Consider the following 72,089-nt stretch of genomic DNA (forward strand, 5'->3'; position numbering starts at 1 on the left):
GCGATCGATTTGTCAGCTCCATATCCCCGATTGAAAAACACTCTGATTATCATTTCGTATGTTCACGTTTTCCCAGAGATTGATCTATTTCGTTCTCCCAAAACTTTCGCTCTCGCACCGTAATTTCTTCAGCTAAAAATTGGAGATAGCTCACACGACTTAGCTATACACGTCATCTCAATTCAAGCGTTCTCACTCGTAACATGGATGGAAAGTCTTTAGGCTCATGAGTAGCTAAAGTGGGAGCAGTAGCCTACTTTTGAACGAGAAAAAGGAGGGTGGGACTGTAATTTTGAGGGAGACAGTGGGGCAATCTTGTAACCATGGAGTCATAATTCCGAGGGGAGGAGAGAGAGAGAGGAGGTAACAATGATGAGGTTTTGGCAAGACCAAGAGGGGAGGGAGGGAGAAGAAAATGGAGGGGGAGGCGGTGAGTAATGATAGGTGCTGTCTTGGGAAGAGGGAGTCTCCCTCGGGGTGGTGGGGCTGAAGAAAAGTTGACAGAAAAATAATGTAGAAATCTCCGATGTGGGTCGTAATAATGACCCAGAATGATGGAGTTTCCCCTACTTTTACTCGTGTGCTGCTTCGCTTTTTTGAACGAGAGGGGAGAGGGGGTTTGACGATCCGCTGCTCCCCGTTCCACCCTACATCTCGTATCTCCCCGCATTGCACTTTTCAAACCGCCATAAATGAAAAGAAGACTGAAGACTCGAGAGACTCGGACGTGTCTTAAGTCTATGAGATTCTGGTGCAGCTTATGAATGCGTTAGGTTCGACGTCAATGAACTCCATTGGATTACCATCCACCAGCCACGGGATCGCCGGCGACGTGTCCAGCGCAAATGGAGCCGAACCAAGTCTGTGTTTACCCGAAATTTATGTCGATCGAGGCTTGAAGAGACGTCCGTCCATTTTTGGACGGCCCTTCGTCTAACATTAGCGTCGTGGGTGATGTTCTCACATTTCCTTTTGCCGATGAAATTCGGCAGTCACCATCATACCTCCTCTGTTTAACCACCGAACCGATTTCAATCCTTCTATATTTTTGAGAGCATGAATATAAAACTTTATACCTCGTTTTAAGAGCAATTCTATTCAATTGGGCTTTATTAAACTTTGTATTGTATGAATGGTCGATTGCGCACTCTAAAGGCCGTACTGCAAACACACTCAAAGACACACACCCATATTGGATTTCTTATCTATATAAACCTTATATTTAAGCATTCCAGAGAACTTTTCTTCGGTGCTTCAAGAACAATCGAAATTCTCAATTTCTTTCTCTTAGCCTCCGTTTGTTCTGCTGTCGAGCGCATGTGATTGGTGTAGGACAAAGTTTACAAGCAACCTCATCCTGGCTTTTTCCCTACTTAACCCTACCCGCCAAATCAGAATAGCACCACCCCCAATTACGGATTTGTTTCGAAGAGTTTCACTTAATCCATGTCCAAATTTCAGGACGACGTAAATTCACATATAATTTTCTCATAATTATTATATGTTTGGATTTTGATTGTTCTTGCTTTTCAAAAAGAGTACGAATGCGAACCTGCCGAAAACAAAATCTTTTCCTTCAAATAATTTGAAACGAAATAGAAGAACCGACACGCTGAAATCAAAGCTGCTAGTCATGAATGTTTCTAGCCAGAACATGCAGGCCCCAAAGCTAAAAACCATTAAGTGGCAAATGAAAGGACGATCTGTACGTCAGGTTTCAACAGTATTATAAACACGTAAAAGAAATTTGACAAGGAGCGCTCGAATTAAATTCTACGGGTGAAGGACGTCCTATCTTTGTATGCGGGTCTCATCTTCGAGCCTTCCAACAGTGCTGTATCACAAGCCAAAAAAAACAAATAGACCAGAGCCAAGCACGGCAACAGAGTCCCAGGGCCAAAAAAAAAAAAAAGGGCACTCAAAAAGCACCCGCTTTTACAGTCCCCTTCGGTGTGTGATTATCAGCTGTGAACTTTACTTTAAACAAAGAAAAGAAAATTGACCAAACGAAGGTAAAAAGGTTCAGAGCTACGTACTCACAGACAAAACACCCACCGCCCACTAGCTCTTTTAGGGTCAGGGATTTAATACGTCCAGGGAACAGACATAACCAAGGCTAATCACTAACCAAAGCACCCAAGATGCTTGATACGGCTTTCAAAAGAACAATGCTAGAGATACTAAACTGGTATGATAAGGAACTGCAGCTTTATTGTGCCGTAAAACGCCCTAACTCACACGTTTGGTAATTATGTATTTTATAACCGCAACACCTTAAATTTAGGCATGACAAAGCTAGAGGAGACAGTTTCCTCAAGTTGCTCTAAGCCGCTATAGCTTAAAAAGTGCTGCAACAATAAAGATTATGCGGAATGCCCCACAAAAACTGCAACAACCTTTTCCAGGGATGCAATTGTCGGAAAAAAGCTATACCAAACAATTGGTTACAAAATCATGTGCAGTGTGGGATATTCTGGCAATTTTCTACACAGGAGGGTGCACTACTAAACTAAACCTTTGTTCCTAATATGCTTGAAACAGCTTAACAACCCCTTAAATGCCCCGGCTACCCCCAAAGGCAGGACGCACTATGCAAGGGGAAGACCTGGAATCCAGACATTAATTTTTTGCAACAGCTATGAACTCCGAGACAAGGCATTCTAAAACTCGTGGCAACAGATAGCCCAATATAAATTGACTCGCTGTTTCTCGACATTGGCAGTAAGAAGGTTTGATATTTAACAATATGACCACATAAGTAATATCATCGTGCAGCTTCCACCAAAATTAAACTCAGAGACATACATAATGATGGCACAGGAAAGACCTCATCTAAGAGCATACACTCATGAGAAATGCAATATCTACTCAGTGTACTAAACTTTGTTTACTAAATGATACAACAACTGATTATTGTTAAATAAGATACGTTCACTGGACCCCACTCTTTAAATATTTGGCAATTCATAATTGAAGCATGTCAAATGTGCCCACACATCATTTAGTGAAGAATATTTAGCAAATACTTTGTATCCCGAATATTGCTCTATGTCCATATAAAGTGAGTCTTACCCATTCAGCATGAAATAGAACTCTCAATGGAATACCTGACACCACCTCACAATACCTAAAAGATCAGGACTGTCAACTTATAGTCAACAGACAAAATCATGACTTGAGAACCTCTGCCAATAGATGCAAAAGCATTTGGAACAATTGTACTTCACCTTTGCTGAGAATCTTTTTTTTTCTCTTTCCTTGGAGAAGTCACTACCCGGTGAACTTAAACACACGAAACCAGAAACATTAGCCCCAGAGATTTCTGTGCATTTTTTTAAATTTGTTGATGCACATAACATTTACTGGCTGGAAAAGATGACTCACTTGCAGTTCAAGAGCCTAAAATATTAAACAAAAACCAAACTGAATAATCCTTGCCACTCCTGCTGGCTGACAGATAATGCATTTGGAGGATCCACAAAGACCATATAAACCATCACTTGATACAACCACCTTGACACGAATTATGAGAGGGTAGAGGACTTGACAACCGCTGCAACATGAGGACGACAAGACTGACTTTCAGACACCCACATTGTAGCAAAGCTGGACGACAACTCTGGACCTTCTCAACCCTCAAATATGTCCTAGAACTCACTGGAACAGTAGACAATTGCTTATCAATGAATGCACGAAAGAAGTCATACTATAAAACATATCGAAGATAAAAACTTCATGAACATTTACTGACTTAACATGGCTATTTATTATTTTTCCACTAAGTTTATTGATAATTGTACAGATGGTTGATAGAAGCAACAATAAATTCAGGTAACGGGAGTACAGGGAGCACATTACACAACAGACCTGATCATTTTCATCCTCTGCTGGAGGGGGAGATTTCTCAGCCTCAGATGGTTTGTCAGCACCGCAATTCTGTTTGTTACACTTTGTCCGGAATGGATAATTTATGTTACCACATTGCTCACACTTCCAACTACCCTCAGGCATTTTTTGTTCTGAAAGCAACTTTACATATGAGTACCAATATAGACAAATATGAGGCAACAACATGACCAGCAATGATAACTTACTATAGTTTTTGTCAGATTTTGGAACCTGCAGTTGAAGGGCAAAAAAGTCCGTTAGTTTATTATAATAAACATTCTTCAGCTAATTTAAATTGCCAAGAGCAAAATGATAACTCGGGAATACAACAAACACATTAAAGAAAGCCACAAAGTTCAATCTCCTCAAATTGCTAAATTGTTTGCCAAAGCAACACAAACCTGTGATCCAGGCTTTGGAGTGTTGCACTTCCTCATGTTGCATACTTCTCTAAAAGAGAAGTTAACATTTCCACAATTCGGGCACTGCCAGTCATTATCACGTGTTGCATCTACGAGGTTTTAAAGGAAATATAATGTCAGTGGGAGATGAACCAGTATTCCTATTGTTGACTTTACAAGCAGTAACCAGCCACGGCATACAAACCTGCCCCCCTCTTTTGAAGTTTATCATCAGGGAAAAATCCCGGCCGTGGTCCCTGAGAGAATAAATATCAGAACAATGACATGCATAATATCTGAAAGAACAACACTGAATAATGTAGTTGTAGAGTGAAAAGGAAAAGGCAGCAACATCCGAAGAAAGAACGAAATTTCACATATACCATGCCACCAGGGCCCATTGGTAGACCCAAGCCATATCTGTCCATCATAGGAGGTACCCCATACATTCCACCTGAAAAAGAACCAAAGGCAGCCATTACCGACAAGCTTAATAATCAGCAATTATACAGAATCTTGTAGAGATTGCCTAAAGACAATACACAGGCAGTGTTAAGTACTGTTTTTCATTTTCTCTCACTATCTGTGATTTAGCTCAGAAAGTGGAAAATCTTTCAAAAAAAGACATAAGAAGTGAAAGATGAAAACCATAAAACTCAACCAAACACTATTGAAAAACAACCACATACGATTTAGAGGCAAGGATCTTTTAATCATTCAAGACTTAGAATCCTAATTGCCACCCAGCAGTCAGTACAATAACCAGAGTAGTAGCAAAGCTTAAAATAATGATTACCATTTCCAATCATCGATCCACTTGAATAAGGTGCCGCTCCAGATAGATGAAGCGGTCTATAAGGACTACCAGCAGAAAGGCGACCGCCATAATTGTAATGATATGCTGAGCCCCCAGAAAATGGGACATCATATGGCGGTATCGTGGACCCATTAAAGAGAGAACCATATGGTGGCACTCCCATATACATAGAGGAAGGTCCCCCAGCACCCATATATGGGGACGGCGATGAGTAACTCTGTGGGGGCTGCACTGGCTTCATTGCAAACTTCTGAGGAAAAAGAAAAAAGAAACCTTAGCAACATCACATTAGGATCACAGTATTGCCAGAAGTTGGCAAAGCAAACATAAACTAAGCCGAATAGCAAAACCGGTCATCTTGAGAACAAAAAATGTATTAACAGTCACGCGCATTGACTGTTAATTAGCTTTTCACCTTGGAATATGCTTTACAAAAGCATTCAAGCCTCCATATTAATTATATTTTTTGATAAGTGACTAAAGTTCCATGCAAAGACTTCTATGCATGCAATGGTATCCCATACCATCTTAAAACCACATAATTCAGGTACTCTCAGTCTCTTTGAGCTACCTTTTGATTAGGAAAAAAAGGCAGCTAAATCATAATTTCAGGACATTTTTGCCCCAAACACTCGCAAGCAGGTTAGTTAAACCCAGATTAAATATGTAAGAGCAACAGCAACCATTGACCAAACCAGTCACTTGGATAATGATGTGGATCCAGCCTAGGAAACATAGGCATATTAAACTTGCGCACAAAAGGTTATTGTTGTGGGGATCCTGGTGGAACAAAAGATATTTATCTCCAACAGAAGCGAGAACAATTAATCGTGACATAGAGACACACAACATGCTAACCCATCTCCTATTTGATAATGCACACAAAAATGCACAAAGCTAGTATATGAATTCGCATAACTAATTCCATCCATTAAACAGGCAAACATTAGCAGGCAGATATCTTAGGAAAAAAATGCATTGACAAAACACAAAACAAACAACCTATTTAACATTGAATCACAACAACGGAATATCAAGCATCTAATAGAAAATCTTGGAGTGGAATAAAGGAACAAACACGATAATACTTAGGCATTGTATTCATGAGTGTGGCCATAACTAGCAGCTGAGCAGGTAGCTATTAAGAGGATTTACATCACAATTAGTCATATATTACCGAGTTATGATCAGCTGGCCTTGGTTGAGTGCAATTACGCATGTTGCAAGTTGTCCGGAATGAAAAGTTCACATTCCCACAGCTAGGGCAAGTCCAGTCATCTTCCCTCCGACTACCTGCAATTTTCACCTGATCAACATATCGGCACCAAAATCTAATGGGGCGACAAAAGAGGACAGCGGGAACATGTCCTATCCATTCTCCGAGGACCAACAACAATAAATATTCCTAACCATAAGTTAAGCCGAAACACACAGCATTAACGCAGAAAAAACCATGTTTCGAATTTCCAAATACATCGGAATTCCCCTTTTAGACCGGCTTTAACAAATCGGGAAAGCAGGTTTCCTCCTTCCCACTTCTCGGTCCCATTTCGAACTCGATAAACATATCGCTGTCGATTACTGTCCCTACTTTCGGTTTTGTCGAAAGCATGTTTAATAGGTCAAAATCAGGATTCTAGCCATGCAAACAGCACAGGTCATTCCATCAAAATTCATAAAAGAAACGTCCTCTTTCTGGATCGATTATCTTTCTTGTTCGTCCTGAACCGGCTCAAATTACTCTATACCTAAAAAACAAGAGCCAAAAAAAACAAAAAGAAAGAAAGAAATCATCGCGGCAGAGAGAGAGAGAGAACGGAGAGGTGGTGGTTTACCGTCGGTTCTGGCGCGCTTGGCGGCGGAAGAGTTCCTGTTGTCCACCTGAAACGACAACGACAACAACAACACGACTCAACCACATGACCACCGCTTCGACGACGACGACGACGACGACACGCGCACCTCCAACCGAGGTTGAGGGAATCGCGGATTCCGGCGATCGGAAACGGATGCGAAGGCTCCAGCGAGACGGACGAGACTGGATGGAGCGGAGATGGATTCGAGTCGGGAAAGAGGAGTACCTGAGACATGGCGGCGGCCGGAGGCGAGCGCGGGCGGAGCGACGGCGGAGCGGAGGGTCTCGAGCGAGCCGAGAGATTCGATTCAGCGCGAGCGAGCGAGCGAATCGAGGGCTAGCGAGGGCGACGATCCCTTGTGACCTCCTCGATGCCGCGATTAAATTGCAAGAGCTGCTGCGCTTGGGCTATTTTTCCACGGGGCAGTCCGTTCTTCAGGCCCGGGTCGATTGGGCCCAATAAGATGGGAAGGCTGATTGGGCTTTTTCGCTAGGCCCAATATGAGAAGCATATTTAGATTAGAAGAAGAAGAGAAAATTAAAAAAGGGGGTTATCTTTCTGCTTCCAAAACACTGATTTTCGGGAAATGTATCCTGCGATTGTCATTTTCATTGACGTGTCCGTATGGTTTGGCTCATCCGATGAATATCTCGCATGGTTTTAGACAACTTATAACAAACGGAAATATCCGGTTGATTTTTATTAATCTATCTAGCTAAAAAGATTTGTCTGAATTTTCACGTTATACCTATAGAGAAAAAAATATAACTAAACAAAAAGCATAATGAGTGTTGCGATGGATACTAAAATTGTTAATTATAACATAACAATTGTCGAGTGAATATGTTCACAAACTCAAGGTGTATTTAAATATCTAAAATGTTAGGGTTATGTTCGGGCATAAGGGCACAATTAGGACTTTTCGTGCCAAAAATCAAATCTAGAATATTTTTGTTATTTTTTCGTAGTGCTAGACCTCAGCATAATCAAGTGAGCTAATGATAAAATAAATTTGGTTGCACAGATCATAAGAGCCTAAAAATTTAATTGCTAGGATTTGATTGTGCGAATTACGGAACATAGCTTGTTTTTATTTTTATTCTTTGGCTTAATTCGACAAATAGAAAAGTTGCCCCCATACCCATATGAGAAAAATTGTGAAAACCATCCTAGTTATTTAATGAAAGAGAAAACAACACAAATGATTCTTAAATTTTATTTAATGTACAACATAGTCTATAAACTTTAGCTTAATATACAATATTGCCTATGAACTTTTAACTTATCTGATGTGATTTTTTAAATTTTGGTAAATGTTTAAACTAATTATAGACTAAATGAGAATATTTAATATGATCCCTAAATTTAAATTGATGAAACGATAATATTGGTCATGGTTTGGAAATTAGTTTAAACATTTATCAAAAGTCCAGGGTCATTATTTAATAAATTAAAAATATGGTAACAACATTAGACACTGAGTTAAAGTGCGATGATCACATTGAAAAAATTTAAAGTTCGAAGATGATATTGCATTTGAGCTAAAGTCGATGGCTTAATGTTGAGGGATATTTTGTATGATTATCATTTCAAAAAAATGAAGAGGAAGAGCTATGTGAAACCTTGACAATGGAGTCGATGCAGAAGATCGATGGTTCCTTCATCAAACTCGCTCGAGGCATTGAAACTTCCAGCTTGGAAAATGTACGGGACAAAGAAACCCCCCGGTGATTCGGAGCATATGGCTTTCAAGCGACCTTAGAAGAAGTACAAGCTCTTCTACTACCACGACGGTTTTCTTAAGTCATTAAGAAAGTAATCTCCTCTCTGTTCTAGCATTCTCACAGAGGATAAAAAAATGGTTTTTTGGAGTTGTCTGCCCTTGTGTTTGTATAATTAGATGTGATCGATTTTGAGGCTATTTCGAATGCATATGTGCAATGTTGTGAGCTTTTTAGTGGTGCTAGTGACGATTTTCAAAGTTAAGGTTAAAATTTAGAAAATACATAGAATAAATTAAAAACTCTGAAATTATTATGAAATACATGAATGAATATTCATTATATTTATCCTATCTATTGTACTTATTATGGTACATCTGTATCATACATTCTAAGTATATTTCCCTATACAATGAACGTTCATTTTCCTTATTCAGTACATGTATCATTCGATACATTAATATTAATGATAAGTACATTATTGTTCTCCTATAAATAGGAGTTTAATTTTGATGTATAACAATATAGAATACAACAATAGTCACACAACAGTGATAGAACAGATATAAATTGGAAATAAAATTATCTCCTCTGACTTTCTCTACGATATCTGGTGTTTGATTTTCTCACTCAATCTCTCTATTCTCTTTATTACATATTTGCAACGCAATATTTTACAACACGACCACCAGCCGTGATGGCTTCGCTGGGTAGGCTCCAGACTTCTGAAAGGAGAGGTCGAGAGTTCGAAGCCCCTGCAACGCAAGTTGCAAAGAGGCTGGTGGGCCACTTGGTGACTTGCCCGGTGGCATGGGGTGGTGGTTTCCCATGTTGCCTCCAAGTTCTACCCGCCGGTTATCGGATTCTGCTCTTGAAGTGGCGGTGGATATTTGTAAATCCTTTTAATTAATAAAAATCTATTTTTGCAAGAATTATGGCAAATATTGAAAAGCCCAAATTTCACATCCTAGAAGTGAGTAGAAAGAATTATCTATTTTTGTGCTTTGACATGGAAATGCACCTCCAAGGGCAAGATCTCGCTAATACAATTACAAATGATGAAATTTCAAATGAAAATGATAAAACAAATGTGCTGATTTCTATTCGTCGTTATTTGCATGAGAGCTTGCGAACTCAATATTTATCCATTCGAGACCTTCAAATCCTGTGGAGGAGGTTGAAGGATGGGTATGATTATACCAAGATTGTTATCCTCCCTCAAGCACAATATGACCGGCAAAATCTCAGATTGCAATATTTTAAATCAGTATCTCGACTATAATTCCATTTTATTTAATATTATTTATTAGCTTAAGTTATGTGATATCAAACTCGTTGATGCAGAATTGTTAAAGAAAACTTTCTCCACCTTCCATGCTTCGAATATTATATTGCAGCAGCAATATCGGCAACGTTAGTTTGCCACATATTTTGAATTAATTTCTGTGCTCCTTACTACCAAGCAAACTAATTAATTGCTGCTAAAAAATCATAATCTTAAACCTGTTGGCTTAAAAGTATTACCTGAAATACATGCTAATTTTGAGAAAAATACTAACTATTTTAAAGGTTATAAGCGCAGGCAAAAACATAATCCTAGGAGGGATGATAGGAAATTTAACCACCTTATGAAATCAAACTTTGGTCTTAATCATGGCAAAGAAAAGAAGCCAAAGAATGTGATTAATGAAAGTATTTGTCATCGCCATGGCATGGCTGGGCACTGGTCATGTACTTGTCGTACGTTAATGCACTTTGTTGACCTATACCAAGCATCTTTAAAAAATACGGGCAAGCGTGATGAATCTTATGCCATTGAAATCAATCCTACTGCCATAACCACTATTGAGGCCAACAATATTTTCGTTGGTGGGATTTCTCTTGCTCTTGAAGTAGCAAATGCAAGGACCTTTGATTACTTTGATGAGGCATTGGATTAGTGGATGATGATTTGAACTTCGAATTTTATGATTCTAATAATTTCTTTTTAGTTGTTTCGCTTTAAATGTATTACTTTTTATTATTCTTTCATGCTTATGAATCTCATATAATATTTATTTGACTCCATGACTAAGAGCAAGATTGATTAACCCCATAAGTGGTTATATGGCTCAATTGAGAGAGAGATATTATGAGCTATGCATTATAGCATTGATATGACAAGATGCAAGATTGATTAGCCCCACAATGGATATATATTCATTGTACTTTTTTTTTCTGTCCGATTTTCTCTCATAGGGGTTTTTTTTTGGTAACTCAGGGAATCTCGTAAGTTGACGGTTGGTGAGTAAACCTTGGAGAAGCGACTACAGGACCCACCATCACAATATTCTAGATAAAAATCCCTAACGACGCCTCTGGATTTGAACTTCTCCCCACAAGGTTTTTCCGGCTTAAAGTTTTTAACGAGGCAATTAATACATCCATAAAAGAAAGAGATCATAACATTTGTGCTCTGCACTCTTTTTCCCTTTAGTCCGATTTTTGTTCCACTGAGTTTTCCAGCTTAAAATTTTTAATGAGGCAATATCGTTCAAATACACATTCGTAATAAATACAATGAATATTCAAAGGAGAGTGTTATGAAATATATAAATGAATATTCATTATATTCATCTTATCTAATGTATTTATTATGGTACATTTGTATCATATATTCTATGTACATCTTCTCATACAATGAACGTTCATCTCCCCTATCCGTATATGTATCATTCGATACAGTGATATTAATGATGAGTATATTATTGTTCTCCTATAAATAGATATTTAGTTTTGATGTACAACAATATAGAATACAATAACATTACACAACAATGATTTAATAGTCATACATTGGAAATAAAATTATCTCATTCGACTTTTTCTATAATATTTGGTGTTTGATTTTCTCTACTTAATCTCTTTATTCTATGTTATATATTTGCAACGCAATATTTTATAACAGAAATCACATTATATCATTTTATCCCACCAAAGATTTAATTGCAAGAACTCGATCCCGGTCATTCCTTCAAGGAGATGAAGGGGAAGAGCCGCGTAAAACCCTGACAATGGAGTCGGCGTAGAAGATCGATCAGATCCCTCCCCTCGCCGGAATCGAAACTTCCGGCTCGGAAAATGTACGGGGCGGAGAAACCCTCCGGCGATTCGGAGCGAACGGCGTTCCGGCGAGCCGAGAAGAAGTACAAGCTCTACTACGACGACAGTTCTCTCAAGTCATCCCGAAAGTAAGTCTCCTCTCCCTGTTCTAACCTTCTCACGGAGGGGATACAAATTCGATCTTTCGGAGCGTCTCACGGTTTCGCGCGTCTTCGTTTGTGATTTTTTTGGCTAGGAAGAAGCAGGCCAAACCCGTGGACGTATCGGACGTGATTGATTTCAAGGCCATTGCGGAGGCGCACGAGCGGGGCGGCGAGCTTCCGGTCGGCGTCGCGGCGGCTCCGTGCGGTTTCCGTCGGCCCGTGTTCTGCTTGGAGGGTCGGCCCGGTAATTGCTGCTTTCGACTGCTTCGCGTTTGATCGATTTCTTGTTTAGCTGGTCGGAGTTCCTCCTCCTGAATTGGAAATTTCCATGTGCTCGACCTATGGGAATTGAGGATTTAGCTTGTAGTCTTATGCATGACGATTGGCGAAAAAATGTTATAGTAGAAGAATCCCATTTTCTTAGAGTAAAGATTAACGTTCGCCAATCGGCATATGCGCACTTCAGTTGCTGATCGGTGTTGGGACCGCCTTCCCGTCTGTGCCGGGTCGAGATCCTTCAAAGTGTTGTGTAGATATCGATGTGCTTCTCTCCTTGTCATTCGGTTTTTGACTTGGTTGTTGATAATGTAGGATTTTATTTCATTCCTGGGGCGTTAAGTCTAGAAGAACAGTGCCAATGGATGAGGGAGAGTTTACTCAGCTTCCCGCAACCACCTAATAGAACGAATCATAATGCGATATATGGCCCTCTACAGGATCTCTTTGCTGCTGCAAAAGAGAGGAAGGTTTTGGTGAAAGACGAGAGTGACGAAGACCATCCCACTTGGAAATTCGTCGATGAAGCTGAAGTTCTGTTAAGAGGAAACGGTTGCACGTCATGTCTGGCCTCTGCTCTTTTACGGAAGCTACGATGGAGTACCCTCGGCCTTCAGTTTGACTGGTCTCAGGTAAATAAAGGGAACGGAGTGGCTAAAGATTTACATGCTTATGGCTGCATAACCCTTTCTGTTGCCATCTCTTTGGCATTCTAGTGATCAATCTGGCCAGCATTTTACTTTTGATCCATAAATAGCTTTTGCTATGCAATGCAGCGGAACTATGATGTGTCTCTTCCACACAATAAGATCCCCGATGCACTCTGTCAACTGGCTAAAAGACTGGCTACTCCGGCAATGCCTCAGGGAGAAGAATTTAGACCCGAAGCTGCAATAGTGAATTACTTTGCATCAGGTACTTTTCTCTGATTTCTACTGTGTCGGTAATATTGGAAGTCGACAATGTTTCAATTGAACTATGACATGGAGAATGGATGTGCGAATAGGAGCAAAAGTGAGTCAAACTACTTGAGTTTGATTCATAGACTGTTTCTGCTTAAATTTTTTGAGTTTAAATATGAATGAATAGCTGAAGCGTTTAGACACATCGAGCTCAGGCTTGACAATTCTCAACTCTGCTCATAAGCCTAATAGAGGTGTTGAATTCTGCATGTGTAGGTTGTTATTTACATCTATAGATGTGAGAAGCATATACGAAGTTGTACTGTAACTTTATATTCCAAGTTTAAGCTCAAGCTTAGATCAAAATTTACTTTCTGATGATAGAATTTAGTCCAGTGGAGCTCGAGCTTATAAAGCACTACCTCCAATCAAGCTGGTGCTTTGAAAAGAGGGAGGTTTGATCTTAGCTAGAGTGGAGCATCATAACTGCCTCAAGTCAAGTTAAGTGGGAACTATGTTAACATCAATCAATTACCCCTCACATACTGAACTAATTGGATTTGAACAACATGACACTTAAATGATGTAAACCCTAGGGTCATGCTTAAAGAGGAGAGGATGAAGGAAGTAAGATAGGAGAGTGATAATAAATTGAGAATGAAACTGTAGTGTTAAAAATTTTCAAAACACAAGGAAAATTTTATTAGTGAACCATTTGTGCTACTACGATGATATGCATTTATGGATACAAATTAGCCTTAGGATGAGTAATTTCATGGCTTAGACATTACCACCTATTTTATCAGTACTGGGATAAGAAGCTTCCCAATCATGATAATCCCACATTATCTCTTGGTCATTCCTAAAGGGAGGGGCCGCTAGCTGCAACCACCCTATTGAAAGTTGAAACTGCCATATCCAACACCTGGCCACTTTGTGGACCAATGTCAGCCAGTCCCAATGTCAACAGAACTCATAACACTTGTCTTGGGCCATAAGCTGCATCCTAATAATTTGTAGTGGCCATGATGGTTGTCACCCTCCTGTACATAATATTATTGTTTCAATTTTGCATTAACTTCTTGTTCTCTTTTTTCATTGGATCAAGGATTGTAATTCTTTTTCTGGTAGATGATCAGAAAGTGTAACTAATCTGGTGTTTACATGTAATTTTTCTTTCAGGTGATACTTTGGGTGGTCATCTTGATGACATGGAAGCAGACTGGAGCAAACCTATAGTTAGCATGAGGTACATCATAGTATTTCCCTCCTCTCTCTCTCTCTCTCTCTCTCTCTCTCTCTCTCTCTCTCTCTCTCTCTCTAGTTTGCTTGAAGAAGAAAGATGATGGAGTAATTATTTTGAGAATCTAACACTATGTGTACTTCTCTGACAGTTTGGGATGCAAAGCTATCTTTCTTTTGGGGGCAAGACTAGACAGGACGATCCTATAGCAATGTTTCTTCGAAGTGGTGATGTCCTACTTATGGCTGGAGAAGCAAGGGAATGCTTTCATGGTATGAGTTCCTTGGCAGCTTTATTCCTTGCTTTCATTTGTTACCATAAAATTATGTCCAATCAAGATGTTGAAGCTCTTGAATGCTTGACTAAGATGTCGAAGCACTTGAATCTGAATCTTAGTGCACTAGAGATCTTTTTCTTTAAAAATGGCGTTTGTATCATTTAGAAAAATTAGTCAACGGAAAATAATATCATTATCATCTATTTAACCACAATCTATGCCTACCACAATTGTTGCCTAAACATTTTGAGTGATCGTGAAAATGTTTCATTGATACATTTTTTTCAGTGATAATTTAAGTAAAAGTTTTCAAAATCATTAATTTTCTGTGAAACAAACACACTTAATCTACACCGGTTTTACTCTTCCGTGAGATGTAAGATTACTAACTCCAATGTGTTGGTAGTGAAAGTTCCTTACCCTTCTCTCCTGTCCACACTAATTATTACTCTACAATGGTTGTCTTCATCCAATGAGCTGTTAGCCTGGCCCAGTGATGATCCTTCTCCTTGCTTGTTTAGTGCCTTTGCATGTCTTAATAATTGCAAGAGACATTGCTTACTAATAATTTTGCTACTTGGCGATTCCAATGATACATTTGGATACAGAGAAAAGAAAATGCTACTTCAAATTTTCCTTGGTTTTAAACCTTCTATTCTTATTTTGTGCTGGATCAACCATGCTCATGGCGTGCCTTGCCTGTAACATTTGACCTCACTTCGCCTTTTCTTGTTCAAAGTAATAGGTCATAGCAGTCTTAGCATCTATGTAATTGGTACGCATTTTTTGGTATCTGACAATGCTATTCGGGCTCTCTCTTGACTCTCTGCATCCACTTATATTTTTCCAATGCAGGTGTTCCCAGGATCTTTACAGACAAAGATTCTGCTGAGATCACTCCACTTGAGTTGCATTTTTCAAATCAAGATGATTGTTTTCTGCAGGAGTACCTCAGAAGTTCAAGAATCAACATCAACATCAGACAAGTCTTTTAGAGTGTACAACTATACGCATTCAAAGTCCATCTCAATGTGGTTCTTTATTCTTTGATAGCCAGTGTAGTGTCTGTTGAGCAAAGGAGAAAAAATACCAACAATTTAGGATAGTCGACTAAAGGTTAATGGCGAGTATTATCCATCAGCCATCAGAGTGTGCGAATTGCAGAGCCGTATCGAAGTGCAACCAAAAAAAGGAGGAGAGGACGGCTAAAGATATTCGACCCGACCGTGTGCTTGCTATATCGAGGCGCACAAAGTTATCAAAACACTACAAGTTCTGTGGGTGTGCTAATGAGGATTTCAATTGTTCCTTGCTGAGTCGAACGAGTCGTTAAGGGAACTTCATTAGGCTGTTTTGGTTTACGTGACATTCTATTCCATAAAAATTCATTGCGATTCCTCATAAGAAGTCCAATTTTTGCTGCCTGGCCCCTTTAGAGTCCTGCGAGGCTGGGCTTCACTTTACGGTTTATTTCATCGCCATTGCTGACTAATATCCATTTGCCACACTGTCTTGTATGGTCCTTAAGCGAAATGGCAGATCGGCGAGGACCAAAAAATGCTTGCGGTTATCAGCCGTGCTAATCTTCGGCAAGTTAGCTGTTGATCTTGTTCTTCTCAACACATTAAAAGGGCAACACGAGTTAAATCAATGCTAGATCAGAAGTCCATTGTCCTGAGAAATTTGTGAAAAGAATGTTCCACAGACCTAATGGCTTCATTGAAATGGCAAAGAGGTTAAAAAAAATAGTGAGGACAGAAGGTGTGGAGAGTGGGATTTGAACCCACGCCCTTTCGGACCAGAACCTTAATCTGGCGCCTTAGACCAACTCGGCCATCTCCACTTGATGTCCAATTTGACGTAATAAATTATTTTATAGGCGACAAGAAAACTGTAATCTTCATCGTGGGATCTACGTTTTGCTAATGATAATTAGCGCTTATCACTCCAAAAGGAGAAGAAAAGAAAGGAGGGAGATCGCTCGCTCCCTTCGGTCATTTGCTAGTTGGCAAGTGTAATAAATCATCCTGAGGATTCGGGTTAGCTTCTAGAGAGTTGGACTGGGCGTCTTCGCCTCTGTGGACACATCCAGCGATTGTCCGAAGGCCCATTACGTCGTTCAAGAGTTTCCTATCGAACGCCTGCGTATTGACGGTTTTCACTGCACAAGCGGGCTCTTGAAATTAATCAGGCCGTGGCGCACAGCTGATTCCAAGGATGGAAATGGATGTGACATGTCTATCTTGGACCAAAAGCCACTTTGTGCAATAATCATCTCCCTAACGGCGCCTTTAAAGACCAGGTGTCCAGCCTATATAGTTTAAAACACTCGACTAATCTCCAGTGAAATATGTCCCTTTCGCCACGTGATGTCTCGATGGTTCCAGCCACCGGTTGGCACGAATTATGAGTTGCTTTGAATTATGTGACCATATACATCAAATAATTTAGATTGTTAGGACCTCCGTAAGGACATGGTATGGGGGACAGAGGCTGATGGTGACCACAAGAGAGAGGATGCACAAGCTAAGTAGGCGACGCTTTTAATGTTGGTGTTGTCGCTTCATTCAACAAGCAACGACATTAGCATTTGTCGTCAGAGACCTTATCAGGTGCGGTGTCAATCTTGTTGGGAGATCAAGCAAGAAATCCGATATATTTATCTAGAGAGATCGCCAAGAGAAAATTCAAATTTGAATCCATCATTATACTTAGTTGGACTCACATTCACTAAGAAACTTAAGTTGATAAGTTATGGGACCAAATGAAATATATTAATAATCTCACACCACACTAATTCTCTGACATAAAATTTTTTCTAACACAATTCACACATACATGTCACTGGATCTATTAGTCAATGTTTCACATCTTTACAGAGCCAAAGACAAGTCTAACAATATAAGATTATCTCTTCAGGACATTAATACCACCGACTAAGAAATGATGATGATGTTTGGTTGGTGGCCTTAACCTTCCCATGCTATGTCTGAACCTGTTAACATATTCAATTAGATCCATATTTACACAAAAACTTAAATCAATAAATTATGGGCTAACTGAGATATATTAATTACTGCGTACAATACCAATTCTTCAATCTAGGACCATTTCCAACACAACTTGTAGGTATGTTTCCAAAGATTAATGAATCAACGTTTCACGTATTTACCAAGCCAAAGACAAGCGTAATTACATTGTTAATCCCCAAGATTATCTCCTCAGGACATAAATACCACCGACTAAGGGATGATGATGATGATGTTTGGTTGGTGGCCCTAACCTAAACACCCCATTTCCCCCCAAGAGCGATTTTACCATTTTAAGGAAGCAAAATGTTGGTGGTCGTCCTCGCTATTCACCACACTAATGACCAAAACGTAATTGATGGAAGGGCTTGAGGCTCTTCTTCCCCTCACCCCCCACGACATCAAATCGGGTTTGGTGGGACTTTTAGCAAATCCTTAAACACTAAGAAAGAGATATAGAGAGAGAGAGAGAGAGAGATTGCCTTCAAATTCAAAGTGCCTCGGATTCTCCTTCCTTTTTCATTTCTCTCCTCCTTAATGCAAGCATGTGCATGGTAATCACATCTTGCCGAGAAGGCAAAACACAGCATAAAACAGACCCCCCCTAATAATCATGCGGTCCTGCTGCTAAATCGCACCACGATGCTGGATGCGATGATTATGATTAAGACAAAGATCTCACTCGATAGTTCTTCGCAAATCCAGCATGTCCTCCCATGATTGCTTGCGATTAATCCACGAGAAAATAAACAGATCTGCATATCTCATACTTTGTTCGCCTATGATTATAAGCTTACAAGCCCTTCAAGGCTCGAGATTGCTTCATTTGTTTTCCTTCTTCACTTTTTGCATTTGCTACGATGGGCCATAGTGATGAAATGACAATTGGGCATCGAGAAATTCATAAGTCATTCAGATAAATTTTCATTTGTGAGTCTTATCACGTGACCTCCTTGGTATAAATTGATTTTGAAGAGTAATCACCAACTTCAACAAACCTAGTAATTGAGCTGGAAGGTTTGGATCGGTCCATGAAAAAGTATGCGAAATCACGCTCACTTGTACGGGACTCCTCAAATGTCGGGAATTCCATACACCATCCTAGAACTTCAACGAAACATACTAGGCGCTAAACATGTCGAGATCTAAATTTTGCATTCCTTTACAGTTGCGGGGTCAACCATCGGCAAAAGGGCTTCTAGTCATCGACATGCATGATTCCACTTTACGTGGGGACGCAAGGATAAAAACACGACCTCGCGAGCACTTTGTTTGTTCCCGAAAGTGCTGAATCCATGGCTGGATTTGGTCGCTATGATGACCCGAACCCAAGCCTTTTTCTCTCCCCTCCCGCAAAGCCTCCCATAAGAAGTACGCTAATTCGGTCGGATCCTTAATCAGTAAACAAGCCGGGACCCCATGGTCGGTCTCATCATCATCATCATTTCCTCGGGGGCCTCATCATCGTTGGTTTCACGATTCGTGTCCTTTCAATTATATGCTCACATGCCCGCAGGGCGATTGCGCCCCTTAGATTGGGGGGCTTCCTAAAGGGGACCCGGGAAAGCAATTTGGCAATGCTTGTGTTCTCCATACTAATTAATGACAATGCATGAGGAGGAGTAGATAGGAAGCAATTGCAAAAGGAAGGGAGAGGGAGAGGAGGACGAGGCGGAGGTGGAGGAGGAGGGGTGGGGGTGGGGGGATGTAAGGAACATGTTTAGTTCGCGATTCGTTGGGGGACACTTTCATGGCCAAAGAGGACATCACTATAACCTAATCATTATCTCCAACACTTGCCCTCTTCAACCTCGAGGAGACATCTTCTCTCGGTTGCCCTCAACCAGATCTTCTTTTGTACCGTAAGACCTTATAATTATTAAGCTGCCCTTAGTACCCATGTTTCAAGTACTAGGATTGTCTAAGTACTCTAACTCCATACTCAACTAATACCGACTAGAAGCGACCATCGCCCAGTTTGACTCGTGATTGATGGCCGATGTCGACGCATGCAACATTCGTCCTCATGAGTGTCGTCGTCCCGCAAATCCTTGAAACTATAAATCGTTTGTCAGTTCAAACTTTCAATGACTCTTTTTGCACTCGTTAAGATTCATCTGATTCTTGTTGTGTGTTACGATCACTTCATTCCATTCGAACACGCTAACTATTAGAGCATGTAACTCAATCGTCATAAATATTGTTGTCTCGAAAGAACGGATAAATGTCCTCACTGAGACTCAGATCCTGAGTCACTCAAGCAAGATGGAAACACTGATTTTTTCACAGATAGAGATCCGCCAATTTGATCATAGTTAAGGAACTCAAGATCCCTTCAATTAGGGAAAAATTGTAAATTAACTTGTCCTATCATGTTTACAAGTAGATTAGGCTGATCAACAGCTAGGAAACTCATATGGGCCCACTCTTTTTCCATGGGGCTCCACTACAGGCCCAGGTGGAGTTTTTTCTTTTCCTGTAAATTGACTGATTGAATCTCCACGAAGCTCATTTTGGGAAAAGTAGAAGAAATAGTCTTTGTCGCCTAACTCGTGAGTTAGGCTTATCGCGGGTGTGAATTCAAAGACCGACACTTTCTCAACTTGAAAGTCATAGATGTCCAGATTTCTTATCATTAGGTTGGTTCTTTTCTTCTTCTTTTTTTGGTAAGTTTATATTTTATTTTCCCGAAAAATGTGTTACATTAGATATTGCAAAATGAATGGGAAGCAATGTTATGGTGTGATGTAATATCTAACTTTCATATAATTTTATTAAGCCATGCTTCCCTTCAATCTTACATCTGATTGGCATATAAGAGTTTTAAATTACACCCTCTACGCAAGCTTAACAATATATGAATGTGGACGATATTCATCTATATTTGTAACCTACCGATTAAAGAGATTTGTTAGAGAAGAATATGATCTGAAGTTATTCTAAGCATTCTAATCCCTCCACGGTACCTATTCTGTAGATGGAACAGATGTTGCCCTGGGATTTAACGTGGGCCCTACTTCAATGTGCATATCCGAGCCTTAATTAAATTAGCTCTTTGTAGATGATATGTTTCCATGATCATTAAGGAGATCATGTCGATAGTTTGCTTTTTGGCCAATGTGTGCATTTCAAGTATGATTGTGGGTCGTCCCAAATTTCATATATGTTATCTCCAAGTTTTGTGAAATACCCGTGATGTCAAACACAATACATTAATGCATATAGCAATCCAACCGCTAGTTTTTTTTTTTATATATAGTGCTCTACTTATTTTCCCCTTTATTAATGGAAGATAACTGCTATTAACTTTTTAAGTATTAACATTGGAGGGAAATAAATCCAAAAAAAATAAAATAAAAGAATGGAAAAAGTCAAGACTTAATTCGCCTTTAAAAAAGAAGAAAGTCAAAAGGGAAAATATAGAGAAGAAAGCAGCCATACGTAATGATTTTGGCAGCTGACTTGTATCGAATATATATATATGATTCCCTTTTTAATCTCCAACTTCAATCATGATAATATATATAATATTTATATATCTCCTTACGACGAAAGAGCAGAGTTCAGGCTAAGTGCTTATCAATAGAAACCCTAATTCAATATTCGATGACTTTGGTTTCTTGCACCTAAAACCATCCATCCCGTAATTATTCTTTTCAATCATACCGCCCCCTTCCCTTCTCCTTCTACTTATTCTGTTCTTATATATAATTATATGTCGACGAACTTCGTTTTCGGTGATTATTATAAACTCTCTTGTCTATTCATCGCAAATATATAATGATGCCCCTGTCTCAAAGATTTGAATAGATAGGTTGACAACATTATTGAAAGGTATATGCGAAATCGCTTTATGAGTTGAGTTCTGGCCGTATCGAAATGATGTAGCTCCTGAAAAATGTTGGGAAAATGCCACAGCGGCTATTTTAATTGAGATTAGATGCCGACCAATCAACCGGACGATCCTTGTTAATACACAATGAGATATTGCACTAGAGTAATCTTTTTGCTTCGCTAGACCACCTAATCCATCGGTCTCAACTTCTCCTTAATCAAATGTCGCAATGTCGGTATTTTAGTCGGCCATGAATGATTTTTCAAACAGTTTCCGTCGCCATCTTTCCTTCTCCGGCGGCTAATTAGTGACATTATTGTCGTTTCTATTAAATTCATTATCCGAGGGTGTTTTTCCGCTTTATTCAGTGATGATTTGGAGTTTAATTCTTTTATTTTCTTTTATTTTCGAAAGAAAAAATTATTTAGCTCGAGGTCAACATAAAGAAACATGGGAACTGCCGAGAGGGGGGGTGAAGTTAGATGAGATGGAGCTCTCAAGCCCCCCATGACGTAGTTTCAAGTTTTTGGCCTGCGCTCGGTGAGATCGAGTGGCAGCAATCGCTACACGAGGCCTCCTTTGCTTGAGCTTTTCCATTTATTTTCTTATTTTTCTTCATATTTTTTCCCTAAATTATGTGGTGATGTGGTAATATATGTGTTCTTTTTGACATTTATTGTACTTTTCTCTCCTAGGTTCAGGTTCGGAAAGGTTTCGCTTTCTGCTCTTATTGTTTATTTTGGTCGGCATGACATTTGATCATGATGTTTTGGGTACATTGAAATGGAGGGAGAATTCTTCGAATAATTGTATGGTGATTGTGAAAAATTGGACCTTGGACGGCACATCAGCTAAGCAATAATATAAAGAAACAGGAGAGCCTGAAAGCTAAAGCCGCATGTCCAAAATAGTTATGTTACGTATGCCATATCCCGAGCTCACCAATTGGCCACTAGCCCGACTTAGTAGGTCGAGTTTTAGTTGGCCTGACAAGTTAATTAGGTCGAATGAAATCACCCCATCAAATTCAATACTCGTGATAAGAAATGAATGGGTCATCAAAACTCAAAAATTCATATTAATATGACTCTTTAATTTCATATCACCCCAGTGAATCAGTAAGATTTTGAGTTGGAATTTGTAATAGATTCGGCATTGTTGAATATAACCTATGATTGGGAATATTGATCTTAGACTTGCATATTAGGGTAAAAGACTTTATTCCCAAGAGTGTCTACACCAAAATTCTCGAACAAACAAATCTTACAAACCATTATTTTGTTGATTTCATTTAGGAAACATTCTGCGAGTCTCATCTAGGACATTCACTCAGGTAAATGATCCTAACTAAACGCTATTTTCGCGTGATTGAATTTTGACACGTGACCTCCAGATTGAGCAACTACGCCAGTGTCGGGGGTTGATATGTTGCTTCTTTACCATATTTTGTATTCGCATTTCATTGTAAAAGGAAAAAAAGAAATAAATGAGATCAACCCTAGAAATTACGTTTGTACATCCCCAGAACCAACCACGAGAGGGCGTTATGGAGGGCTATTCCTTAATTGGATTACAAGGAAATACCCAACAATCGATGAAGATAGAGATAAAGGACCAAGCAAAGCTGGCACGTAGCTTAGGAAATGGTTAACTTCACTTACCATGCACGTAAAGACCTTGTGTCTCGACATTGGCAGGCATCAAGCAATCTTTTACCTATTCACGATGGTCTCTCACGTTGTGATAATCACCTTCCTCCGGAAACATTGACGTTGAATCGAAACTATTGTATCCCCTCCTATTTACGTCGCTCGCCCCTAAAGTTACGCCTCATTTAGTGAGGTGACGAGACTAATGAGAGAGAGAGAGAGAGAGAGAGAGAGAGAGAGATCTTGAACTTTGGAGCTTCTAAGGTTTTCCCCGAGGGGGCCGAGCAATTGTTGTGTAGAACAAGAGCCCTCATTCGTACGGATATTTGCAAAAAAATTTCCCTTAATCTTTAAGGAACTAAATAAGTATTTAGGCAAGCAAAATATTTTCTTGTGATGACTTTATAGATGGATCATGTTCCAGAGTACCATGTACGCACTTGCTGGTCATACTGAAAAGAGAGTGTCATAGCTTTTAAAGTGTTGATTACATTTAATAGGAGAATGATTATGTACTGGAATATAACAAACTTTTCGTAGACAGCTCATTACCAAGTGTCTTTTAAGCAAAAAAGGAAAATTACCAGACTAGAGGCAAGTACGCATTTGTATTAAGCACTTTCCAATACTCCATCACAGTGGATCGGTACTTTCGTTTTTTTTTTGAACAGTCAGTGGATCGGTACCTGCGTTGTCAATAACTGCCCATCATCCCATTTTTTGTTGATTAAATTAAAACCATATATCTTATTCCGATGATAGGCTTTGAAGTTGCAAAGTTCTACATGGTTAAAGGCCTTTCACGATTTATTATAAGTTTGATGAAGCCTTTACTATTCTATACTGGGATCACCTTTTTGTGCCAGTTAATTGATAGGTGCATCACCGACGAGAATTTACTTTTTTGATATGTGCGAAAATACTATAGAATAAGTATGCTTGGCTTGATCTGACCCTTGATTAGGGATTAATCTTTTAGGTCTCGTTCATACCCTCCAAGTTCCAAGCTATCTTACAATTGAAAATGCCTCGCAACAAAAAATAAAAACTCGGCACATTATTTTTAAATTCCATTCGAACAACATCTGAATTCAACTCTGGGTACCACTAAATGACACAAACCATATTGTAAAATTATGAAGATGGATGGCCTACAATCACGGCCCAACCTGACCCTTCCTCCTACCTTTAATCATAGTTCCCTTTGACCGAAGGATTGACTTGTGCTTTTCCAAGTGGGCAAAAAAGCTTCTAGCTTTTCAAATCGATGCTTTTCGATTTGACCAAATGGAAGAGATTTCAATGCTTTTGTACGCACCTTCGGGCCACTAGCCGAGCTAAAGGTAGTCTCTTCCTATCCATTGCTTGAATAAAGAATAGAGTGAGATCGTGGGAGTGAGCAGAGAATGTTACGATGTCTTAAGAATCACTCCAAGATTTTGGCAACCTTCCGGGCCAGCACGTGTTCAAATCGATCCTAGCTTGGATTCTCCTCTTCGCGGCGATCGAGGAGAGGGAAATTGGCAAGTGCGTCAAGCAACATCCCCTTGCTTCTCTCTCTCTCTCTCTCTCTGCCCTTGGTCCCATTTAATGGTTCGTTACGCTAAATCCTCCCAAATCCCCAGTAAATTTCTAATGTTTTCTTATTATCGGTACATATATTAATGTTGCTGCAGTTCGTAGATAGTTGGAATTTCAGAAATGATCGAGAATGATGGGGTTGTACGCCACGCTACGCTAGCTACCATGCAACGCCTAGACAGAGGTTCGGCACATGAGATAACACGATTTAATTTTGAAGATTTGGACGTGTGATTGATTAAATTGTTTAATTGATGTGTCCGTATGTGGAAAATATGAATTACTACCCTATTCGATTGCACATGTACGTCAAAACTACGATAGAAGTAGCGTGCGGCCAAACTAATCCTCCCCTGGGTTGGACAATAAGAGAACCGAGAACGTGTTGTTCTAGCCATGCATGGGCAAAATTTTTTGGAGCATTGTGGTGGTTATTTACATCCAAAATATGGGATTGGATCAAATTAAACATTTGATGTAAAAGTGTAAATTCTGAACACATGGCTATTTTCCCCTTACGAACTCTTATAATGACTTTGTTTCACATTTGGACCAAGAAATGAAGGACCTCCAAGATGATCAACCTAGCAATAAAAGGGTCACATATTCTTTTTTATGAATCATGAATTTGGTTTGTGTCATGAGTGAAGTTCTAAATAACGTAGCTGAGACATGTCTCGTACGAAGAGACTTCTTAATTACTAAAATCTCGATGAGAATATGGTGATAGGTTTGCCACTTTCAACCCTTTAGGTTGCAACTGGGTTGCAACTGGCATGGAGTGGTTATAATTCAAGCCAAACATTTCATGCTGGCCCTAAACGGTAATGCCCGGAGGGTGTTTTCAACGCAGTTCGCCCCTACCCCCCACCTTTTGTCCAATGAAGAAAAAAACAAAAGAACCTCAGAATGAATGCCTCGGATGTTCGAGCAAAAGCCTATCCCTGAAGGGCTCACCTGTCTAGTAAGGACTCACATGTAAGAGTAAAATCTGATAGAGCAGTTATAGTCGCTCCTTTTCCATCATTGATACTCTTATTATATTCTTCCCTCATTCATTCCCATATTTCTTTTTCCGACTGAAAACAGTGCTCCGAAACTTCACGAACCCGTAGTTGTTTTAACCTATGTGCGAAGCATTATCGGTCAAAAAAAAACACGAGAAAAGGCAAAAGCCACCTAAACAAAACGAATAGAAATAACGAGATCGCGGAAGCATTCCCTCGAGCCGCCTTCATCTTCCCGAAAACCTCATCGTCAGACTAGACTTATCCATGACGGACCAGAATGAGAACGCGAGGAAGCGGACAGCAGTGGTTGAGAGGGTGGCATGTCGTTTCGGTGTCATTGACGTCTACGGTGGTTAAGGAGGTAAAAAAAAAATCTCGTTTCAAATGGAAGGGAGTCAGTGTACATCGCCATACACATTATTTAGCTAAGAGTCAGTAACCGACCATGCGAACTTTTTCTCCAAATACCACACCACATGACCTGTTTTTAGCATATGCTTCGTAAGCAGTTCACGTCAGGTTCGTGCCTTGAAGTCTTGTATCAAACAGCTCGGAGCGTTTTCGTCTTCCCGATCTTCTCTTCTCGAGAGGGCCAAGCTATCTCAACCGATTCCTTACTGAAATCTTAGCCTAAGATGCAAGTTAAAGGTACTTAAACAGACATATGGAACATTAATGGCACGTTATTGTTGTATCTTTGCTTTAAAGAAACTCCCATGCAACGATGATGAAATCATGTACATGTTTGAGAACTCGAATTTCATCAATAATTTAGAAACCTTTAAAGAAATTCAGGTTGACAAAGAGGTTTTATGTGTTACAGTCTTATAGAGACCGTCCAAAATGATTGTCATCGTATGATCAAATTTATGGGTTTTGGAAGGTGATATTACTGAACCTCCCATCTATATTATTTCACCATATTTTATGATAAACTAGCAATAAACTTTAGTATAAATATTATTACTTAAGAAGTGTATATAATATGCCGAATTTTTTTATCCAAAAGGAACTTTGCTTAGAGCAGCATGATCTTATTGCGATGGATGAAAGTTTTTTTCTTAATTATCTTTTGTGCAAATGTCGTGTAGAAATTTCAAGATCAACGTCTACTTTTTTTCCCTCTTTTTTTTTCCAATTTCTGTCTTCTTTTTTTCTGGAAAGATCTTCTGCTAACTTATCCAAGTCACCATCAAATTTATTAATCCATCTCAAGATACATTGATGCCACACCCTTATTTCGAGCAATAAAGCGAGATTTGTACTCCACCCACTCCACATCTCAAACCTTATCTCCTCCCAACTTTTCTCCCCGAATTTCTGCTTACTTTTACGCCAATGATAACTACTTGATAAATCATAAGTAAAGATAATGGAAAAGCCACGTCTAGTAAAAATCAAATTAGCCACAGCCGAACAAATAACGGAAAAAGTAGAGAAAATATCGTGGCTGCAAAAAAAAAAAAAAAAAAAATTCGAAGTTAGTCTTATCCAACTACTGTTAATACAAGGAGGGCTGCCAAGATGATCGAAAAATGTTACAATCCCCAAGTCACTAATAGATAAAATCGCTCGTTAATTTTAAATATCGACAGTATATGTTATAATTAATCATCAGATCTTATTAATTTTATGAAAAAAATTTATGCATACATATACACTAGCATGTTATATCCTCGAACCATAAGAATTACTAATGCAAACATATATTATCAACTGTTCATCATCGAATTTTAAAACTTGATAACATGCAAATCACTTTTGTTCATCATCTTTTTGCTCTTTTTTATCTTTTTTTCTCGATTTCTTTTGGCTTGAAGGATTCCTCAACTCACAATTATCGTTCGACTCTGTCAGCCTATGACTCGTTCTCCTATCGGCTATTATCTTTTTGCTCCTTCCATGGTCTGTGGAGAGAGGGAAAGGATAACGTTAATCACCCGACTTACCTCCCTCCAGAAAAACCTTGAACTTCAAGGATAGAAATCCACGTGGCGCCACGCGGTTGGCGCCGGGAATCACACAGGGAAAAGGTGTAGAGAGAGAGAGAGAGAGAGGGCAGTGTAGGGAAAGTGATGGCTACTCAACGCAAACCACAAGTCCCGGTCACTCGCTGTGTGGAAGCATAATGACCAGAGAGAGAGAGAGAGAGAGCTAGTTGTACGATTACTGGGTGAAAAGTTGGTAAAGCTTTCTGGTTAAATTTCGAAGGAAGTTCACTTACCATGCACGTAAAGGCAAAGTCGAGCTTGTCGCTGGACTAGGAGGCAAAAAGCAATCTCCCCTCTCTCTCTCTCTCTTGCTTGCACGACGAGCTGTGAAATATTTTTCTCCACTGGAATAGCTGGATTGCCAAGAAACCGAGCCAACCCCACGTTATCATTGCCTACTACATAACTCCTCTGTAGCCCCCTTTTCATGCTGTGAATTTTCGAAAATTGAGAAAAAAAAAAAACACATAAGTAAGGCGCAGGCAAAGCCAAAGAAAAAGAAAAGCGCAGGCGAAAGACAAAAAGAAAAGAAAGGGTTGTCGTTTTCTAGCAGTTTGCAGTCAGTCGCAGGCAGAGAGAGAGAGAGAGAGAGAAGGGTTTTGCGTGTGGGTTGGAAGCGGTGGCTTTCAATATCCGCAGCGATGTTAAAGAAGACGAAGAAAGCCTGGTCATACCCGGTCAAAGCTGACATTTTTCTCTTTTTCTCTTCTTGAAAGGAGCCAATCACGTGCGATCAACGGTCCTCTCGCATGAATGATACGAACCATTCTTTTGAACTGCGTTTATTTACTTTCCACGGTACTTCTGAGTCTAGTTTACGCGAGAGCTTTCTGGATAGACGCACATCATTCTAAACTCAAGCTACCAAATGCGCATTATCAACCCAAATGAACAGCTTCAACTATAAATATTTTCCATATGAGCTCAAATTAATACAAAGGAAGCCGAAAAATCAGTCCACTATTTGGTTCGGCAAAAATTTGGAAATTAATTTACGGTCAAATTAAAAACTCAAGAACGGGCTATTTTCTTAACAAAGAACGTTAAACAAGAAATCACACACCCTGCAATCCGAAAGAACAAGAAACTAATGAAAGAATTATAGAATGATCACCGCATCATGCTAAATCATTAAAGGAATCCATCTATGATGAATATACTTTATTCTTAATATAACCAAGTGTCGACACATAAATTTAGACATATTTTTTCTTTTCCTTCAATGCAAAACGAGCGATGTGGTGGCTACTATTACCAGTGCTAGTAGTGACCTCTGAAAAGAGCGAGGGCGCACTCGTCATTTCGCACGCCCCATGCCACTACGGGTAAAGATTGAGCGGGAAGTCAGGGGCAAACGACGACCAGAGCCGACCGACGCAAGCCCTCGAACCGGCTGACCAGAATCTGACTGCTGTACCATGAAGTAAGATATGTCGCGGCACCCCCCGCCCCTTTCCTTTTCAATTATCTTATTACTTTCTTAATCACGCTTTTCGAGAGCCGGGTTAGCTTAAAACGAGCATAAACACCTCGTCAAGCAATCCCTCGGACTCAAAAATAAAAATAAAAATAAAAATACACACGAGTCTCACACAGAGAGCGATAAAATTAGTGGCTTTCGTAACTACGAAGTTTATGGTGCAGTTACGTCCCGCCCAATCGCGTTGTTTGGTGAAATCGATCCGTGTGGCTTCGACGATACTCAAGTAAAGTGGCGCCATCACGTGCGCATGCCCCCACGATCCGCCCCCCGACACTAGTTACGAGGTAAAATGTGGTTTTGTTTACTGAAACGCTTCATTTGGCAAATGCGTTAAGCAACATCCTCTGAAAAAATCTCTCCTAATTCCTCTGTCGCCATTAATGAAAGTGGTCCTAATTTATTGCCAGTGAGATTACTTTTGAGCTGGTTTAACTTTGTTCGAGCCCCTCTTTTTTACATCTAACAATGTCACTCCCAACGTAAGGAATGCGGTATGCGATTGATGCTTCTCTACGTTAGGGACGAGCTTGGCCTATTCATAAGCTACACACACCCCCGTTTTTTATTGCTACGATATCCAAATTTACTATTGACCAGCTTCAATTATTGAAGCATGTGTCTATGTTGAATGATACGAGTTTCAGACGGATAATGCGACATGCGAGCAAAAACCCACCCCACAAGTATTTGATGATATGAGGACGAATTCCTTATCAATTCTCTTCGAAAAATCGTAATTTTAAAAGAATTTTCATTCGAATAATATTCATTGCATTTGATATTGGTTATACTAATCTTATTCATTGCATCTCAAGCATGACATTATGCATAATCACGATAGTCACTTGCATGGCTCAGCTTCGTTTCTGCAAAAATTCATTTGAACATGATGTCTATGAGCTAGATAATGAAAATGATCCGAAAGTTATTGAGAAATAGTGGACCCGTCACAAGGAATCTAAACGTCTTGCTGCCAAATAAACGATTACTGTAAATCTGGGTGATTCTGAAAGTCCCAAAGATTGATCATCTCTTCAAGTTCAAGAAAGCGAGCAACGGCAAGCCATTCTTCGAAGGCCGATCAGTCATTATATCTATGCTAAATTTCGTCGCGTCCAACGTCCTCATTTCCCACCTACGCAATCTCCTCTCTCTCTCTCTCTCTCTCTCTCTCCGTCTCGCCTGGCATGTGAACAGATGCGCCAACGCTTCGAATCACCGCAGAGGACCAGGGCCAGAGGGCGCGCCACGTGTCGGGCCCGTCGGAGAGCCGTGCGCCACGAACAGGACAGCTCATTTTCTCTTGTCCGTGAACTCCCGAACAGAACCGGGGGGGGGGGTCCACCACCCCCAAACTGACCCCACCGCGCTCTCCCCGGATTTACCAAAGCAAAGCAAGACGAGATTCACGAGTCAAGAGGCGCCACGTCAGCCGACACGGGTTGTGAGATGCCACGTCTGCAGTTTCGGATTACGTGATCTCGTCCGTTCATCGCGCGGGCCCACCAGTTTCATGTGGATTGTCATTGGCCATGCGGCCTGACGCAAATTGTTTTCTTTTGGAGGTTAAACCAACGACCGTCGCTTTTTTAATATGAGCAGCTGGTCAGTTATCGTGAAGATAAAACGCAGATCATGTGAATTACGATGGCTATAAGATAGAGACAAATATCTCTTGCGTAGCTCACGCAATCAATATTTATATATTTCCATTGTAAATTACGACTTCACGGGAGAGGTTATACTTATCCTTACTCTTTCATGACCTCCTAATGGCGGACCTCACGTTGCTAGGTTAGTCGTTACCTTCTTATCAGTTTCGTGTCCATTCAAAAGAAGAAAAACCGACAGTATGGAAGAATTTTCAATTATTATCACAAGAAGAAGGAATCGAATATTCGTGCACCTCATTATATGACACCTTAGGTTAAATTCAATTATCTTTCGTGTTGACTTTGGGAGAGATATGTATAAATAAATGGTGGTCAATTAAAACTCGGCACGAGATAGCAAGATCAAATATTCGTGCACCTCATTAGATGACATCTTAGATTAAATTGGATTATTTTTCATGTTTACTTTGGGAGAGATATATATAAATAGATGGTGGTAAAATATATGGTGGTCAATAAAACCTCTGCACGGGATAGCGTGCGATGGGGGCAAAATTTGTAGTTCGGCAATTTTGGAGAGATGCAAAGTCATCGCTCATGGGCGATGCATGCCCCATACCACGCCACGCTCTTACGCGTGGTTTTACTTGAAGTGCGAGGAGTCATTTTCCCTTCGTTCTCAAACCACCTCGATACATTTCATTATTGTTTTGATCACGAGAAAGGTTTGGATGAATCGGAGACTGTCTCGATCACAAGATCATGGAAAAGGCGCTGGTTAAGCTTTTTTCCTAAGTCAAAAAGCCGTATCTTTTAACCTCTCTTTTTTCTCCCCCACATTTTCGGCCGAAGAAAGATGGTTTCCATAGCCTTCGAGTGGGGGCGCTTGGTTTAATAGCTGAGATTTCATGGGATCATCGTCACTTACTTTAAAAGTTTAAGCCGTTAGATAAAAATATTGTTTAATATTTAAATATTCTGTCAGTGGAGTGCCTTTTGACATGGTAACAATGTGTAAATTTGAAACTCCAAAGTTAAACGTGATGGGTGACCTCCTAGGAAAGAATAACCAAATCATGAAACTCAATATGAGATAAGTCTAACTGGATATTATCTTAATAAGTTAATTTGGGGATGTCATAATTTGGTATCAGAGCACAACCCCCTCTAGTGGGTGTATTGTTTAGGGATTAACCACTCGGAAGTTAGTGGACTTGTAACAACTCGGTTTCCGAGCGGTTGCTAGGGCTAGAAGGCCTGGATAAGAAGCAGCTTTTTGTAGGCCTTTAGGATGACGAATGAGGTAGGAATTAACAGAATTATGCACTAAATATGAGGAGAACAATTTTAATACACACACTCACGGAAGCACATTTTAAAATCTAGAAACTCTCATTCGAATCCCACTAATTATATGCAAACTACTTTAAGTTGAGGCCACCTACATCTCGTGAGGGTTGTGGGGTGTTCTAAGAACTTCCAAGTGTCGGGCTTCGACGTTAGTACCTCCGAATCATCAAGAAAGACCTCTCCTCTTTTTTTCCAGCGAGAAAAAGTTTCACTTACTTTCAATTTGCTTTTTAAGATTTTATATTTGATTCTTATTGAAATTCGGAGAACTTGAAAACATTCATAAACATGTGAAGTCATTCACTTTAATGTCGGATTTGTTCGTGATTTTTTTGAAAATTAAGATCTTTATCTTGGGTGAAAAATTCAATAAATAATTTTTCACTTAAATAAATTGAAAATAGAGACCAAAGTCGCCAAGACAATATAAAGGTGAATGGACATTAATAGTAAAGAAACAAGAAAACGAAAGCGCACTTGAGATTGCCCTCTAACGGTGCCAACGACATGTGGAGAAAAAAGCCAAAAATATTATCATATATATTTTTAATTTCAAGAGATTTATTTTTCTAAAGACATTGTGATTGACCTGTTATATAGTATAGAATCTTATCCCTTGCCTTTAGATCCAACTCGCTGTTTGCTTTAAGGGATCCACGTGTCGAGCAATGAGAAGCCTAATCTGGAGATTTTGGGAAGAAATAATCTCTACAGAAAGTAGAGATGTTCATCCCCTGTTTTCTAGTGAACTTTCTTGCCCCATGACTTCATGCCTCAACGTGACAACACGTCCATGTCTAACGAAAACTTCATGGCCAAGTTAAAGGGGTATTGTTACAAAAAAAAATTAATTTTTTTGTACTATAGACAACTTAATGACTAATTGAATCATAATTTTTTTGACAATTTGTCGTTATAGTTCTTCTAGTCATTTTTGAATGACAATCGTTAATGTGAATATCAACCATGATACAGTTAATATTATAATTTTTGTAATTTTTATAATTTTTGATTTCTTTTTCTTTTTTTTTTCTTTTATGTTTTTCACACTTCCTTCCATCAATTGCATGAGCCTTGACGAGGACCGTGACACCTTCGCCGGTCATTGCTAAGGCCCCCATTATTGGTGATGGGATATAGAAAAAAAGAGAGAAAATAGGAAAAGGAAAACAAAGATACATTTCAGAAATTTCTTTAGAATTGCAAGATCATTATATCAGTACTAGTCCACATGGAACGCCCGGCGTTACAATAAATTCTAATTCAAATTGGCTAAAATAATTATATTAACAAATTGTCAACAAGATTTAGAATTAAATTGAAAAATTAAAAAGTTTAAGATGAATTCATTGCCGTATAATAGATTTATGACTATTTAAATAATTTTCTCCAAATTTAACTCCAGTTTTTAACTCTATAGTTTGGCCTTAGTTACCTATGGTATTATTGATCGACACACTCGCGACGTAAAAGAAAAGATTAAGGTTTTCATATATATATAATGTACATAAAGTCAATATAGAGGACGAAGGCGGCAGAGAGATGTGGCAAAATGGGACATGAAGTGTGGAATTATTGCGACGCCATCGAACCAAAACCAGAGTACGTCCCATCGAAGGGACAAATGCCAAAACACAAATCAAACCAAGAGATCTCCTTCTCAAATCAAAACGACAATGACCCAAAGGCGAAAAATCGGGAGCGCGGCATCGGTAGTACGTCTTGAATAAAGATTGACGCATAATTGCAAATACTACCCGATTGACAAATAAAACAAACGAAAATATGAACAAAATGCAATCAAAACCCTCCATCGGACTTCCTAGCTTCAAGAAGCTAACGAACAACTACTCAAGTTGAAAATATTCTAAATTTATTATACAGAAAACAATTTAATATTAAATCTTTCATTACGTTAATTTAGTCTCAAATTTATTAATGATTTGTCAATTTAATCCTAAATATTTTAATAAATCAATTTAATCATAAATTTTTTGATAATTTATCAATTTAGTCATAAATCTTTTGACGATTTATCAATATAGTCATTTTGGCAAAATTTCAAAATATTTATGATTAAATTGACATAATTGAAATGTTTTAAATTGAATTAATAAAACATTAAAAGGTTTAGGTCCTAACAAGTTTTACTAAATTTAACATTTTGGACAATCATCCCCAACCGCCAACATACAATCGAAGTCTCTTTTCAAATAAACTAAGGCCTAGTCAACTTCGAAGCAGGTACCGAGACAAGCCCCCCAATTTTAGCAGAAAGCAACCGTTCACGTCAGATCAAAACATCAGCCGAGGAGCGCCGGCCGAACAGGGGCAGCGATCTTCTTGGAGTTTTCTGCAGTCGATTGACCCGCAAGCAACCGCCCCTACGGTGGCTTCCAGGGGTAACCATCACTTCTCTATAATTGCGAAAGCATTGGGGTTGCTGTTCCAGGCATTCATAGTATCTATCATACGTCTTCTTGCGCGACGGGAACCTTTGGAAAATCTGGTGCCCCATCAGCATCGTTCCTCAGTTTTCTACTCCCATGGTTCTCTTTTCCCCGACAGTTGCAATAATGTGCTTCGACTGGAAACGCCTTTCATGTTTTTCCCATGACTTCAGCCTTCCGGCCTTTCCATGTCAATTATGAATCGGACGAGCGTTTTTGGACATTTGAGTTTCGCTAATTGCTCCGTTTATTTAATGACAAATATTTTTTAATAAGATATTTTTCAGGAACATGATAATATTTCATGATACTTAACTGAAACTTAAAAAAGAATTTGAAAGTATTTCTCATCGTCCGAAAATAAAATTTTGATTTGATTTTCTTGAATATGTTCTAAGTGAGGCCTTAATGGACCTGAGCTCAAGCACCTAAATTGGGATACCGGCTCAAGTGAGAGGGACCTGGGCAAGGACACTGGGGTATTGGACTTGGCTTATGAAGGAATCTACCTAAACTCACCTTTGTTGAGTTTCATCTAAATAATAGAGAAAACCTTGACCGCAAATTGAACATGGATTGGGGAGACATGAGCCGTTAGATTGGATGGCTCCTACAGGAAAGTCATCTCTGTGTAATAGCTAAAATCTTTTCACTCCACAAGGATAAGATGAATTGGGGGAACTGTCGAGCTTTTCTCCATGTTCTCCCATTAGGTTTATAAATTATGTTTGTGTCGATTTAGTTTTAAATCTTTAAATTGCTCTAATTTAGTTATAAACTTTTTAACGTTTTACTAATTGAGTCAATTCAGCCAATTTAGGTAAAAAATTATTTATGCAGATACCAACTATCATATATAGTATAGTTGGCTTTGATATTGACTTTATTTTTATAGTTTTTAATAATTTTAATCTATTTTCCCTTTCTTTTTCTTTCCTTTTTCCTTTTTGCCAATTATTAGTCACGAGGGTGTTGCTTCCACATGTGTTGGCCTTGCCTAGGCCAAGATGAGGCCAAGTAGGATCGCCCACTCCATGTCAGCTATTTTCCATATAAATCGGTTGAATTGATTTAATTGATAAAATGCGTAAAGATTTATGCATAAATTGATATAGTTGAAAGATTTAAAAACTGAATCAATATAAATATAATAAGTAAATGTTTTTTTCAATATTTTTCCCATCTATCTTGATAGGAGCATTCTCTTCAAACGAATATGAAGAAAGGCAGGGCCCTACTAAAAACTCACCATATTTTAGTGCATGGTACTTGCTTAAACGAAAACCTCTTCACAATATTTTTAAGAAATGACATCGACCATTTTTATTTTTTTCCTTTCCCACGAACAACTCAAGATGGCACGTCATGCGTTTCACGGAGCACGCGCGGTCCGGCCTTGGCCGAGGTCCAAGGGGTTGGCAAGGACGACAAGCATCCGATCCGACGACTTTCCACACTTCCGACGTAGCCATACATACGGATCTACTTACTGACCGTCCCCGCCCCGCCCCGCCCCGCCCCGCCCCGCCCGTCACTGTTGCCAGAGAACAAATCTAACGGACAGGCCTGGGGCCCCACCCCGGGGCATGACATGACAGGTCGACATCACTCCTCGGGGTACACGTCATCCCCCAACTTATCCAAATAACTCATCCCCCCAACCCTTTTATTTATTTGCGCTTTATCTTTTTCCGCTACTAGAATATATTTTCCACAAAATCACGCCACCGCGAATTATCAAATAAGCTTCTTAATTTTTAAGATTTTTCTTTTCAAAAGTCACAAGATATGTGTCTCGCACAATCTACTCGATCGAGCAGAACTCGAGATTTGTCGCGCACCAAATTGACTTTTTATTTGTTACTTTTTATTAAATCTAAATTTTGCGATTTCATATACTTTGACTTTTTTTATTATTCAAGTTGAAAATTCCTTAAATTTTCACAACACTCCGATGCTAGACAAGTGGATTTATATATATATTTTTCCATAAATTTTAGAGCGTGACTAATATCTTAAACTTTGACATAAAATTTAAATGCGAACTGACATGTCCAATAATTTAATTACGGCAAAAAAAAATCAAATTTTCAAATTTGTTACAATCCTCCATTTAAATTGGTTTAGCCAATTTTCTAACACAAAGCATTAGATTATCGATTTCAAGCCTCGGAGACGTGGAATGAAGGAGAGTTGCTAACCCTAATTCAAGAGTCAAGAAGGCATGCGGTATTGTCCCATACATCATCTCCGTTTCCGATTGGTCATGTTGTTAGAATCATCGATGCGGTATTGTTCCATACATCATCTCCATTTCCGATTGGTCACACTGTTACAATCACCGATGCGGTCGACATGTTACTTTCCGAAAGATTCATCCTTTTGCTGATGTCCCGTAATTGGAGATTCAAGATCGAACGCATGCGTTCTCGATTTCTAGGGTTTTTTATTCTGTTTCTGCTATAAGCTACACGCAACTCGTTGTGTAAGTTTAAAGAGGAACAGTCCGTGGAAATCCCCTGTTTCGATTTTCCCCCTTTCGAGGTTAGAATAATGGAGGGGAGGAGGGGGGGAATAAAGTTCAACGAAGCTCATAATTGAAGAATCCACCTTGCCTCGAGAAAGCGAGGAATTTTGATTACTTGGACGAACTTTCTTTTATTAATTTAGACCCCTCTTTTTATTACTTTTTCTATTATTTGGATCTAGCTTTCACGCATTAAGGCCCCCAAAAAGCAATTCCCCAACTTTATCCTCTAAGAGTTAGTGAGATCCACTTAACGAGTATATATATATTCCTCAAGAGCACATGAGCGTGGACGGTTGCACTTGTATTCTTGATAATTTATCGAAAAAATCCCCATGAAATATATATTTAGATAGAACTTTCATGTTCAAAATATAAAAATTGAGCCGCCCCTTAAAGCATGCCAAAAAATATCATGTGGAATGACCATATAAGTTGATGAAAAAAAAACGGAAATGATTCTATAATTTCACTGTTGTATGAGATGACAAGCAAATCATGCGACTAACATAATTGTCGGGTCATGCAAAATTAGTTACGTAAACGGCGCTTGGAATGATTTTTCGCAAAGTGCGCAATCCCTATCCTTTTTCCCAAGGAGGGGAAAAAAACCATGGATGGTTCGATTTGTAATTTGCGAAAATTGCCGGGGCGTGTTGTGATTATTCCATTAATCCTCATCCGCTGATGATGGGGACGAACCATCAAAAAATAAATAAAATAAATAAAAATAAAAAGAGAGAGGGAGAGGGACGAAAACTTCTTATCAGTTCATCATCTAGAACGACGGCTCCAATCGAACATTTTTTACGTACGCCGCTGGTGAAACGACCGGGAAATACTATTCTTAAAGACGTCGCTGTCGACTTTGAGGTTGACGAGGATCGATCAATTTTACGGCGACGTGACGCCATGAGAAGTTTTCAAGATCCTTACGGGAGCTCCCCCCGATTTCATCATCGTCATCATCACCATCAATTTTTCTTTTTCTTTTTCCTTTTTGCCCTTCTTTTTTCTTTTAATAATTGAAGTATTTTTCTCTTTGTCTATGCGTGATGAGTGATCGCGTTCGAGACTCTCGAGTGGGGTTTAAAAAGAAAGTTAATGATTGGGTCGAAATGGGAAAAGAAAAAGAAGAAGGGGGCCTCTTCCTATTATTTTTTTCAAACAAGTGGTGCGACGATTTTGACCTCTCCATTGAGTTTTTTGGGGGGTTAATGGCATTTTCTGACCTCTCCATTTGGCGTTTTTGAAAGGTAATGTGGCTACACGTTGTCCCCAAAAGTCGAAAAAGAGAGGAATTTAAAAAAAAAAAAAAAAAAAACATGCTATCGATTGGAGTCTCATTCGATGGTGGAGTCAATCTTTATAATGACGTTGCTACTAATATTAGATCGCGGCACCTTATAGGATAAGTAGAACACCTTTGTCTTTTGAGCTTATCTAATCGCATTGATAATAGTTTTCCTCAATTCGGGTCTTACATGGGTTGGATCTTGGGTTGTGCTAGGTAAAACCATCAACGTTCCTGATTGGTATACATCATGAGAAGAGAGACTCAAACCAAATGACGGATATCAGGATTTTAGTCATATATCCGTCATTTTATTTAAGCATGAATTAAGTAAAGGAAAGCAAACCCACGAGATGGTAAGATAAATGTATGGCACAGTTATGCTATTTAGTCCATCGAGTGTCAATTATGAAATAGTATTATTATGAGTTATATATAATGATTTAACGTATCGAGTTATGTATTACTATAAAAGGTCCTTACATCGCAAATGCTGGAATTGTGTTTCTTTAGTGTGATCACAAGTCATATATAACTGTAGGACTATTTTGCAGTTAACCAAGTTGGAGGAAGAAACATTTTATCCATCGTTACTTCTTATTATTATAATATAAATTCCAAGCAAGCTAAAGAGCCATATATAATGCAGAAAAACATTTTCAGCCAACTATCGATTAATTTTTCCGCGTAAAGTTTAATATCATGGATGCGTATCTGGAATATTTTAGATTCGATTAAGTCCCAAATTTGTCCATGGCACGAAAAACGAAATATTTTCCGAAAATGAAGACCCGAGTTGGTAAACTTCATTAAGGCTGTCCAGCATTACTCTTAATTCTTTAGCTTTATATATGGCAAAACCATTTTTCTAATCCTTATTTTTTTTCTCGCTAAGGAAGTATCTTATAAATATGTGATTCGGCCACATTAATGAAAAGATAAGATTCCGCAATACTGGATACTTCCACTCTGACTTTTGGGACAATAACTGCTCGCAAATTCATGTCGATAATAGATAATTCCTTGTCATTTAGGTAAGAAATCAAATCCATTTACGATTACAACGTCGGGGTTGGGGATGACAATCTTAAATGCATACCCCCTTTTCTTATTTTTGTGGGCAAATTAATAAAGTTATATAGTTTTTTTTTTTGGGTATCTTTATAACGCGAGGAAAAATGGAAAAATGATTATGACATACTCAGTGATGGTTTGATGAACCAATTTCCGAATTTCCTTTAGTTATTTAGCAAACTTGTCGATTATATTCCATTCTGTTGCTGATTAAGTGTTTCTCATACCTTAATCACACCCGTAATCTCATAAATTCACACTTTTTGACGAGAGTTAGGCTTATTGTTTGTGTGAAATCAAGTCAAAACGCAAATATCAATCTCATGTGCTTGCAAACGTCAGCTCGAAGTCTGGCCACTGCTTGATCAAACATCCAAAGTTGATCGCTTCTGTCTGCCGTGTCCATAGACGAGCATATGTCTAATCTAGGTTGGTTTGTACAGTGCCTTCGGATATCCGAAATTCGCTATTTGGACCATAGTATCCTCATGTCAATTTGTCATTTGTTCTAAATGTTTAAAAACATATCTTTGCGCTCTTCGAACCTTTCGCTCTCTTTGGATGTCTTGGAGTTTAATCTCGAGTTGAATCCAAACCAAAATAAGTCAAGATCCTCATTGCATAACAAGAAATTATTGCCTCCGGAATAGGTTTAATTTCGACCTTCATCTTTCCATAGCAATTTATTTTCCGAACGCCCTCTTTGAAATAATCATTCATCAACAACCTCGTTGCATTGCAAGAAACTATTGCTGTCTTTGTTTTTTTTTGTTTTTGGGAGGGGGGGTTTGGAGGCGATCCTTATTTTTTATTCTGTGACCGACAAAAAACCAGCCACAACAACAGGACAAACATCCTACTCGACAGAAATATCTCCCTAATCTGACCCAACGGCATACGGTGAAATCTAAATTCCAGCAGGGTATCTTCAGAGCGCGCGAACTAAAAAAAAAAAAACGGACACGCCTGGCACACGCTTAATCACTAATCACCCCTGGCACACGTTTAATTCGCACGCACAAGTTCATCCACCAACAGTAAAAAGGTTAAAAAAAAAAAAACGTGGGGCGCTATACTAAGCCTCCTTCTAACCGCCGGTTATTATTACCTGGAGAAAACGTCCTCGACGCGCAAGCAGCCCCCCGGTCCGTGCTCGAAATCTCTCTACCGACCGTGTCTTCGGGCAACGGGGTGCCCCGGCCGCGCCACCTCAAATTTGGTTACGGGGAAGCCCCCCCCGCACCCGCGACGGGAGCGCGTGCGCCGCACCTCCCCCACCGAAAAGGGGGGCTCCGGTTCCGGCGCGTGGGGGCGGAGAATATAGCCCCCTCGGTATATAACCTCCCGATTAGTTGGCGCGGTTATAACAAAATTAACCGCTTCTAAAGAGCCCTGTAAATTCTCGCGTGCAGGGAGGGGGAGGAGGGGAAAAACAAATAAATAAAAAAGAAAAAGGGAATTCGGGACGAGGGCGAGATAAATAACGGCCCCCCCGATAGCCCTCCCCTATTTAGCTCTCTCGCGGAAGCGAAAAGATCAGAAGGAAGCAAAATCGCAGTGCCAAAAAGCAAAACCGACGACGAAAGGAGGGGGAGATCTGGGTCAACGCACGTTTGACTGCGGAAGGCGACAAGGCCAGGGGGGGAGGGAGGGAGGAAGCGAGGGGCATTTTTGTCATTCTACCCGACCTCTTCTCTCCACTTAAAAACGATCCAGGAGGGAGAGGGGGAGAGGGCAAAGGTCTTCGGGGCGTCATTAGCTTCTCCGTATTTATGCTTTGTCTCCTCGGTTCGGCCATGTCGTCCTCGTTGCTGGTTGAGACAGAATAGAAGAGAAGAGAGAGAGGGAGAGATTAGGTTAGATAGATAGGGAGCGGAATTGGAGCCACACAGAGATATATACATACGCCAGACGCGCATATCGGGAGAGGGGACGTCTTGTCTGTTCATGAGGACCAGGCGAGGGATGTGTTACTCCGAATCGGACCTGTGCTCCGAGAAGATGAGGGCCGCGGCGGCGGCGGCGGCGGCGAAGGCGGCGGCGGGGGGTGTGGTGGGGGTGAGGAGGAGGAGGAGGGTGGATTCGATCCCGGGCGGTGGGGAGGATGCGGCTTTGCTCCGCCGCAAGCGGCGGAGGTGCCCCCCGAGGGTGGGCGGCGGCGGCGGGGACGACTTGTTCGACGCCCTCCCCGACGACCTCGTCCTCTCGGTGCTCTGCAGGGTCGCCGGCTCCGCCTCCTCGCCTGCCGATCTCGTCAACGTTCTGCTCACGTACGGTCCCCTTCCTTTTTCTCGCAGACCCGCTCCTTCAGTTTCCCCATTTCTCTTTCCCTTCGTCTGCCCTATTTCTATCCGTTTTTTTTTTTTATTAATTTGTTGTTTGCTGTGAAATGAACAGGTGCAGGAGATTCAAATCGTTAGGCCTGCATTCGATGGTGCTGTCGAAGGCGTCGTCGAACGCTCTCGCCGTCAGAGCTCACGGCTGGTGCGACTCCGCCCACCGCTTCCTCAAGCTGTGCGCCGACGCCGGAAACGTCGAAGCCTCTTACACTCTCGGCATGGTAATAACCAAATTGAATCCGCAGACCAAATTTATGGTTTTTTTTTTTTTTTTTTTTTTGCCGTTATGTTTGTTCGACTAGTGATGGAAGGAAATGCCTCTTCGCGGCTCATGAATGAATGCGATTTTCTTTTTCCCGACAGATTCGCTTCTACTGCTTGCAAAGCCGGGGTAGTGGAGCTTCGCTGATGGCCAAGGCGGCGATTGGGTCGCACGCGCCAGCGCTCTACTCGCTCGCGGTGATACAGTTCAACGGTAGCGGCGGCTCCAAGAACGACAAGGACCTGCGGGCCGGCGTTGCCCTTTGCGCCCGGGCCGCCTTCCTCGGCCACGTCGACGCCATGCGCGAGCTCGGCCACTGCCTCCAGGACGGGTACGGCGTCCGCCAGAACGTCGCCGAGGGCCGCCGCTTCCTCGTCCAGGCCAACGCCCGCGAGCTCGCCGCCGTGCTCTCCTCCCCCTCCGCCGCGGCCGCCGCCGCTTCCCTCCTCTCCACTCGGGCGTGGCTCGCCTGGAGCAGCCCGCACGCGCAGCCGCCCCAGCAGCAGCAGCAGCAGCAGCAGCAGAACCACCAACAGCATCCCCTCCGCCACGCGGCCGGCACCGGGTGCCCCTTGCTCAGCGACTTCGGTTGCAACGTGCCGGCGCCGGAGGCCCACCCGGCGAACCGGTTCATGGCGGAGTGGTTCGCCGCCCGGGGCGGCTCGGCGGGGCCGGGGCTGAGGCTGTGCTCGCACGTGGGGTGCGGGAGGCCGGAGACGAGGAAGCACGAGTTCAGGCGGTGCTCCGTCTGCGGGGCCGTGAACTACTGCTCGCGGGCGTGCCAGGCGCTCGACTGGAAACTCCGCCACAAGGCCGAGTGCACGCCGGTGGAGCGGTGGGTGGACGACGACGTCGACGGCGACGGGGACGGGGACGGCGGGGAACATGACGGAGTGGCCGGCCTTAACGGTGATGTCATGGAGGAGAGTTGACGGTGACGGTGACGGTAACGGTAACGGTAACGGCAGCGGTAGAGGGGGTTGAGGGAAGAAAAGGACCAGTTTTGATGGGGAGTTATTGAGATGAAAATATTTTTGGATTTGGTCCGTTCATAATTTGCGAATCTTAATATTTTCTTCCCTCCTTTTTTTTTCTTTTTTCTTTGGGTTGTATAGAGATGGGTAAATTCGGAAAAGGAAAAAAACCCTCTTTTTTTTTTTTTTTTTTTTTTTTTTTTTTTTGGTACTATGTTAGACCAAATGTCAGCCTCAGTTTATTTAGTTCAAAATTCAGGTCTCCAAGTTTCGATTTTTTCCCCTTAATTTGTTTTGATGCGGCGGGCGAACTTACATTTTTAAGTGCCCAATCAATTCTATCTTTTCAATTTGGTCAAGACGGGGAGTTTACGTTAAAAAAGAAAAAGAAAGGGTTCAAAGGGAAGTGCAAAATTACGAGAGACTCATAATGAAATATAAATATGGCGCAAGGGAATTTTCATGTGAGCATTATGAGTTATGTGTAGTCGCTGTTCGCGGGCTGGCAGGGTCGTGGGAGATGGTCATTCCATGTGCGAATTCTGTAAGGCGAAAAAGCTGAAAGAGCGCCCCCTCAAATGGTGGGATTGAAGTATGACCAAAAAAAGAAAAAAAAAATGGTGGGATTGAAGAGGGCGTCTTTCAATTTTTCAAATGAGGTTCCGATTTCAATCGACGACAAAGGGATCCATTCCATTCCATTATCGAACCTTCATATCCTCATTGGGTTGCCACAGAGAGAGAGAGAGAGAGAGAGTGGATTAGGTAAAGCGTGCGAAAAAATCGAATGGACAAAAACGCAGCGGCGTCCCTCTCGTTCATGGCCGAGGAACGACAGCACACATTTGCCTTAGCTTTGAGGTAAAGACATGTACATGGGCCTTTTTTGTTTGTTTGTTTTTGTTTTGGTTTTTTTGCCTTGTCTTGGATGTTAAAGGAAAGTCAACGTCTTAATTTTTTCCGAAACGAAGACCGACGGACTGTTTACCCAATGGGGGGCTTCAAGGAGTAAAGCGGCACGAGGATCCTATGTAAATCATATATGCATATATATATATATATTCCACTCCCTTCTCTCTCTTTTTTAATTTTTGCCCTCCCTTTTTCTTTAATCATTATTCGGTTTGTCTAGCTTTTTGAGTGGCCAAAAAAGAGAGGAAAAAATAAAAAAAGGAGGAAATAAATAAAGAAAAAGCTTCTCAACCCATCAAAGGAGATTATTGTGAAGGGGAAAGAGGGATGATTTGGAGTAAGTGGGAGAGAAGATGGAAATTGCAAATTTTTTTTTATGGGAGGGAGGTAGTGGAGGAATTGTTGTGGGTCTTTTCCCCCAAAGCTTTTTATGCCTTGCTGCTGCCTGCCTGCTGCCTCTCAAAAAAAAAAAAAAAAAAAAAGCCCACTTAGAAAAGAAAAAGGGAGGGGGAATTGACGAAATATGTGCTCCAAAAGTGGGGATTGCACTTATTCTCTTTCTTTTCTTTCGCCCACCCTTTTTGTCCTTTTTTTTATTTTTATTTTTGTATTCTGGCCGAAGTCCCTTTTTATCTTGTTGACTCCATACTCTTTTTTCTTGGGTGAATTGCTTTTTTATTTTATTTTTAATTTGACCTTTCCTTTTCTTTTTTCCAATTTCTCCATTTCTTTGGAATTATAGACAGACAAGATTGGTCCTGGTGATAGACTTAGAGGGTGGTCCTGGCCCAGCCCATTTAAAGCCGTTGGGTGGATCTCGTGCTGGGTTGACAGCAATTTGTGCCCTTAATAACAGGTAGTTGCATCAGGAAAACAATGGTAGATGTAGCACCAAAATCTGCAGGTAAAAAATACACTTTGCCTGTATCCAAAAAAAAAAAAGAAAGAGAGAGAGCAAATAGAAGGAAAAATAATAATGTATGTCAGTTCCTATTTCTTTGTTTACCCGAAAGCCAATCAATCTAGAAACTTATGCTACCGAAAAGAAATGGTAAAGATGGCTAATAAATGAATATCTTCGCCTAGCCGTAGCTCGCGACTTTTGACAGTAATGTGTAGCTTGTTTTAGGACTGAATGAAATGTCGACCGAAAAGGAATATCGGCTAGTGACAATTTTCTGGCTAATTGATGAAAGGTTCCGAGAGTAGGGACCAAAATGGAAAAAAAAAAAAAAAAACAAAAACTTTACAGCACGGAAAACGATAAATGAAACACGTTTAAATATGGTAAAAGTCAAGTTTTTTATTTGGTGAATCGCTACGTTGGTCATTATCTTGCAATTTTGTTTGGAGCAGAGATGTTTTATCTTTCTCTTCACATGGGCATGGGCGTTGAACTAGGGGGTTTAACTCGATCGAATCTTTGACTTTACAATTCAACTGGCTTATTTCATGCTTCACACTCGATTGCCTCCGTTGACATAAGGGCCATCTTGTCATGGCGGAATGAAGAGAGCTTATAAATACTTTAATCAGATGGAAATTGCCCATAATCTTATGCCGTGGCTTTCGCATTCTGAATTATTCGTAATTCCGTTGAGTTATAAGAGCGATCGAGAAATGTTAAGACGGGATGAAGGGCTCTCTTTCTCGCTAGAGCTGCGTAAGAGAATCTAAATAACCGACATATCTAAATTGATTTCGGAATGAGCATCGAATGACATGCGATAAGATCCTTGACGTAAACGATTCCCTTTTTCTTCTCCTTTTCTCTTTACGCCTTTCATTTTTCTTTTTGGTGATTGTTACATTGAGGGAAAGCAAGAGGGAAAAATTTGGATTTTATTTGTCATCTTGGCAGGATAATATCAGATAAATTCTTTTCGGTGCTCCGAAGGCTGATATCACTTTCATTTTCTTTTTAACATCCGTTTCAGTAAAAACGGAATAGAATTGTGAAAGGAATAGGACTAATTCCGCACGTCAATATCTACATCCCAAGGAAAATAAAAATTTCAATAATTCAAGGCAAATAAAAGTAAAATTCGTGAAAAGCTGTGGGTTTTTTTTTTTTTTTTAAAGAATAAATTAAATGTTCAGTGGGCAGCAGAACTTGTGATTCCCCCTTTTGATCAAAAAGCCAGATATGCTTTTACTGCTGAACTATAAATCTCCCCCCCTCTTTTTTCTTGTTTTCCTAGAAAGAAATGCAAACGTTAGGTAGAAAAATCATGGCCCTGCCCAGAAATATTCCATTGTGTGCAATAGGGTCCAGCTGGTTTGACAGTGCCCCCCTCCTTATTTAGTGCCAACCCCTGAATTTTTTTCCACCAATTCAATTATTGCTCATTTTTTTCCCTTTGGAGTCCAACCACCAATCTGAACCGATTGGTGTAGGAGAGGGGGAGAAAAAATTGACAGCGGATGCCATGTGGAGTTCCCTGCTCTCTATCTAGCAAAGAAAGAGGATTGCAATTTGGATTTTTTACTTGGTTCGGTGAAATTTGCTCATTTTCTAGGTTTAATAGAGTGGAGGGTTTAGATGCAATTGTTGAGGTGCAGATAGGGAGTCTCTATTTCCTTCCATTGTTCAATTAGTGGAAAGAGTAGATTAGAGTTTCGATTTGGCGGGTGGGTTGTTTGTGATCCGTTAGGTCAAGATTTACGTTGAGTAGAGCTCTATGAAGTGTACCGATCTCACAAAAACCAATTGCACGTCCTATGTAGGTTGCGGTCCAAGCCATGGGAAGGGGCCATTCTAAGGAAGGGAAATGCATCGTCTATGTGTGCACTTCGCTTTGATTCATACCGATTTCATAATATTCTTTTCGAAAGGAAAATAAGAAGAATAACTTTAATTTAAGGCGTTAGGCAATTCAGGGCTTCCCAACGATCTAGACGAAATTACAACAAAGCACCTAATCAAAATATGGGTTATTTCGACCAAAAATAAATAAATAATGAGTGGGGTTATGTCATAGTGGTTTTCACTTGGTAAAACGCTGAGCGGATTTATATGATTTTTGACGACATGTGACGTAATAATTTCCGAAGTTCAATGAAAATCTTATGAAGTTACCTGTCCCCCCCCAAAAAAAAAAAACAATTGAACGCTGACGTAGCGGGCTTCCATTTTCAGGCCCATTTACGAAATTCGTGGGCCTTGGCCCACTTGGGACTGATGAAAATCACCAGCTTATTAGTTAGCATAATTCCTTCCTCTCTCTCCCATCGAAGCAAAGCTCGTTAGTTCGGTGAAGACTGCAAAAATCTGCTGCTTCGCTCCTGGGAGCTCTCCATCTTCTGAAGATAATCAGGTAAGCACCCTCGATCATCATTTCCCGTGTTCGTGCTTTCCGTAGCCTTCGTCTTGAGATCAGTTCGCATCTTCATTTGGATCGAATGGCGACCGCGGGGAATGAAATGCCGTCCGTTTCTTAGAATGTTTTGTGATCCGCCAAGGATCCGATTACGTACGATGGAATGTAGGTTTGACTCTGCAGTAAGTAACCCGCGTTGACTCGATGCCGAGATTCCCTCGTCGGCATAGGTTTGATTTCGGATGTGGCGATGAGAGCGTAGATAAACCAGTACATCCGTCCGATTACCACAACCATTTCGGAATCCATACTCGCAAACCGAATCATGAAGAGAGAAACGACGGGAGAATAATTTGTGGAGAATAATTTTGATCCCTAGGTTGATGGAGGAGGAGGATGATCTTAAGGAGGGGGAATGGAAAATTATAGAGTATCTGTAGGCGGCGATGGATCAGTGTGGAGGAGCTATATCCTCTGTGCCCTTGACGGTTTTCGGACCTTCGAGCACCGCAATGCCCAGCTCGCATGGGACGCTCCCCGGCCGGAGGGACCCATACAACGATCTCCTTCACGAGGCTGGTCGGCCTCCCAAATTATTTCTGAGGTTTGGTAATAGGCTGGTGCGAAGTCATTGTGGAATTCGACGTAAATTTCATGAAGCGTCGAGTTTTGATAGCAATGGTATTGATGTTGTATGTGTTGTAGTTTAGCTGGTATGTTCATAATGGGGTGCGATTGGAATGCACCGTTTCCTCTTGATGCGTTATGATGGAAAGACACTAATGGAGGGGTATGAAGGGAGACGTATAAAAGCTTCCCAAACACAACCGTTGGAGGTGTTAGCAGATCATTCGCACCAAAACTTCTCTCCCTTTTTCCATCAAAGAAGAAGGCATTCCATTTTCACTTTTACGAAGAACAACCGGCATTTACGCTGTGGAAATCGGGTGCTTTCTTCGTGATCGCATCCAGACCAACGTGGAGTAATTTCGTTTGTGATTCATCAGCAATTCAATGTTCGTTTCGGGGTTAATTGTTGTTTGCGCATTGGAATCAGGTAAGTCGTATTCTGCCGACTTGAATTCCAACATTGGTATCAAAGCCCGGTCGTGATTTCTACCTTATTTTTCATTGAGTTTTCTCATTTACCATTTGATATTGAGATCAAGAGATTGTATTCTACATTGTTTTTGATATTTATTAGTCGGAATTGCAATCTGAAAACTTGAATTCGAATCGAAGCGAAGAATGGGTTCGGGGTCGCGTACACCCATACAGTTTTGGCCATTTTTCGAAATAATTTTTTGGCTAAAATTAATTTTTGAATATACAAGGTGAAAGGGCTCATCGAGATAAGTCTGGCAATGGGTCGAGCGCCGCCGGAAGATGCCGGACGCACCCACACGCGCGGCATGAAGCCACTGTGCGTGGGCGCCACGCGCCTGAAGCGCTGGCAAAGCCAGCGCATGCACCTCACGCACCGGTTAGCGAATCAGCAGGTACGCGTCATGCGCCGGTCGGCGAACCAGCGCGTGATGACGTCACCGTGATGTCACCCAACGATCGGCAACCGTTGGGATGACGTCATCGATGATGTCATCGCCGGCAGTAGTTGGTCAACCAGTGACCCGACCCAAGATCCAACCAGTGTTGACCAAACTCGACCCGACCGTTGATCAGTCAATGGACGAACCGGTCAACGGTCAGACTGGTTATCGGTTGGACCGGTCGAACTAGCCAAGAGCTGTTTGGCTTGCTGGCACGTGCATCAAACGCGTTGCGCACTCAGGCAGCGCATGTGGGCGCGTGTGAGGTCTGATTGGAGTGTGGTCAAAGGCATTTGGTTCGTATGAATGTTGTCTACACTGTGGTATAATTATTTTATAGTTTTGAATTTTATAAATGTGTAAAAATGCGTATGAAACCCTATGTACACGTATTTTTTGGGGTTTAATGCATAATTTATTCATTTATAGCTTGTATTTTCTTGTGGTTTAGGAAATACAGTAGCTAGCTTGTGTGCAAATGATATCATATATGCAGTGTAGAGCTTGGTTCGATGATATCATGTATATAGTTTAATATACTTGCAAATTTTCTGGTTGCTGGAAAATTCGAACAATGGTAAGAAATCCATTATATATTGAATTGCGATTTTGATTATAGTTGAAGCATGATTGTTATTTGCACGTTGGTTCATATCATGCTATGTTTTTGTGTTAATGGAAAAATGTAGAAATTACATGAGGTCATGTAATTATTTTTCCCAGTGGAAGTTCGTAAGTTGGTAGAATTTGAAAGAGTTCTCACTTAGAACTAAAATTTGCGCAAATTAAACTAATTAATGATAATAGAACAATTATACATAGAAGTTGATTGGGAATATAGTGAACTTTTGCCTCTTTGTTTTTTTGTTGAATTATCATTAATTTAGTTTGTTTTTGCTGCAAATTAAATATGTGTGTTACTCTGATAAAGTGTGCTAGTATTGATTCTGCGTTTATTATGTCAATGTGTTATAGCAATTGATTATGGCTTCGGCATCCAAGACCATTGTGGCTAACCTCAATAAAGGTGAGAAGCTGAACGGTAACAATTATGATATTTGGCACCGAAAGGTTCAGTACATCCTTGAGGAGCAAGAGATTTTGGAAACCCTCAACCATATCATGAATGAACTTGAGCATGGAACTTCAGCTCAACACAGGAGAGATCTAGAAGCTTATTAAGCTTGAAAAAAGAAAAATAGCATTGCTCGCATCACATTGCTGAGCTGTATGCAAGATAATTTTATGTGTGAGTTTGAAAGTTATGATAAAGCTCAAGCTATGTGGGGTGCATTAAAATATAAGTTTTGGGGTACATCTGCCACTAAGCTGAGGAGACTCACCATCAAGTTTGACACATTTCGAAAGTGCCCAAATGTAACGATGAGGCAGCATCTTCAGGAGATGTCAAACATGATCCATGAGCTGAAGTCGGCAGGTCACTCCCTTACTGATGAATAGCAAGTTCAGGCTGTTATAAGGTCTCTTCCTGACAATTAGGAGCATATGAAGATTAATATGACGCATAAAAAGAACATCGTCACTTTTGATGATATTGCACGTCATTTGGAATTAGAGAATGAGCGCCTAGAGGTTACGAGATCCTCTACTCATGCTTATGTTACTGAATCGAGTTCGCGCAAAATTTTGGGTTTCAAGCACAAGAGGAATCCTCAATTCAACAATAAATGGAAGAAGACTGATCAGGCACCTAAGAAGGCTAAGACCTTCCGACGCAAGAAGCGTGGTGGGAAGAAAGACAAGGCTAAGATGGAGTGCTATAATTGTGGCAAGATGGGTCACTTTGCTCGTGAATGCACTGAGCCGAAAAAGATACCCTATTACTCCATTACTTTGATTAATGCTTTTGCTTCGAGTACTGTAATGCTTGCTGAATCTTAACCAATGTGAACTGTAGACTCAGGAGCAATAGACCACGTAACTAGAGATTAAGAAGCATTTGTGGAGTATCGTCAGATACCGTTTGGAAGAAGATGGATATATATTGGGAATAACTCAAGAGTTGAAGTGAAGGGTATCAGCACATGTAAATTAATCTTACATGGTGGTCGAAACCTATTCCTGTATGATGTCCTTTATGCTCTAGATATTCGACGAAACTTGTCTATGTAGTTGTTCTTCTTAGCTTAGGTTATGTATTGAATTTCCATGGTGATTATACTGACATTTTGTATGGAATAGTTTATTATGGTTCAGGTCATATATCGAATGGTTTTATGGTGTTAGACATTGACTATGATTAGTACAATGTTAATGTCGATGGTTGTTTTTCTTTAATCGCATCTTTTAGTAATGTTGAGATTGAGGCAAGTACTTGGCATGCTAGATTATGTCACATTGGATTGCAAAGAATGCAAAGATTAGCTAGAGAATGCCTTTTAGGGTCATTCACTAATGTTAGTCTATCCGTATGTGAACATTGTCTAGCGGGAAAAATAACTAGAAAACCATTCGGTAAAGGGACTAGAACTAAATTTCCATTGCATCTCATACATTCTGACATTTGTGGTCATTTGAATGTGAGGGCGAGGCATGAAGCCTCATATTTCATCACTTTCATAAATGACTTCACACGTTTTAGTTATGTCTTTCTGATCTCCCATAAGTCAGAAGCATTATACTGCTTTAGACGATATATAGCGATGGTAGAGAATCAGTTGAATAAAACAATAAAGACATTGAGAACGATCATGAGTATCTATCGGAGAAATTCAAGGCTCTTTGTGATGAAAATGGAATTATACGACAATTGACTATTCCTGGTACTTCACAACAAAATGGGGTAGCTGAGAGAAGGAATAGAACCCTATTGGAAATTGTTAGGTCTATGATGGCGCAAACAAATTTACCTATCTCCTATTGGGGAGATACGCTATTGGAAATTGTTAGGTCTATGATGGCGCAAACAAATTTACCTATCTCCTATTGAGGAGATACGTTATTGACTGCTGCCTTTATACTTAACCGAGTGCCCTCAAAATCGGTCACTTCCACCCCTTATGAATTATGGACTGGTAGGAAACCACATTTGAGTAGTTTACGTAGATATGAAGCTTATGTTCATGATTCTTCCTATAAATATGACAAATTAGATTCTAGAGGGAAGAAATATATCTTTATAAGATATTCTAAACACTCCAAAGGGTACGTGTTCATAGGTGAACAAGTTAATGGAAGTGTGACCAAAATGAAGTCATGAGATGTCACGTTCTTGGAGAACGATTTTTCTAATAGAGGTGAGATTGATAAGGATTTCCAATTATATGAAATGGATCATCCTGATAACACACCCACTGATATTGTAAAGGGAAATGAAAATTTACCTCAACATGCAAGACCTAGTGGGAGTGTTGCATCGCCTAACAAATTAAATTCAAGAGAAATTCAATTGCGTAAAAATAATCGTAAAAGTATTCCTCGTCATCGTTTTGAGATTGAAGGGGAAGCATTTATGATTGCTCAAAATGACAATGTCGAGCCTAAGACTGTTCAAGAGGCTCTCTCATCCTCTAATAAGGGTGAATGGAGAAAAGCTTTGGAAGATGAGATGGAGTCAATGAGGGCAAACCATGTCTGGGACTTGGTTGATCTACCACTCAATCGTAAGGCCATTGGAAACAAATGGGTCTTCGAGATTAAGTGAAGGGCGGATGGATCCATTGAAAAGTATAAGGCTCGTCTTGTGGCGAAAGGTTATACTCAACAAGAGGGTATAGATTATGAGAAAAAAATTTCACCTGTTGTAAGGTTTGCCTCAATACGCCTTATTCTAGCCATCATTACACATTTAGACCTTGAATTGCATCAGATGGATGTAAAGACGGCATTTCTCATTGAAGAACTAGATGAAGAAATCTATATGAAACAACCGATAGGTTTCATAGTTAAAGGTCAAGAGCATAAATTTTGCAAGTTTCATCACTCAATATATGGCCTTAAACAATCATCTAGACAGTGGTATTTTCGTTTTCATCGAGCTATAACAACTTTTGGTTTCATGATGATCAAAGAAGATCACTGTGTCTATGTCAAGCGGTCCGAAAATAATTTTGTAATTTTATCACTTTAAGTGAACAATATTTTATTGGCTGGAAATGACAAGATTATGGTTATCACCATAAAACAATGGTTGTCCTCTAATTTTGAAATGAAGGACATGGAAGAAGCTGCTTATATATTAGGAATTAAGATCGAAAGAGATCGATCAAGGAAACTCATTACTTTATCACAAGAGTCTTATATTATGAAGATTTTTGAACGTTTCAATATGCAGTATTGCAATCCCATTGATACTCCTGTCATGCAAGGTGAGGGTCTAAGTACTGAGATGTATCTTAAGACTCTAGAAGAAATTAAAATGATGGAAACTGTTCCTTACGCTAGTATGGTCGGAAGTTTGATGTATGCTATGATGTGTACTCGACCCGACATATGCTATGCCGTGAGATTGGTGAGCTGATATCAATCAAATCTCAGTCAAGCACACTGGAAAGCAATGAAGAGGATCCTGAGATACTTGAAGGGCATCATGGACTATCGACTTTATTACCAAGGAAGTGATTTACACCTATCAGGTTATTCAGATGCTGATTGGGGTGGAGACTTGGATGAACGTAAATCGACTTCTGGATATGCGTTCTTGCTCAATGGAGGTGCGATTTCTTGGAATAGCAAGAAACAGACATGCACGGCTTTGTCTACGATGGAGGCAGAATTTATTGCATGTTCTGCCACAGTGCTAGAAGCAGCATGGCTAAAATGTTTTTTGAAAAATTTAGCTACTTTCACTAAAGTTCCAAGACCGGTGACAGTTTATTGTGATAGTCAAGCAGCCATTGCCTATGTGAAAGATCCCAAGTATCATGGAAGGACAAAGCACATTAACATAAAGAATAACTTCATCAGAGATATTATAGCGCATAAAGAAGTGATCCTGCAATACATTTCAACCAATATAATGGTTGCTGATCCATTTACGAAGGCTATTTCTAGAGACATATTCTTGACCCATAGAATGTCACTAGGATTGCGTAGAATGTGATATATGTTATTGTAGAGGATCATTGGTTTATGTATTTGTGGACATATGTATTGTACTTGTTTATTTATTAGTGATTTGATGTTTTATCAATAAATACAAATCCACTATGAGACTAGCACAAACACACATGTATTATTGAAAAGTATGTCAGCAGGTAATGATTGGCTCACTCACGCGAACAATCACCTCAAGTGCTTTAGATAGCACGTTGAGATGAGACGTTATGTACAAATAAATACTGAAGAGCAAGTCTGGTACATAAAATATGTCGCATTGATTGGAGTCAAGATGAAGTCTGTGATTTGTTTATAACAAGACCGAATATGATATTCCTACAATCATGTATACCTAAAAGATGCCGGATGCGAGTACTTAATTGGGCGCTATAGAAAGCGAGCTGATATAACACTCGGGCTAAACATGAGTACGTGAGAAACACGTGACTATGTTTAGGCTAAGATCCGTATGGTGGATATATTTGATAAATGACATACGCTCTTATAGAAAGAGTAATCCACTATAACATGTAATTCATACTACATGTGCATTGTACGACCAATAAGGGAAGATGAGTAAAATTATCCCTATTTACTCATCGTGTGAGCCCTTAAGGTAATTTATAATTTATCTCAATTTTGTGCCCTATGTTACTTCTGACTATGTTCTCGAAGTAAAATATCAATGTTGCTATTTTAGCATGTTATGAGCGGTCATGAATAGATATGGCCTATGGGACGTGTCTAGGAAAGCAGTTGTTCTGAAATTGAGAGAGACATGAGTGCGAAGGAAGACTATTGTTGTTTTACATCTATCACATGTATTTACTAGTCGACCAATTGCATCGCCCTCTGTGATTGTGGATGTAATTGTAAATACATTGTATTTTTTGATAATAGTCAAGTATAGCCTTTAAGGGATAGGTATACTTGGACCGATGTAACAAAATATGTCTGGGGCACTGTGAGACATCGATTGTTTATTTCTTTTCGGGGTTGTAACCATTATGTCATCCTTAACAGGTGCATAATTAGAGCTCCCAAGTGCAGATGTACTCACTGGACGCACAGCTTATTTGCCAGTATGAATTGTTTTGTAAAGTCGATGAATGTTGAATGCCTTATATTCTTAATAGAGCGCTATCAAACCCATCATGTCCGAGTGGGAGATGTTGTACTTTAGCTGGTACGTTCATAATAGGGTGCAATTGGAACGCACCGTTTCGTTTTGATGCGTTACGATGGAAAGACACTAATGGAGGGGTACGAAGGGAGACGTATAAAAGCCTCCCGAACACAACTGTTGAAGGTGTTAGCAGATCATTCACACCAAAACTTCTCTCCATTTTTCCATCAAAGAAGAAGGCATTCCATTTTCACTTTTACGAAGAACAACCGGCATTTACGCTGGGGAAATCGGGTGCTTTCCTCGTGATCGCATCCAGACCAACGTGGAGTAATTTCGTTCGTGATTCATCATCAATTCAACGTTCGTTCCGGGGTTAATTGTTGTTTGCGCATCGGAATCAGGTAAGTCGTATTCCACCGACTTGAATTCCAACAGTATGTTTTTCTTAGGTCAGCCTGAACTCATCGATCAGCTGCTGAAGACATGCTTTGAACTCGCGTCTTTTGATCAATGTCGTGCGTTTCTTGAAATGACTATGCTGTCGAATTGCTGCGTATTTATTTAGTTCTTCTTCCCAACACGACAACCTGCACATGCCCTTCTCGTTTCGAAGCCAAGGTTTACATTGGAGTTTAGCATGACTTTGCGACGGCTCGGCATTCGCTTCTCCCTCGTTGCCCTATCACATATGGCTGGTGCCATTCAATCTCGCTTTTGATACAGCAAATTTTGTTCCTGAATTTCACCTTTCATCTCAGATCTTCTTCTTTGGCATGCGTGATCATGATGATGCTGATTCGCAATCTCCAGTTCTAACATCAGCAAGTACTTTACATTCACTTCAAGTATATCGTGAATTGGCTGACGATTGACTTCTTTGTAACGTAACGTTCACACCGTCTGTAGATCTTGATCGGATCAGAAAGCTCAATCTTGACACCTACCTCAGAAGCCGATGCTTGATTTGAGCTTTGATCGACAGACATTTTACCATCGACTAGTAGAGTTTTTTGGTTGAGCTTGCGTGATCCGCGCAAGCTTTAACGTTTGGGAAGAATCCCATAGAATCGACGTAATTATTCACATTCATTACCCACATGAAGAGAGAGAAAAAACAAGGTTCGGCTGTCTTTTTTACATCACACGTCAGATCGGCTTCACCGCATTCAGACAGACACTCTTTCTACCTTTTTACCCTGCAAGCCACTTACATTTTATCGCAAATCCAAGCCCCATGAAAGCACAGCAGGCCCATCAATCCGACTCGGAACTTGAAGCGGGCTTAGGCAGAACCTCGACCTCGCCATTCTTCTCCGCTTCGCCGCATTTGAATGCCTTGGCGATCTCATCAATAGGGACCGGCGGCAAATAGCCGATCACAGGATAGCCCTTCTGCTTCATGTCCATGACGACATTGTTGTACTTCTTGGACCAGTGAGCAGCTGTCGGCACTGTCATGTCCACCACCATGTGCAAGGGCTGAACCTTGTTGAGCCTGATCCAGACCTTCACGCTCTGGTCCAGGAAGACATGCTTCGACTCGGTAGCAGCGTAGTGCAGAGCTGCGTGCGGGCCTCCCGTTTGAGCCTCGTTCACGAGCCTCTGAGCCTTCTCTGCAGTCTTCAGAATCAAGTGATGGATGTCGTGAGCTACGTGCTTGGCAAAGGGAGGCGCATGCTTGTCGAATTTGTGCGTTGCTTCATCGACCTGCAACAGTAAACAGCCGGTGACTACTTCAGCATATCCCGAATGCTGTCGTCCCTTCTTCAATACGAAAAGCTCTAACCAATTCGTTGGCCATTCGAACTTCTCCTTTTCATATGTCCTAGAAGTACTACCCCTTGAAATTCTTACACGTTAGCAAGAGTTTGGGCGTTCAATCGATCACGCGATAAACATCAAAATTCCGTACGCATCAATAATCTCATCTTCAGATGAATGCAACTTCCTTTGAAGAGACTATGGAAATCCATTCCAAAGACACAACAAACGCAACTCAATCTCACAGCAGCGCTCAAAACAAAAGCGGGGACTGACCAAATCATATGAATCCGCAATGGCGTGGCTTATTATTCGTTACGGACTCAAGAGTTCCGGGCTAAGCTCACTAGTTGCGCCGATTCAGGTCTCCAAAATGATAACAAAACTCGACTATTCGAGTTCATAGTCGATTTTCGATATCAAATGAACTCGAAACGAAATGGTCAGCTTGAGCAGCTATCGAATAGCTTAACGTGTCGACACCGCTAATCAGAAGGTCAAACGGTCCGCGAGCTGCTAAACATTACCTGAAAAAGTTCTCCAACTGTCCTTCCGATTAACAAGGAAGACGATCTAAGGAAGGTGAAAACCTCGCGTGGAAACGGGAACGGACTGAGTAAAAAGAGAAGAGAACGCGCGACTTCTATATTCTTCCTAAACCTACATCGAAACTTTCCGATCGAATAACAGAGATCTCGAGCAGAAGACTCCGGCCGATCGGAGACAAATCACAGCAACCGAATCAAGCAAAAGATTCCGGGAGACTACTAACCTTCCGATCAGCGAAGACGAGGAGATCCTCCGGCACGTCCTTGAGCTTCTCGTAGACGGGGCCCACGACGGCCGTCACGGCCCCCTCCACGGTGGCCACCGCCGGCCTCAGGGGCCCGCAATTGCGCTTCGCCCGGTCGTAGAGGCCCGACACGAAGACCAGGGCGTGGACCGCGGTCAGCCTGACGAAACCGAGGTGCTTCAGCTGGCGGCGATGCGCCTTCGTCTCGCCGTTCTCGGCCTCCATCGGGTTTCACTCCACAACCGGGGAAAAACCAGGCTGCGCGAAGGCAAGAAAAAGGAAGAGAGAGCGCGCGAATCCTCAGATCACGATCGCCGTCCGATCGGCGGAGCGAAGAAGGAGAGAAGATTCGCGGCGGCGATGATTACCTTCAAGCTCCGGCGGCGCTCGAATCGGAGAGGGGGTTCGCTTGCTGCTAGCGTCGCTTCTGGAGTTGGCACTTGGTGCGCGAGATTCGATGAGGGAGAAGCTTGTTTACGGGTGCGCAGGTAGGAATATTTATGCTGGAGGAACGAATTATTTAAAGGGGCGTTGGAATAAAGTAAATTTCCGCACTTAATGAAAGGGGAAAATTGGAGGAAAATCTAGAAGGAAAATCACAAAATTGACACTTCGGAAGTGGGGCCCTCGCGAACGGGATCGATCGGACGGTGGAGACGGGAGGATAGTCTACATCTATGTTGTTGTCGTGAGGGCGAGGTCAGGGGGAGGGAGGAAGCTTCTAGAGGGGAAAGGAGAGGCTTCGGGGAGGACACGTGGCGCGATGGTGACGCCGGCTTTTTGGCGGGCCCCGGGGGGAGCAAGATCTAGATATCGATGGAACGCAGCGTCGTACAGTGATGGAATCCGCAGTTTAAGGCCACACGATGGGCTTGCCGATGGCAGGTGGCCGGGGGGCCCCACCTGATTGGGACCTTTTCTAAAGTAAATGACGAGAATGATTACTAAGCTTTGGCTTTATATCAAGTATACTTTCTATATTTTAAATTTATAGGAAGTGTGAATTCCTAAATTATGATTTTCAAACTTTTGATACTTATTCAAATTTAGTCTTTGAATTGTAGGAAAATATTCCAAATTATCCCTAAATTTGAACTATTGGAAAAATGCCATTAAGTGTTTCGTATGATTTAGAAATTAAATTGAATATGTATAAAAAATCCAAGTATCACATTCAATAAATTAAAAGTACATAAACGATATGACGTATTTAGTTAAAGTTTATAAATCACATTATACATTATATTAAATTTCAGAAATCATTTATATTATTATCATTTCTCAATTTCAACAATAATGCCAAAAGCATTGCATTACTGCTTCAGAGACTTCCAAGAGAGCTATTTTATGAGATTTAAAATGATTTGATCATGGTAATTTTCATTCGTAACAAAAGTTAATATTTTCATTATAATTAGCATTAGAGAGAGTTTTGGGGGCACTCGTCAAAATATTTTTAAAAACGAAATTCACAAAATTCATCTTACTAGTTATTCAATAAGTGCTAGCCAAACACTTAAAAAGAAAAACTTTTATCACGCTTATAAGAAAAACTCATATCATAACTATAGTTATCAATAATATGACGATGGTTACGGAATGAACGAGGCTTCCCATCGTACCCCTTTCATTCCATTGACTCCACATTTACATATTATTTCGAGATTAGTAAGTAATCAGTCGATTCACATTCAACTTTGAAAGATTTCAAGTAGGTGACTGAGAACTCGTTCCATACTCAACGAGCTCTTTACATAATTTAATTCGACGGCTTGCCTACGCGAGCACGTCGGCAACGAACACCTCCACAAGAAAAAGTCTCGACCTTTCGAAGGGTTTCCGAACTACCCGGGGGGGGCGTCACATCTTAGGTAACGAATTTTCCTACAATCGCATAGAAAGAGGACAAACGACAAGTACAACCGACAGTCGTCCGAGACCTAATCCAACGCAGAGAGGCCAGACCACCATCAACTGTCCTACGTAAATACGATAGAGGCGACTTGACTCCTGTCTTAACGACAAGGACAGCCGGAAACAAGGCGTTCCAGTGGAGATTATGTTCGAAGTCAATCTTGAAGATGAGACGCACTAAGATTAGATTAATCAGGATGCACTGTTGACCAACCCGTGGGCTGAAGAAATCCCACAGATTTTGAAGTGAAATCAGCCGAAACTCAAGTTGTTGGGATTATATTATGCACAAATGAAAGAGAGAGCCACACCTAAAGGCAATACAATATCGAAAAAGGCAAAAGCCACTAGACGAGAGGGGCAAGCAGCGATTGGAAGAAGTAAAGAGGGAAGCCTGATCTCTTTCTTACTGGCAAAACCACTTTTTGGAAGTCTGATAGCACTCTCACATGAACGCCTAGCATCACAATTCCATTTTTATCTAAATTGTGGAGTAAATGGGCTTCTAGATGCGGTATTTCGTTAGTGATCCTTTCGGGTCCATAGCTTGTCACATGAGTCTGAATTGTATGGCCTGGTTGGCAGCAGACTTCGAAGATAGTTTGGGTCATACCTCTCTCTCTATCTCGGTCTCGGTTTTGCATCATATATCAATTTGGAGAACATTTTGATTGGCTGTAGTGCAGATTAAGGAGCTGTCGCTTTTTTGACAAGCCAAATGAGTGATTCTACCTCAAAAGATGGAAAAAAACCTGACAAAAAGGGAATTGAATTAGGAACAATGCCTAGTGCCAGAAAGGCTTTTTGAGTTTGAGTGAACACCCACTTAATAAAATAGATTGTACAACTTACATAAACCAGACTACTGACAGATTTGGGTGGGGCCCTTGGAGAATATCGTATTCTAAGTAGAAGACCCCACGTACCATCCGAAAGGCTGATTCTCTCTCATTCGCCAAACTAGCCAGTGGAAGTCCCTCAATTGGTCCTTTCTCTCCTCTTTCACCAGTGAGTGGTGACTTTCCTTTTTTTTTTCTAGGTGGGTACCTCTTGGATTCAGAGTTTAGCTCCAAATATTCGCTATTGGGATAGGATGGCTCCTACTAACTCTCCCCCCCTAAGAACCGCACGTGCGAGGATCAAGAGAAGAACTAGTTTTCTTCTTTAACTATATCCCATCCTATACATCATAATAGAACGGGAAAAGTGTTAAAAAAAAGTCCTAAACCTTTTATATTTGTGCAAATTTAGTTCTAAACATTTTTACGTTATGCCAATTTAGTCATTTCCGACCAATTTTGGCTAGATTTTGTTAGCGTATCCGAAATTTGATGTGGACAACTTTTAATGATATTTTAATATTTTTGAATTTTTTCTTTTTATTTTTTATTTTTCCTTCTCCTCCCCCTTCCTCCAGCTGATCACCAGACCTCAGCAACCGGCTAGAGGTGACAGCCAATGAGATCGACTAGAGACGACGATCGGCGAGGTTGAGGTCGACCTTGCCAGCCACCTCGCCAATGGGCTGCGAGGGCGGCCTCGCCGGGAGGCGAAGTGGCCGGTGAGGTCGACCTCAACCGACAATCGGCGTTGTCTCTGGTCGAGCGCGGGGGCCCGGCGATTGGCTGGAGGAATGAGGAGAAGGAAAAAATAAAAATAAAAATTCAAAAATATTATTAAAAGTTGTCCATGTCGGTGCTGATTAGGCCACGTCAACCAGCCGACATTCAGTCAGCAAAATCCGGCTAAAATCCTACCAAAATTGGCCGGAAATGATTGAATTGGTACAATGTAAAAAAATTTATGATTAAATTGGCACAAAAAAAAAGTTTAGGACTAAATTATCACAAATACAAAAGGTTTAGGACTTTTTTTAACACTTTTCCCTAATAGAACCTAATTTTCAAATCAGAAGCTTCCCATAGCATTTCGGTGGAAAGCTGAAAGCTTAGACATTGGACAACATTGTAGGGAACATCATGGCCAGTAGCTCAATTGCGTTCACAATTCCGAAACAGTATAATGTAGGAGGCTACTAAAAAAATTCACAGGATTCTTGTATAGAGACAATAGCGGCAGTATGGCTTTTAGAGGGCCCTTCAAGCAATCGGGGGAGGCGCCGAGTACATAGACGAGGCATTCCCGGGAATGAAAGCCTATTCACTCGTGCTCTGGAACTCCAACACTTCGGTTGAAGAAAAAAGGTTCGGGAAGGGACAACAAAATAGGGCGATGCTTAGGAATCCAAGTCGTTTGAATTGGTTGGAAGTGCCAACGGCTTTCAAAGGACGAGTAAGGGACGGGAAGGGGGAGGCTCTTGAAAGCAAACGAGACTAGAAATAACATGGGATGAATAGAGATTCTCTTATGACTCAATGGTAAGGCAACAAGAGATGGATTCCCTTTCTTTTGAATCAAAGTAAGTCGCGACCGTTGTATTTGAGTCAGCCGGGGGAAGCTACCACTTTGTAGACAGCTTCGCTTCCTCGTCTTGAGGGGTGTTCGAGAAGAAACTGATTGCCCTGAAGCAAGCAACTTCACTCCAAGCAAGGTAAGGTAAGTATGGAATTGAGACAGGGAAGGCAAGGAAATGAAACAGTTAATTTAATGTCCCAGTACTAGTGGGGCGGGGTTTAACACTATATAAGGGCCAGGGAAAGCGAAAGAATGCCTTTACACCTCCTTTACTTACTTTTGTTGAAAGCACTAGGCTAGGCACCTGTTAAAAGAAAAAGAAATTATAAGCTTGGAGGCAGGGACTCGTGAATCGTCCATGATCTTTTTTAACACAAGTTAGCTTCGGCGATCTTTGGCTTGCCCGGCGTTTCCTTGGAGCCCCCGAAGTGACTAGGATATGAATTAAGAGACAAAAAGACAAAAAACATGCGGATAGACATGCCATGCAAACGAGACATCCAGGCCTCTCGAGAAAAAGAGATGCGATGTATGTTGTGGACTTTTTAAGCATATATTTCGGCGAACAAGATAGCGATCGAACGGGAGATACCCTAATCGTTCTCGAAGCAAGACGTTTTCATCTACCGTAGTCAACCAATACGTCCAAATCTCATTATCGTGTGGGTAAAAATGAGCGCATTTTCCCTCGTGGGGGACCCGCCCCCATGTCCAGGCCATCGGATTAACATGGACCTATACATGATCATAGAAGAGAAATTGCATTATGAATCATGAACCATCCCTCAGGGAAGAAATTGATACCCAAGCAAGGATTTGCCTCCTTAGTTCCGCCTAACGTACCAACGGTAAAAATCGGAAGGCGCCAAATTTAGGGTACGCTCCTAGGTTCAAACTTCAGGGGTACGGCAGAAACTTCACAGAACTTTCCCAAAGTTTCAAAGCCATAGGGAAGAAAGTACTTCCCTTCAAAACGAGTGCTCTTTTTTGGCATTAGAAAGATAACTGGGGCACTCTAATTTCTCTCTTTTAAAACAAAAATTCATTTGTTAATTTTTCTTTAATCCCAAAAATAAATTTAGAACAGAAATAAAAAAACAAAAGAATTTTATTTCTTATTCTCGGAACAACTCAAGAAACAAATCTTGTCTTGTCTTTTCTTTTTTTCTTTTCTTCCTTTTTCTCTTCCTCTTCTTTCCTAGCCGATAAAGGGTTTTAACTTACAAAAAATATTTGAAGTCATACCAAACGCATTTCTATTTCGAGACTGGAAATTTTGTACGGTTACCAAACGCCTTTCAAATTTTCATTTTGGCAACCGAGAGTTCATTAGAAACTGCTCTCTCTAGACTGCAGGCACCTCGGACACTACTCGAATCTCGATGATATGCTTTTGAAAAAATTTCAAATTATTGATACATCGAGACGCCTTTTGATCTCTCCTCTTTGTTTTCATCAAAGCTATTTTATTGCACATTTGGTCCTTAAAAACACTTGAACAAAGAGAAGGGAATATCCTAAAACCAATAAATTAATGTTACAGACAAATAAACAGACAAACTGCCTGCCTGGAAGTGAGAAGCTGAAATTCATATCGAACGCTCACCTTTCGAAAGGATCGGCCCTCCTTGTGTTTAGAGGATAGGCAGCGGCAGCTATTTTCTCCCGGAGATTGTATTTCTTTGCGATAAAAGGCCGGACATCTTCAACACCAACTAAGCTTTCCAAAAATGGCAGTAACCGGAGCAACTCTTGATCCGATTGATCGTCAAACCAGCTCTCGATGGGTATTCCATTGTCCACTTGGAATCCAAATGCCTGAGAAGAAAGAAAAAAGCAAAAGAATAAGAGATTGAGATGAAAAGGTAGAAAGTAAAATAACTGGACCGACTAAACTAATGTCCTGGTTCTACGAAAAAAGATAAACAAACTAATGTCAGTTAACAGGTAATAGCAGAATTGTGACTTACCATAAAGAGCAGCTTTAATTGATCTCTGTTTTTTTTTTTTTTTTTGCTTCTGATAAGCAACATGTACACAGCGATTAGGCATTACAGAACTAACTCCATTTTTAGATTAAGTCAGCATAATCTGTTAAAAACAGGGAAAATATGGGCGTTTCATGAAGTTGGATGATATATGAAGTTCTCTCTATAGTTGAAGTATGAATGACCATTCAGAAGAAGCAGCCAATCTCATACTGAGCTATCAAAACCCTAATTAACCAGCGTATGTGTATCTGTTGCATAGTCAATGGGTGTTGCTTCTCAAACTCAACACATGAAAACAGGATAGTAGCATCATGAAATAATTGTACTACATAAATACATCAGAAGCAGCAAGAAAAGGATGACTTTTCATTTTTCTCTTAGAATGTTCTAAATCATTGCTCAAAAGTTCAAGCAAGAAAAATTTATCATTTAAGGCTCTACTTGTTTCACGGAAAATGAATTATTTGAAAAGAATTTTCCAAAAACAATCACTTATATCACTTACAAAAATAAATGAACGAAAAATAGTTTCATTGTCAAAGAAAACGTTTACACATAATTGTTGTCAATAATGAAAACATTTTCCACTAACTAATTATTTCAAACGATCATCTTTAGGAAAATATTTTGCGAATCATCCGCTAAACAGATGGAGCTTAAGATTAAGCAACAGCATCTCATGCTTCATTTTCAGGATATCTTGCATCAGAAAATGGTATAGTACCTCCACCAAATGCAGCCACTCTTTAAGTTGCCAATTGAGTGATTTCTAGGGATCACATTGAAGCAGACAGAATACAGGCCAAATATGATATTATCACCAATTTTATAAACTCTTGCATCGGAGGCATAAAATCATTGAAAGCATTCTAACAAAGTAATGATGGTACATCATAATACCTGTGGAGAATTATCAATGATAATGACACGTGCCAGGTCACGACCGAGGACGGATAAGTCTTTTAGGTAATTTCCCTCCACATAAACACAGGAATCACGATAGACTCGGTGACGAAATACTTTCCTTTTCGGGTCTAGCACATTGAGAAGCTGTTCCGCATATATACTCTGACTAGCTGTGAATATTATTATCTCAAAAAGACCGGAGACTCTCTCCATAAAGTCTCTTAGATGAGGACGGCAACGAACATAGACAGTGTGCTCTTGAAGATTAAAATTAACTGGAAACGTAAAATCTGCATCCTCACAAGGTTCTAGTGTGGAATGCACCAAAGTTTCTGCAAAATTCAAGAAGTCAAACAAAGATGAGCTAAATCACAGTAAGTGTTGTGATTTAACAAACATTAATCAGCACCAACATAACAAGCTAAATCAGTTAAGAACATCCATGTGGTGAGAGAAAATTGGTGATCCTCAACTACTAAAGAGGAATGACTGACCAATGCATTCTTTCATTCTACAGTAAAGCAAAAGTAATGACCAGAAGGGCGAGGAAGTTATATGAAAGTCCAAGCCAGTAGTGCCTTGGTACCAACTTCTTAGCAAAATTGAAGTTGTCCACGGACCATTGTTGAATAAAATGTACTAACCGATAACTGCTGGAGTATCAAGAAAGACACCATTGATGATGCGGTGGACATTAGAGGGTGCATTACCAGAGACATTTGTTGAGAAGTAAAAACTTATGACTTTCGAAACTTCTATTGAAATGAGAGAACCGGCTCTTTTATTTCTAAATTAAAGCAGCCACATGATCTGAAAGTAATGTACAGTAGCGACAGACAACTGAAACTGATAGTATTGGTTTTAAATAATTTACAAATAGGTAAACTTGCTGACACCAAGTTGAATGGTTTACTTACCATCCAAGTCCAAAACAAGAGTGGTAGAAGGACAACTTCGAGTCTGCTTAGGTAGTAACATTCGCCGAAAGGTTGGGACAACGGAGGACAAGGCTGGCAAGTTTTTTATGAAAAAATATGGGTCAAAGTCATCAAGCTCATCATAATCATCATCCTCCACACATACGTCTGTTGTAATAGTGTCTTGACCATGCTCATCAACACATTCAAGCTTGGAGTTTTTCATGGCAAAATATATGGCCGAAACTTCAGATGAAAGGCTGGCTCCTTCAATATCCATACTGTACTGAGAACTTAAAGCATTAGTATCCAGACTAACCATCATATCACCATTGTTCGCATCTGAATTTTCTGAGCACATATTTTGGTCCATCTCCACATAATTTGAGTGAGTCATACTCATTGAAGTTGAGTTATTCTCACAAATACTCTTCTCTTCCACAGAATAGCACCCTGACGTTTCATGAACAACACAACCATTCTGCACATCAACTTGCAACTGCTCTGTGCTACACCGATGATTTATTTCTTGCTCAATTTGATAGAACTTGACATTGTTTTCTAGAGAAATGTAGAAGACAAATATTAGAGAATGAAGTTTGAAGTTCTAGAAAAAAATACAATGACCATTGACAATCAACAAAGAACATATTAAATTAATCTCATGTATCGGAAGATATATAATTTTTCCATCTACCTTCATCAGCAAGCTCCCTGTCACCATTTCTAGCTGAATGAAAAACAGGAGAAAAAATAGTCTCCAAAACAAGATGAGCAGCTCCCTCTTGAGGACCCTGATACAAAATCATTCGAAGTATTCAAACAAGAGTACACATGACAGTCGATCATGTTGCAGAGCAATTATACTATTGTAGTCAAAAGTCAGAACTATACAAGTCAAATGGGAAAAGTTGAAAGAGGGAAGAGAAGCAGCAATTCAACTGCAACAAAGTTAAGAGTGATACAAAGAAAAGATCAACGTGTCAAATCCTGTTTACTATGACCAGAATAAATTCCACCAGAGCAGAAACAGAAACATAAATTTTCCAGACGGTGGAGCTTCAGAGCTAAAATGAAAGTTATTGCCCCTTTCCATCATGCCTCCTTTTTCTTTTCTCTATTTCGTCCAGCAAGCAAGAAAATATTTCTAATCCATATTACCACTACATGTATTAAAAAACAAGACAACAGCTATCCTGAGGCCCCTAACAATTAAAAAACAAGACAACAGCTATCCTGATGCCCTAACAAAGACACTTCCAGGAGAATAAAGAAAAGCCACCTTTCTCTACACAGGAATGCAGGTCTGCACAATGCAAATGCTAGTAGCAATTACCTTGCAATCGAAAGAAACATCCTCAGTCACATCACAGTCCAAACAAGCATCTGAACTGAACCTGCTTCTTGTATTCACACTCTTCAAAGCTAGGGAAGTATCGTTCTTCTTCTGAGGAACACCAGCTAAAGTAACAGCAAGAAAGTCCGCAATTACTTAAATGACAAGAACTTTCTAATCATTTTTATACCAAATTGAATGTTCACAATACAGCACACTGAATGCTCACAAAGTCAAGAGTACATTAGCTGACAAGGCTGATGCTTGAGTGAATAAACATGGAACACAAAGTTAGTGCCATGATGATTTTAATATAAAACAGACTCCTTCTATAACTTTATGAAAGAAATTGTGATGTAGTTGCTAGCAAATACAAGTACTACGTTCTTTCAAGGGGAAAATTGCACCACAAGTCCTAAACCTTATGTACAGAATGCAATCAAATCTTTAACCATTCAATTGGTCCAATTAAGTCCAAACCCTTTATCAAAAAGTGCAATTGAATACTAATCCTTTTAATCGGTTCAATTCAATCCTAAACATTCATTGAAAAGAGCAATTAAGTTCTAAAACTTATTCAGAAGTGCAATTTGAAAATGCCACTTTGACAAGACTTGATTGCATTTTTTGAAAAATGTTTAGGACTTAATTGAACCAATTGAAAGATTTAGGACTTGATTGCATTTCGTACACAAGATTAGGACTTTCGATGCATTTTTCCCAACTTTAAAGGATAGCCTAGAAGTTTGCAAACCACAACCACATATGAGCCTTGTTACTCTTAAGTGGACTCACTCTGTGAACCATTTAAACACGTTGCCTTAATGTTCAAAAACACCACATCACATGACCATAATATCTACAATCCGGAACAAATTATTAAAATCAAGATACTTTACATTACATAATTTGATTGGATTAACAACAATTTGGTAATGAAACATTGGTGATTTAATGGTATTATAAGATGTCTGCACAGGGTGTAACTTTAAAGACTGCTTCGCTGTCTTTTAAATATATATTAGTCATCTTTAACGGTGTGCTATTTCTCAATGCACGTGTATTTAATTCCTCAAAGTTTTATAACAAGTAATGAACTCAACAAAAATGTTATCAATACACTGCATAATCACTATACACCAACCAAATCGATCTTACTAGATAAGTGTAGGTATAAAATAACAAAACAAATATACAAGGATCATAAGTAGTAAAAAAAAGTTCATAATTGAATAAATCAAATATACAAGGATCATGCAGCATCTTTTCCTTTTCTGTTGTAGCACGGCAGTGTTTCTACAGGAAGTAACCTTATGATAATACTGAATGGTGATTTTATTCTCTTTAACAGCGGCATTCTTCCATTGTGTTTTTACTGGATGTGATATGACTAATACTTCTTGAATAGAACACTGCAAACTGATGAGAAGATATGAAACGAGTTATTTTAATCCAATTGCAAAGGGTGTTCACCATAGCTCTCAAATGACCAGTAAAACTTTGAAAAGGAATCGCTTCTCTATCAATTGGCCAGAGATAATTCACAAAATTAAATTCATTTATAAGGCAATAGACACAACATCCAAACTCAAGGCAACCTTGTACCTTCTTAACCACGCAGCAGGTAAACAAGGACAACTTACAGTTCCGTTGCCTTCTAGGCGAGGATGTAATCAGCTGCGATGCTTTCTTATCAGCTATTTGCGCATTTTCAGAAGATGACTTCTGAGATCTTGATACTCTAGGACTGGCATGATCTCTAGCAGCGATTCTTGCAGATCCTTTTCTCTTGTTTTGCATCGTCATACCAGGTAGAATTCCCCAGTGTGATATGCCACTTCCACCTTAGAGAAAATACTTGAGAAACAGTCTCCTCCGTTCCCAGACTTAAGAAATAAGTGCTGTATTGGTTGGGTCCGAAGAATCTTGCGAAAACTACTAACTGCAACAATTGACGATATATCAATCGTCAAACGCAAGATTAGATAAGGATATGGAAAACTTCAGCCCTTCTCCACAATAAAATCAAAAGAGAAACAATAATCTGCCTCCCACTTTCTTATATCTTAAAAGACAATTTCTGTGAAATAGATACTCTAGGCGGGTAAAATGGCTCACAATTGCTAGGATGGGAGACAAAACAGACTCAAAGTGTAAAATTGAGAGAATTAAAGGTACTTGTCATAGCACGACCACAAGTTTCGGGTGAAACCCAACAAAGGTCAAGGGGTTCACAGTTTAGGTATCCTAATGCTGCTGGAACTGTAGAGCTTGAATGAAATAAAAAGAAATGGCTCCTTAGCACAAATAATTTTTCCATTGCAATAATTGTCTCCAACAAATATTCCAAATGATACGATTATATCATAAGTAGCAAGAAGTGAACATTCCTTAGAAGCAAGGTATTGACATGTAACTAACAGTCCATAGCACGGTCAAGAATAGCATTTTTTTAACTAACAATTTAATCGATAGGTGGAAGTTATTGAGAATACACCACACGGTACATGACAGAGATGCTTACATAAAACCAGGTTGACAAGGTTCTCCGAGCTCAAATAACGAACTTAGATTACGAGATCAACAAGAAATATCAATAAATATTCGACAAAGATGTTGAACGTTAGAAGGGAAACAAGCCACAAAGCCTGCCCAAACCAAGTCTCTCCATCCGGAACACGTCGACCACTCGCCTCGAATTCAAAATGAGTCAGCTTCGACGCATCTAAAACTCAAGCACGCGAGCAGGCAATTGCTCAGCTCGGCGTTTCCACAGTAAGCTACAACCGAAACCCTAGGCGACAGGACACCGAACACTCTCGCGACAGCTCGAAGCATGCAGCTCCAAACTCTCTCATTTCCAGCTAAACCAGCCTCAATTCGATCACACAACCCCCGCATCGAGCTCGAACAGCGGAAACGAAGAACGAGCCCGACCAGATCGCCGAGCTCCGAGCCAAATCGCGCGCGGCAGCGAAATCCCCCAACCGTCGCAACCGACGCAAACACGAAGAAAAAACGCGCAAGCGGCAGCTGAAAAGAGCGGCGAACCTGAGCCGACGCGCGCTCGGATCGCCAGAATCGCCGTGCTCGGAGGCCGAAAGGAGTACAAAACCACGAGGACCGGGAAGCCGGAGAAGGCCGTCCCCCTGCCGGAGAAAGCCGGAGCGATTTCAGTTCCGCCGGCGCCGGAAGCGAGCGAGGGACGCGGAGCTGGAGCCGAGCCGGAAGCCCTAGCCAGTAGAGGAACAGAGTGAGCGGAAAGAGGAGGCTTGCTCGATTTGGATTTCCCGAAGTTTTTCCCTCCAAAGAGACGAAGGAGAGGGAAACGAAAAAACCAGAGGGAGGGAGAGGGAGAGAGAGGGAGAGAGAGAGAGAGAGAGAGAGAGGGGGCGGAAATGAAATTTTATCTTTTTTTAATCTTTTTTATTTTTTTTTTTTTTGTTTGTTTGTCCGAACGGAGGTGGATGAGCGTTGAATTTGAGTAGATCGCGGTTCGCTTTTTTTTTCCGGGTTTTCACACGGAGAGGGAATTTCAAAATGTAGATGCGATTTTTCCAGAATTTTGAGAAACTGTCCGTATACGGAGGCAGCCCGACGCGCTCGGGGGCCTCGGTCGGACGTCACGCGCTGGGATCCCGTGGACGCGTGTCCCGATTGACCTCCCGTTGAACCGACTTGAAGGGCCCGTGACAACGGCTGCTGCCTACTCGCGAAGCCCGCGCTTGGTGTGTAGTCTCGCTATCGCCATCATACGGTGACCTCCTCCTATGAGATTTATTTATCTATTTTCTACTTTTCCTAATAACTTTCAACCTCTACTACCACCTAAATAGCAACCATATCGATACATGACGTGACATAAATGACACAATATGCTTATACGTTTTTTTTTTTTTTTTTTAAATAAAGAATTTTGACATATTGGTATACGTTATTTTTATGTATACATGATAAATTATCATTTTTTATAATTATTTCAATCAAATTAATTTGATTCAAATTTGTTGATAGATAAATAATAATAAAAAGTCTAGATTGGGGTTTACACTAAAAATATTAATTTATTATTTATTAATATAATTCATTGTTTCAATTTGACAAATTCAATGACATTCCAATGATCAATAAAACTTAAAGGAAAAAATAAGAGCAATCCACATTTTGAACTCACTTGTTAGAGCATGTTAGAAGCAAGAGAAAAGAAAAACTTGGGGGATTGTGTGTTGTGAGAAGAAGAATACTAAATTTTCTTGTTGTCCCCTTTATTATTATTATTATTATTATTATTATTATTACATATTTACATTTTAACCCCTTGTTTATTAAAAAACTTTAAAATTAACTCCATGTGTGTCTAAATCACGTGTCAAATAATGTTAAGAGAGTTAATCAAATGTTAGATTTTGAGTGTTGGATGTGTCAAACACGTGTCTGAGTATCCGACACGACATGAAGACTCTCGGAAAGTGTTGATACTTCCTAGACTATTAATTGAAGAAATGATGGAGTATTTGGTAAGTATTTTGATATAACTTTCGTTCAGATGTGACATTGGGAATTCGGAAAGCCTAATGCTACTCCCATCCAACATTTTAAAATAGCATTTATAGAATGATGAAATAGATTGAAATATTTTTTCCTTCCCAAATTGCCTTCACCAATTTTTTAGTTTTTTGGGTTTTGCCCCTCCTTGTAATTGTCCATATTATACATGCGAGGGTGGTCACACAAGGCCGGATCTAGCCAACAAAGGGATGGTGAGGGTCGCGTGACCCAGGCGACTTCTACCAAAGGTGTGTGACCCCAGGCAACGGTCCCTAGTTCATCGCTTGGGATCACTTGATGTTGTACAACCTTTGGCAGCCCTCGCCTAGGTCGCATGACTCTTGCTAAAGATCACCCGAGGTTAGGTGACCTCAGTCAACAGCCGCCAAAGCCAGATCCAGCTTATCGGCGGTTGTAGCCCTTCACTTGTTTTGGCAAAGGGTTCGAGTTATGTT

General features: G+C 40.4%; 4 protein-coding genes and 1 non-coding gene across 5 annotated transcripts; 2 read left to right on the forward strand and 3 right to left on the reverse strand.

Moving 5' to 3' along the window:
* Positions 1-2,945: 2,945 nt before the first annotated feature.
* Positions 2,946-7,326, reverse strand: LOC104415680 (ranBP2-type zinc finger protein At1g67325). Its single transcript, XM_010027008.3, has 10 exons — positions 7,188-7,326; positions 6,942-6,987; positions 6,284-6,399; positions 5,086-5,356; positions 4,673-4,743; positions 4,495-4,546; positions 4,290-4,399; positions 4,095-4,119; positions 3,868-4,019; positions 2,946-3,657 (listed from the first exon to the last, which is right to left on the reverse strand). Exons 1-10 carry the CDS (start codon positions 7,194-7,196, stop codon positions 3,655-3,657), a joined length of 855 nt encoding a protein of 284 aa, XP_010025310.1. The 5' UTR covers positions 7,197-7,326; the 3' UTR covers positions 2,946-3,654.
* A 4,350-nt stretch (positions 7,327-11,676) lies between these two features.
* Positions 11,677-16,027, forward strand: LOC104415682 (alpha-ketoglutarate-dependent dioxygenase alkB). The gene is given in 8 exon segments (XM_010027009.3): positions 11,677-11,913; positions 12,021-12,172; positions 12,520-12,836; positions 12,981-13,119; positions 14,289-14,355; positions 14,501-14,523; positions 14,526-14,621; positions 15,482-16,027. Coding segments are annotated over 8 exon segments (1,044 nt in total). The 5' UTR covers positions 11,677-11,803; the 3' UTR covers positions 15,622-16,027.
* Positions 16,028-16,388: 361 nt separating this feature from the next.
* On the reverse strand, positions 16,389-16,469 carry TRNAL-AAG. Its single transcript has one exon. It is a non-coding gene; the product is annotated as a tRNA-Leu (tRNA).
* A 24,708-nt stretch (positions 16,470-41,177) lies between these two features.
* LOC104415683 (F-box protein At1g67340) lies at positions 41,178-43,446 on the forward strand. The gene is made up of 3 exons (XM_010027010.3): positions 41,178-41,782; positions 41,910-42,072; positions 42,215-43,446. The coding sequence occupies exons 1-3, from the start codon at positions 41,460-41,462 to the stop codon at positions 43,043-43,045; spliced, it is 1,317 nt and encodes a 438-aa protein (XP_010025312.2). The 5' UTR covers positions 41,178-41,459; the 3' UTR covers positions 43,046-43,446.
* Positions 43,447-56,115: 12,669 nt separating this feature from the next.
* Positions 56,116-70,428, reverse strand: LOC104417750 (CTD small phosphatase-like protein 2). The gene is made up of 9 exons (XM_039300263.1): positions 70,138-70,428; positions 68,730-69,028; positions 67,087-67,211; positions 66,448-66,544; positions 65,751-66,311; positions 64,828-65,165; positions 63,542-63,754; positions 57,587-57,838; positions 56,116-56,760 (listed from the first exon to the last, which is right to left on the reverse strand). The coding sequence occupies exons 2-9, from the start codon at positions 68,890-68,892 to the stop codon at positions 56,308-56,310; spliced, it is 2,202 nt and encodes a 733-aa protein (XP_039156197.1). The 5' UTR covers positions 68,893-69,028; positions 70,138-70,428; the 3' UTR covers positions 56,116-56,307.
* Between the last annotated feature and the right edge of the window lie 1,661 nt (positions 70,429-72,089).

Source organism: Eucalyptus grandis, chromosome 8, assembly GCF_016545825.1.
Source record: "Eucalyptus grandis isolate ANBG69807.140 chromosome 8, ASM1654582v1, whole genome shotgun sequence".
NCBI lineage: Eukaryota > Viridiplantae > Streptophyta > Magnoliopsida > Myrtales > Myrtaceae > Eucalyptus > Eucalyptus grandis.

Bases quoted from the DNA above. Each gene is read 5' to 3' on its own strand.
- LOC104415683 (XM_010027010.3), top strand. From the start codon at position 41,460: ATGAGGACCAGGCGAGGGATGTGTTACTCCGAATCGGACCTGTGCTCC. The intron at 41,783-41,909 runs GTACGGTCCCCT...TGAAATGAACAG, and splicing joins CTCGTCAACGTTCTGCTCAC to GTGCAGGAGATTCAAATCGT. The intron at 42,073-42,214 runs GTAATAACCAAA...TTTTCCCGACAG, and splicing joins CCTCTTACACTCTCGGCATG to ATTCGCTTCTACTGCTTGCA.
- LOC104415680 (XM_010027008.3), bottom strand. The intron at 6,400-6,941 runs GTAAACCACCAC...TGAAAATTGCAG, and splicing joins CAAGCGCGCCAGAACCGACG to GTAGTCGGAGGGAAGATGAC. The intron at 4,400-4,494 runs GTTTGTATGCCG...AAAACCTCGTAG, and splicing joins ACTTCAAAAGAGGGGGGCAG to ATGCAACACGTGATAATGAC.
- LOC104417750 (XM_039300263.1), bottom strand. From the start codon at position 68,892: ATGACGATGCAAAACAAGAGAAAAGGATCTGCAAGAATCGCTGCTAGA. The intron at 67,212-68,729 runs GTAAGTTGTCCT...CTGTTACTTTAG, and splicing joins GCCTAGAAGGCAACGGAACT to CTGGTGTTCCTCAGAAGAAG. The intron at 63,755-64,827 runs GTATTATGATGT...CTTTCTTCTCAG, and splicing joins TCATTGATAATTCTCCACAG to GCATTTGGATTCCAAGTGGA.